Source organism: Grus americana, unplaced genomic scaffold (assembly GCF_028858705.1).
Source record: "Grus americana isolate bGruAme1 unplaced genomic scaffold, bGruAme1.mat scaffold_273, whole genome shotgun sequence".
NCBI lineage: Eukaryota > Metazoa > Chordata > Aves > Gruiformes > Gruidae > Grus > Grus americana.
The window spans coordinates 1-59334 of NW_026561561.1; the positions used below are offsets into that span (position 1 = coordinate 1).

At 42.9% G+C, this 59334-nt stretch overlaps 3 protein-coding genes across 22 annotated transcripts; 1 reads left to right on the forward strand and 2 right to left on the reverse strand.

Annotated features, from left to right (window-relative positions):
* Positions 1-2462: 2462 nt before the first annotated feature.
* Positions 2463-6592, reverse strand: LOC129200537 (synaptonemal complex central element protein 3-like). 4 transcript variants are annotated; one of them, XM_054811866.1, is made up of 4 exons: positions 6494-6577; positions 5945-6011; positions 5222-5330; positions 2463-4117 (listed from the first exon to the last, which is right to left on the reverse strand). In XM_054811866.1, the coding sequence occupies exons 3-4, from the start codon at positions 5328-5330 to the stop codon at positions 3948-3950; spliced, it is 279 nt and encodes a 92-aa protein (XP_054667841.1). In that variant the 5' UTR covers positions 5945-6011; positions 6494-6577; the 3' UTR covers positions 2463-3947. The 4 variants fall into 4 exon arrangements, with proteins under 4 accessions (XP_054667841.1, XP_054667838.1, XP_054667840.1 ...); XM_054811863.1 differs by having other exon boundaries at positions 5913-6011; XM_054811865.1 differs by having other exon boundaries at positions 5913-6144; positions 6494-6550.
* Positions 6551-27432, forward strand: LOC129200535 (tyrosine-protein kinase STYK1-like). Of its 17 annotated transcripts, none has more exons than XM_054811851.1 (14): positions 6551-6732; positions 9087-9221; positions 10114-12967; positions 14107-14161; positions 14889-15009; positions 20701-20805; positions 21702-21845; positions 22813-23061; positions 23327-23508; positions 25019-25102; positions 25351-25559; positions 25806-25846; positions 26126-26222; positions 26931-27432. In XM_054811851.1, exons 6-14 carry the CDS (start codon positions 20739-20741, stop codon positions 27133-27135), a joined length of 1278 nt encoding a protein of 425 aa, XP_054667826.1. In that variant the 5' UTR covers positions 6551-6732; positions 9087-9221; positions 10114-12967; positions 14107-14161; positions 14889-15009; positions 20701-20738; the 3' UTR covers positions 27136-27432. The 17 variants fall into 17 exon arrangements, with proteins under 17 accessions (XP_054667826.1, XP_054667825.1, XP_054667833.1 ...); XM_054811850.1 differs by having other exon boundaries at positions 9152-9221; XM_054811858.1 differs by lacking the exon at positions 9087-9221 and having other exon boundaries at positions 10114-10178; positions 12430-12967.
* A 23117-nt stretch (positions 27433-50549) lies between these two features.
* LOC129200534 (gamma-aminobutyric acid receptor-associated protein-like 1) lies at positions 50550-59223 on the reverse strand. The gene is made up of 5 exons (XM_054811845.1): positions 59194-59223; positions 55821-55899; positions 54705-54823; positions 53227-53288; positions 50550-52483 (listed from the first exon to the last, which is right to left on the reverse strand). Exons 1-5 carry the CDS (start codon positions 59221-59223, stop codon positions 52471-52473), a joined length of 303 nt encoding a protein of 100 aa, XP_054667820.1. The 3' UTR covers positions 50550-52470.
* Between the last annotated feature and the right edge of the window lie 111 nt (positions 59224-59334).

A 59334-nucleotide genomic window follows, 5' to 3' on the forward strand; every position in this document is an offset into this window, starting at 1 on the left:
TTGCTTCTCTGCTAAGAATGCGAGCAAAATGAACATTATTTTAATACCAGTATGTAAATAGGGTTGTTATAGATGCAATAATTTCTCCATACCCATTTCAGGAAAAATTGCTGCAAAGATCTGAACTGAAATTTTGAAACTACTTATGTGAACAAGTAAAACAGCTAGTGAGTATGGAGTCTCTTCTTGAGCCTTTCTGAGGTAACCTGGAGTGGGGCTGTAATAAGAACTGGAAAGCACAAGTACTAAATTAAATTAATATTCTAAACAAAGCTCTAGGCCATGTTCTGACAAGGATCGAGATGCTTAAGTGGACATGTGAAATGTCCACAGCCCCATCTGGGCTCACAGTTTCAACCATCAGAATTTCCCTGGAAGCTGCACAGGGGCCTCTTAGCTGAGTCTCATCTCTTTCCTGGTAAGAAAGTGTTTATAGAAACTCTAAACCCTGTTAAGAATCCAGGCAGCTCTGAGTGCAGTAGCACCTGAGTTGCTAGACAAAAAGGGGCTGCAGGACACCTTGCACACCTTTGTTTTATAGAAAAGAGATGTTTACACTAAGGAGAGGAATGTGCTTTGAGCTATGACAGGCTGTTTAGGCCAGGCAATGTATGGCTCAGTTTGATGGCTCTTGGATAGTTCGCTCTTGGGCATCCAACTCTTGCCTTGCTGACAGTTTAAATACTTCAGTAAATTTTGTTGTGAGAAGAACAGTAAAAGCATTGCAGTGTTAAGCACCAGAGCATCTACTACCTTTAATAGGTCAGGATCGAGGCCATAACCTCCTTCCTAAGCTTCATAGACTTCTTGATTAAAGCTGATATCCAACTGTGGAAATAAGACTTGGTCTATCTATTTATGTGAAATGAACCAGTGTGAATACAGATTCCAGTACCTGTTCAAGCGTCTGCATAAAAAACCAACAAACACTTCAACTGATTTGTGACTTGCTTATATAGTGTTACTTAAAAGAGGTTAAAGAATTAATAAAGAAGAAAACAAAATTCCTTACTGCTGTATTTAGGTGTACAGATGGGCAGTGCACCAGTGCCAACTTTTCTTGCTTTTATAGCAAGAGAAAAAAAACATGCTTTGTCTTAAATACAGTACAGGAAACACCTGTGAGTAACTGCTGTACAGCCTCAGGTCACAAAAGTGGAGTTCACTGCGAATGAACATACAGCTAAACTGCTGCTGACACTTTTCATTACAGAAATCTTCGGCGATGGGTGATTAAGAGATGTCAACCCAGCGATGCGGGTTACTATTACAGTTTTAAGTTACGTGAGCACTAGATGGGGCTGTTGCTCCACATCCTTTTTACTGAAAATTACGGACACACCCCTGTGACAGGAAATCAAGGTGTTTCAATGTGGGCTGTCTGGTCTGTGCTGCAAGCCTAAAGCATCTAGCTGGGATGAAATGTGGTAGATGGTGAGATGCATGAAGCAAAACTCACAATCCCCACAAGCTGATTCTCAACGTAAAAAATAAAAGAAAGCTAACTAAAATAAACACAAGTTATTTTAGTAGTAAAGGGACAGTATAATCATCTTGCTGTATAGCATTTCAAGGAATATGTGCTGTTCCTATGCTGGTCCATATCCCTAACTCTCGTCCGTTTATCACTGCACAGCTGGGAAGAAAATCTTGGGGAGAAAGAGGCAGACTCAGTCTACTCAGCCAGAGTACGTGCTCCAGGCAGAGAATGTGATGTGCTCTGAGCCGCAACCTTTGGTTCTCTCTTTCCAACTTCTGTCCCTACTGTTCATCACCATTAGGTGTTCACGGTCACCTGCGTGAGAACTTTCAGGAGCAAGAAAAAGGGTGGCAGAAATGGCAAATGTTCACAGGTACTCCAACACCTCTTCGACCAACTCGTTCCTTCACAGCAGGGTGACCTGCTAACTCAGTGTAAGCACCTGTCCTTGAGGCTAAATTGGTGCGCCGTGGTTCATAGCCTGTCATTTGTCTGCTTCTTGGTGAGAAGAGAATTAAGGTGCTTTTAATGATTCTTGTTGATGGTGCTGTAATGCTTTCTGCCTCAGCAGTTATACAGAAAAAAATACCCCTTTTCCAAAATTTGGAAAGGAAAAGTTGTAAAGTGATGTGACTTGAGGACTGAGGAAAAAGTTACCAGATGCCTCCTCTCCGTACAGCTATGCTCTCTGATCGTGGCCCTCGCTCTGCAGAAACAGTATTCTGACAGACTCACTCACCATAGCCTTCCAATTACAGGAAATAGGATTTAACTTCACATAAGACATAACTTCACTGAATGTCACAATTAATTAAAAAAATTTTTTTTTCAAGTGTTCTCTATTCTCAGTGGGACTCCTGGATTAAAAAAAATTCCTGGCTTAAAAAAAAATTTTTTTTTTTAACACTGGCCACCTGGTTTAAATTTCTAAATGAAAACTGAGCTTTCTAGAAAATCTGTAGTTAATCTATACTTAGCAATTTATGGCCAAAAAGTCTCACAAAATTCAGTATGTTCCTACGTAAGCTGTTGAAGACAGTGCTTCTTCAAAGAATTTAATTTTTAACATAGACTTAAGGAACGAAGACAATGTAGTTAAAGGTACCAAAGTGACAACATGGCATTTAAAATCCTCCAGAAAGGATTAATTTGCACTTAATAAAAGTGCAATTTTCCTTATACTGTTCTGCCATTTTGCCCTAGCGTGGCTGGAATGAAGACCTACCTGCCAGAAAATCAAGAGTAGAATTCAAAGTTTATGTTCTTAGTCATTTGTACCTCTAGAAACACTTGGTAGCAATGAAAAAAAAAAAAAAGTTGAAATTACTTACATATGTTTCACGTCAGCAGGATAAACATTCTGTCTGAACAGAGATCAACTAATCTCAAGAGAATACTTAGTCTAAAACTTAGTAAGCTTTTGACAGATCACTGAGATTTGATTTAAATCATTAAATGCCTCTTCAAAAGAGATGGAGATGCTCTCACTTGCTACATGGTGCTTACTTTCTAGTTGAAAGAGGCTGATTTTAATGAAAGGGAAATTCCTTCTCAAAACTTGCACTGACTTCTATCTCAGATAAAATATTCGTTTATGCATTAACTGCAAGCCACAGGGTGGTGGTCTTAATCCATTTCTTGACTGCAAAATAAAAGTAATTTTTTTTTTCTTCTCTTTCTTTTTAAATATTGTACAGTAGGAACATATGGAGAAAAGCATGTTTTATAACATGGTTAATTTGGTTTCTGCAGCAATCGCACAGACTACACCACAAACACAGTGCAGTCTATAATGGTAAACAATTTTTTCTTAAACGAGATGCTACCTTCAGAGGGATTGAGAAGAACAATCTTTCTGGGAAAACCAGTCCAAAGAAATGGTCAAAAATCCAAGGAAACAATATTAAACAACTGCAGATAAGCAATCTGAATAATAAAATTCTGTGAGCGAATACCTAGTTGGGAATCCCGCATCAAACTGACCCAACCTATCTGTAAATCTAGAATTTCACCTGTTTTTAATTTGGAAAAAAAGTACTTCTTCAGTTTTCCTTGAAAGGCATGGACTAGTGCAATACCACTGCAATGATCCACTGTACTCCCTTCTGCTCCCCCCTATTTGTTCAGGTGTCAAAGAATTCCATGTATATTGACGATGAAGCGAGTATGATTTTCCAGGAAGAAAGACACAGAAAGCATGTAAGTTGTGTATGCACACACACTACAAGGATTACTGATGAGCATAATAAAAATAGACACATTGTTACCTTTTACCTTCAACAATATAAATATATATATGTGTGATCTCATTAAAATACTTCCATAGATGTATACATATAGGTAGTTCTTAGTAAAATGAAAGCCAATCCATTTTCCACAGTGTCTGTGAAACCTCTATGGCTGGAAAACAAAAAGGCTGGAGTGATTTTCGAAGGGATGTAGTTCTCCCACCATGACTGAATTAAATTTATTCCTTTTTTTGCTCTTCACTTTTAGGTTCATTTAGCACCTCATGCCATTTCTTCTCCATCTCTTCTTTGCAACTCAGGAAGGCATCTTCCAAACGCCTCATGGAGTTGGCCAGGTCTGGGTTGGTACGCATGACTACCATGTCATATGCCATCCAGGTTGCCTGCACTACAAACCCAACAGATAACGGCTAAGCCAGGAATTTTGGCTAAATATAAGCAATGGCAGATTCAATAAACGAATAAAAGACATGAATTATTATCAGCTCAGATCTTATGTCAGAGAAGGCCTGCTGTAAAATAAAGTGGAAACTGCCCACAGTAATACTCAAGGTTAAATAAAAGACTGTTCAGTATTACTTCTCTTCTTAGATGTCTCAATACTTCAGAATGGAAGTATACTGATGTAAACTACAAAAGGGAGACAGACACTTTTACCTAAAAATTACAACAAAATACATAATCAAAACGAAAGTTTCAACACACTGTTTTAAAACAAACGAAGCAAAGAATCCTCTCTCCAGCCCAGTTACAGTCACGAGGCTTGTGTTAGATGAGGAAGAGTAAGACCAATGAGGCAGCAGCATAGAGATGAAAGGTTTTAAGAACAATCTAAATAATTAAATTGATTTTGAAATAAAAAGTATCTGATAAAGCAGAGCAAATCATTTTAGTGCTTATTTCATACTTTCCCTTTTGCTTTACCATAAATTGACTGTAGTTTTCTCAATGGCACTCATAAATTGTGTTTAATTACAAATAGTTTAATTAACAGTTTCCATCTATTCTTATTAGTTGCACACAGTTTCTGACATAATTGTTGCAGAACACGCAGAAGAATATATAATCCTCTCCATGCATACAGGACTAAGATTAAATTTGCAGAGGAGTCTTTATTCTAGCTAGAGGAATTAAGCACGTCATGCACTGACCTTGAGAGGTACTATGTATCCCACCATTTTTCATAATTAAATCTCAATTTACATACTATGTTTTAATAATTGTGAATTAAATATCTTACTATTATTTCTGTTTTCAATCACCAGTGTGAACTGAGCACCCATCACCTATTAATTTTCAATTCTGGGCCGCCTGAAACTTCTAGATTATTTGCACACTTTCTCCCAATTAAGAACATTAGGGCATTAGTTGATGGTGATTGTTTCCACTTATTCTATCACATGGAAGTTTACAGCAATAAATACAAATAATAAATGTTCAATGTCTTCACTCTAGTAGACAAATCCATATCACTCTTAATAAAGATCTGTACCTGTTAGTTTTTCCATTTCCTCCAGAAGTTTTTCTAAATCCCTATTCAAGTCCTCCACCATCTTTACCATGTTATCATAGTGTCCTTCCTGAGGTTCTGATTCAGCCATCTACAGGGAAAACAGGAATTTCATACTTCATTTTACTTTGAAGTCAGTTGATTTTCACAGTGGAGAGAAAGTAACATTGTAATAAATTTAAAAAACCCCAATATATATAAAAATATTCAATTTACATGTGAATTCATTAAGAACTGGACCTCAAAGTCACTTACCACTTTTATGCTACGTATTATTTTCAAACCATTTTGAAATTAATTTAAGTAGAAATAATCACACTCAAATGTGCTGTGTTTATGCCAAATAAAGAATTTGGTATCAGTAATAACAACGATCACTTCTAGTTTTAGAAAATTTTATCTATTATCCTATTACAGTCGTCTTCAAGCTTCTCTCCCAAATACTTCGATGTAGGGCAATTCCTAATTTTCAAAGTTAGGTGTAAAATCCCCATTTGTATTCAGTATTTCATACTCACATGCTACAGCCAGGTAAGTACATGCACTAAGTTCTGTCACCACATAAACAGCAAAGTGCCTATGATTTACTAACCTCCGCTTGAGTTATAGGTAGTAAAATTTCAGGAAGTAAAAATGCTTGGGGCAAAAATATAGATTTAGAGGCCCAACTTACGCAATTAGAAGTTTCAGAACCTTGATATTCACCAAAAATGTGATACGCAGCCTTGCCTTTAATTTCCTTTTCTGAAAGCTGCTGGTGGATGGGACAAAACTATGAAGGAGAGGGAAGAGCTTCACTGTAGTGACTGTACACATCACGCAGCAGGCATAGTTTTTGTCAGCTTTTTGGTTTATATATGATTCTTACAGTCAGTTAGTGGGTATCCATTTTCTGTTTTTTACTGCTGATAAATGTGGAAGGAATGCAAGGGTTTCTAACAGCTTTACACCATTTTAAAGCAATGCCAAGCCTTATCAAGACGCTGGGTGTTCAAATCAACTGCGTGCCGGCAAACCCTTTACCCCAGAGACGTTAAAAAACCCCAAACCCCTTGTTGTACCCCGACGGGCACGCTTTAACTTCCCACCAGCACTGCTCTAGGCCCACGGCGCCGGGGGACCGCTGGGCCGAGCCCGACAGCCGTTTGAGGAGCCGCCCTCAGAGGGTGGCCGCTGCCCCCCTGTAACCAGCCCTCACCCCACAGTCCGCTCCCTCCCTCCCGAGGGGAAGGCCCTTCTCCCGTTCCCTCCTACCAGCCCGCCCTGCGGCCGAGCCGGGATGTCCGACGGCCCCCGCCAGCGCTTCCTGCCACCCGCTGCGCCGCGCTCCCGCCGCCCGCCTCAGGGGCCCACGGCCGTCGCCAGCGGGGGCGGGGAGAGGAGCGCGGGCGGGCACGGCATACAAAAAACCGGCCTTCTGTACTCTCCTGCCCGCTCTGCCCCCGAGCTCACGAACTCGATTAATTCCGTGTTTCACGAAAACAAGCTCTTGGGTGAGGAGTTAGGCGGCCGAGGGACGGGAAGGGACGGGGAAAAGCACGGGTTTGCCCTCCGCGCCGCGGCAGGGACGCGCTCCGTGGCTCTGGCCCCGGACTGTGGCCCGGCTCCGTGTCCCGCTACCCTTCTCCATCCCGCGCACCCGCGGCAGGTCCTGGGCCGCAGCACGGCGGGCCCTTCAGCCGGCCTGGCCCATCCCCCTGGCCTCCAGGGCAGGCCGGGCCTCCTGGGCAGCGCCTCGTCCCCCTGCCGCGGTGCCGTAGTTGCCCTTCCCCGGAGGCTGGAGAACAGGAGGTAACTTCCCCTGCTTACGGCCCCCTGGCTGTCCCCCAGTTCCCCCGGGCTGTGCTGACCCCTTTAGGTTAGCCCGGTGCCGGGCCTCCCCTCACCTTCCTTCACTGCCTGCCCCTGGTTACGGCCAGCTGTCGGCACTGGATGGCCTGTTGTTTCGGGAATTGGCCTGAAAGTAGCCCAAAAGTTACGTCTTGAGCCCAAAGTCTGAAATTTGGGTGGTGCTTCTGCTTCTTTTCTCTGGGGGTTCATCTCCCTGCCTGCATGATGGAGAGAGACTTCAGACCAGGGCCGGTCATGACAGGACAAGGCAACAGTTTTAAACTAGAAGAGACTAGGTTTAGATTAGATATAAGGAAGAAATTCTCCACTGTGAGGGTGGTGAGGCACTGGCACAGGTTGCCCAGAGAGGCTGTGGATGTCCCCTCCCTGGAAGTGTTCAAGGCCAGGTTGGATGGGGCTTTGGGCAACCTGGTCTAGTGGAGGGTGTCCCTGCCTGCAGCAGGGGGGTTGGAACTAGATGATCTTTGAGGTCCTTTCCAACCCAAACCATTCTATGATTTTATGATCTTTGTCTTCATGAAAAAAAAATATCAGAGAAGGTGTTTGCAGGAATAGGCAAAGAAGAGTTAGAAATATTCTGATGACTGAGCAACAAGACTCAAAGTTTGTCAAGAGTTTGCTGATACTGGAAATTACCTGGTATATAACAGGGTGAGAATCAAGTACCTTCTCTGAATTGCTCACTCCCCAAATTGTGTTCCATTCCAGATCAATATCCAAACCTTAAATGGTTTGGGCTGTCTCTTGTTCTCCTTTTTCATCCACACAAACACAAAATCAGTCCTGTTTTTAAATGATTGAGTATATTAGTATTCTCATCATGCATGAAACTTACTCATTGCTTGTTATCATCACTTATTTCACTGCCAGCTGAGTAGCTGGTTTGAAGATGGCAGTCTGTCTTCAAAACAAACACAATGAAGTATTTCTTCACCCAAGTTATATGAATGCTGTGGAATTTATCACAGAGCATTGTGTTGCTAAAGTTTTGCAGGGGTTCAAAAGCAGTTGAGCAAAATCCTTCAAGGCGTATGAAAGAAAAACTTGTATTTGGCTAAATAAATCCATGAACCACAGGCTGCTGGAGGCTGGGGAAAGCATTAGTGGAAGTATCATTTTATGTTGTTATAGTTTGTCATTTCCCTAGGCAGTCTCCCTGCCAGCTGTCTGAGGCATAGCACTAGGCTAATGGACCCTTGGTTTGAGGTGGCAGAGTCATTTCTTGGGTAACCCCAGCTCCTAAATTATGTGCCTTTAAGCTGTCTCCCAGATGCTGCTTCCTGCTGTATGTGCTTGTGTATGCGGATAGAAGGCTTATTTTTGGTCTAGTGGTGTTGCTTTTTAATACTGCTTCATTACTCTATCAAAACTGCTTCATTACTCTGAAAATCTGGGCAGCAAGTACCATGTACTGTTTATCCATGTAACTCCAATAGCTTAGCAGCCACCTTGCTACTGCAATGTGCTAGAACCCATTTCCAGTGACACTGGCAGGCAGGAACATGTTTTGGTTCAATGTCTCTTGGCTTATTTGTGATTCTTCTCTACTATAATTAGGACATAGCAATGTATTAGAAGGTAAATTACAGATGTAAAAATTATATTATTAAATGGAATAGTTCTTAAATACATTTTTATGTAACAGTGTTACAGCTCTTGGTGATACATACTTTCTAGTTCTCCTAAGGTTTCTATGGATATCCTTTCCAGGGGATTGCTGGCTTCTCTGCTTCTTTTTGTGTGAAGCCTCTCAATTTATTCCATACTGAGACTGGGTTTTTAGGTCACTATAGCTTCTAGGTTTTGCCAAGAGGAACTGGTGCGTTCTCACTGGAAAAATGTGAACAATGTAAAAATGTGGTGGTAAAGAGCAGGAACTTAAAAGCAAAAATTATATATTTAACAAAAAGAGCATAAGAAACTGAAAGAGAAAAGGTAAAAGTAGCAGAGGAATATGCAGACATATTGTGCTCAGGATGTTGGTTGCTCAGGACAGAAGCATGTGGGAACTGGGCAGAGCAGAACTGCATGCCTGTGATATGTGTTGCACCTAACTTGCAGTCTAACAGTTCATCTATCTACCCTGGTGTTCTGGGAGAGGCTGTGGCCAAGCTACCAAGTCATGCTGCAGGTACGTACTGATTTTGGGAGACCAGCTCCTGCTCAGGGAAGTTATTTCTTTGAAGAAGAGGAAAGCAATGGAATTTAGCCCAAATGTATGGCATCTATCTTCTGACATTTGACCAAGACGTGTAAATCAGGAGCTAGGTTACGCTTTATACATGTGATGTCAGTGTAGGGAAAGAGGATTTTAGTACTTGAATTGCTTTACAGAAGTTCTTAGGACCTTGTATTAATTATACAGAGAACCTATGTTCTCTATGTCCTTAACTTAGTTTTTCAGTTGTGTTGAATGAATCCCCAGCTCCTGGGCCTGAAAAATCTGCCAAAGAAACCAAATGGAAAAGCTGTACTTTAGCTTACTTACAGCATCTAATCAACCTTCAGGATCTTTCCAGAGCATCTGGTTTGAGAAGGAAGGGCTGACCAGGCCAGTGACTGACTGCATGAAACTGTGCAAGTGACATTTTCATTTAGATTTAGGAAAAGACTTGGGAATGATATGGTCTAATTTGGCAGGAAAGTGGGGGAAAAGACTATTATTAGATGTGCCTAACCCTGAATAGAGGAGGTGCTAGCAAATTACTGAACCTTCAACTGGCTGAAGAAGATTGATACATAATCCTTCAGTAATTTCATTTTTATAAGAAGCTCTTTTTTTTAATTTCTTTTCATTTAATGCTACCCCCTCCTAGCCTTTCTTTCTTTGGAACTTTTAAAAAACAAAAACTGAAGGAATGAACTTAAAATCACACTAGAATAATCATTTTCAAGAAAAATCTAAATATTAAATAGGCAAACAAATTGTTCTCAAGTCAGAAGACCTGCCATCTTGAGAGGCAAAGCTCATGAGGCAGAACAGAGACTTGGGATAATGATGGGAATTTTTCTTTCACTTCTAGATCATCTGTTCTGATTTTCACCCCATTTGGGGATGAATGACTGGCTTGCAGAAACAGAAGAACAGGTATTGAGCCTTTCAACCTCTCTGGGTTTACGCTGACCAAAAGATCAGTCACAGTCTATCAGTATAAGCCACAGTTTTAAATCTTACGTTAGGATGTGAATGTAAGTCAGAGACCTTACCACCTCTAAATTACTGTGGAAAAACTGAATATCACAGTGACATTTAAGAAAGGGATCCTTTCATCTGAAACTTGCTTTTTGTGGTCCAGCAGCAGTTGCTTGAAGTACACTTACTTTCTGGAAGTTGAACTGCAAAATTAGCACCCTTGTTAACAGTATCAGCACATAGGACAAAGACAGGTTTGTGGCTGAATTGCTGCTTAGCGGCTGTGTGGTTTGGATGGTTGCTAGGTGTTCTACAGCTGTCTTGGAGATAAAGAGGACTTTTTTGTTAATAAGACTGCCAGTCTACTGCCTTTCAGTGTGCCTAATCGTACTTGCTTAAGGAAAAAACAGAGAGGACAGAGGCATTTAAACAGGCAGTGTGTTCTTTGTGGATATGCAAACTATGTATGACTTACAGCAGAAGTTTGTTTTTCACAGGACAAAACGTGACAATAAATGACTGCTGTCCCTTAACTAAACAGGGGGAGGGACTTGTGAATCTGTGAGGAAGATTATATAGACTGAGGCCTGAACTCTGAACCATTAAAATATCTTCTCCAACCAGTCCGACTGGGAGCACAGCAGAGAGATTGACTGGGGAAACTAAAAGCAGCAGAGATTGCTGCTTTTGCATATGCATACCTTGAATATTAACCCTTTACCTATCCCACTGTTTTTCCTACAGTTGGGGGCTGTAGAAACTGTGAAAGGAGGAGCAAAAGGAGGAAGATTATCCATTATATTTTTAAACAGGAATCTGAATAGGTTCCCCAAGTGCACTTGGGGAAAGTGCCTGTGGAAAGTAACACATTTCAGTAAAGAACGCATTTAAATGAGGAATTGTCCTTTGCATTTTACCCACTTTTTAATGGGGAATGAGGTATAGGACAGATCCCCTGCTCTTTCATGGAGAAAATATTTCAGAGAGTCAGTGCAAGTTAGTACAAGAATAAGAGGAAAGCTGAAACCAGAGCCTGAGCCTGCCCTCTGCAGCTGTAGTCATCTTTCTAGCTCAAGAAAATTTTTAGTCCACATGCCTCTCCTGGTTTCTCAGGGGATGAAAGTCCACATCTGTTATGGTCCCAAAACCAGGACAACATCACAGAGCTATTTCACTAATACTATTTTGCCCACTTCTGCCAGTCTCTGTAGAGAGATCAAGCAATGAAGAAAACCACGCCTGGTTTTCACCATTTTGCACACATGGACAGTAAATGCCAGATGGAAGAATAATCCCAGAGAGAAGTTTAAGATGTACTGGTGTACAGATGTGCTGATACGCAGTCTCTCTTACGGGTAAATTAACTGTTGTGTTTCAGTATCTAAAGCTATTGCCTCTATTGCAACTAAAATTTTCCCACAACAAAATACTGTATGCAGCACCAAAGTGTTAACAGGAGTAGGTAAGTTTTGCTCAAACAGTTGGCAGAGATCATATCTTCTGCATTTTCCCAAAGCCACCTGCGTGGTGGTGTTGATTGTGAAATGAACTTTGTCTCTCAATGATAGGTCTCATATTGTTTCCTCTTGTGATAAAACTCTCCTCTCACTTGTATGAATTAGGTAAGAAAATAATCTTGTACAGACTCATATAATGAGGAGTCAGGAATCTGAAACTCTTTAACACAAGATTTTTCAGTGATAGAAGAGGGCAATCTTTGAGCTAATGGAGGGAGCCTGCAGGCCAGCTACTGAGACTCACATACATGAGTTGAGTGGGAAGAAAGTCCCCAGAACTAAAATGCTGAGGAACTGAGGTTGCAATGAAGATTATGCCACGCAGCTGCTGAGGACTGAGAGCAGCAGCAGAGCACAAGGGTGACCCCAAGGGCATCATAGCAGGAAAAAGTGACAGAGCAAGTTTAAGATTATCTGGACTGATTGGGGACCTCAGAATGGATTTTGAAGGGAGTTTGTAAGTGAGGGTCATTGCCAGGGCTGTGTGGGAGCTCCGGGCTGGACTGGTGGGAGGAAAGGGCAGGGAAGAGCTGATGGTAGGGCTGGAAAATGCTGGCAGAATGCATGGACAGCCCAAGCAGGAGGGATACAAACGAGCAGGGCAGAATGTGAAAAAAAGCCTGCATTGCCGCTGCCTGTTATAGCATGTTTTGGTATTATTAAACTTTTCTCTCTTTCTTCATTTGCAGATTGTGTTCCTGATAGAAAGCTTTTTCAGCATCTGGAGTCTGAGGGGTTTTGTACAGATTTTCTGTTCCAAGAACCCATTTTTTTCTAAACGTGAACCTGTAATCTGAAGTGTATGATTTCTGTTTGTTACGTTAGCCTATCCCTCTTGATCTGTGTTTGCCTGCCTTTCAAATTATGCTCCAAGTCCCCGCCCGTGGACTCTTTGCTTTGCCTCTGTCATCTGCAGGTGAGCAGCTGGTGCGTAGAAGCCAGGCAGACCCGTTTTACAAGTGTGTGGCTACCTGTCAGTTCCTGTGTTGGACATATACTCACACAATCTCCCTGAGGAGACAGCTGAGAAGACCTTGAGGAATAAGGAATTGACGCTGGTCAGGTCTGGGGTAGGAAAATTAGTGAGGAGGAACTTAGTCATAAGAATTACAGCCACACAAGGCAACCATCAGCATTATCAGGAGAGGCCTCAGAGAAACTAGGAACTGGCAGCAGGCAAGTTTCAGGAAAAGACTACCGCAGGGCAAGAGAAGTGGTGTAATTCAGGTAAGTGAGTGAAAACACTGCTGGAAGATTAGCTAATGAATATTTTTTTAAAAGGATTTTGATTAACATGAATGTGACCTGAACTAGGATATAGCTGTACCTTAAAGTCTGTATGTCTGTGTTTGTATGTATATACATCTGTGCATGTATTTACTGTTTGTATTGAAGTTACTTATAGTTATAAATTTCTTTGAGCATAACAATACTGGAGTTTGAGATAAAGAGATATGTCCTCTACAGCAGGTTTATTTAAACAAAATAACTTCTAGGCACATTTTAAATAGGAAGAAAATAACAAAGGAATTAAGTTTCGTATAAAATTAGTCTCAGTTCACTGAAACAATGCAGGGTGATGCTATGCATATGTGTGCGTGTTTGTATAAATATGTTCGGTGTTTGGTTAAGTAATACATGCCTAGGGCTGGAATCAGAGCTAATTAGCATTTGACTTCCAGCACTGTTGATTGTAAGGAAGCTAACTCTAATCCAAAGTGGTGCAGGTATCTAGATTTTTCTATGTGTTCACCTGTTTGCATGTCTCTGTGTGTGTGTGCATGAGCTACTGATTAAATTATAAACAAAATCTATGTTAAATGCACCAAGAAACATCCAAAAGTTGGGAAATTGTGAAGCTGTAGTTTTATACACAGCTTCAGCTCAGTTTCCTTGTTGCTGCGCATTTATGAAAGCAGATTCACATTCCGTTTCTTCAGCTGTTATGCAGCAATGTGATATCATGCAGTATTTTTATCATACGGTGTTTTTTACAAGAGCCACATGTATGCATGTAGCTCTTTTTGCTTTGAAAAACTCCTTCATTCTTCTTAGGTATTGTCACAGCTTTTGCTGTCACAGTTTTTCAGAGTATCTGTATTGAGTTTGTGCTAGAGTTTTATACAGGCTTAGTACTGATAGTTACCACCAAAATCAGAAGTCAGTCAGTAAGAAGGAGACAGAATGGCAGGTGTTTTCAAAAGTAGTGTGTGATTTTGACTACACAAAAGGAAGTCATAGGTAAGAGTGTGCTTTTGAGAGTCTGGCCTCTAGACTTTTCAGATTCCAAACAGCCTGCTCACTAAGGGCAGGTTAATGTATTCATCTTTTTTTAAATTATTATTATTTTAACTTTTCTTTTGCAGATTACCTGTGAGGAGTAACTTTCTGTGACCTTAATTCAGGGGGAGTGTGATCAAGGTATGTGTTATTTTTCAGAAACTATAGTAGACCATGTCTGCATTAGAAAAAAATTTTTGTGTTAATCACCATTCAGTTTCTGTACTGTTTCACACTTCTGTATTCTGACTTCCTCACACTGCACAAATAAATTAATTTTTGTGAGATGATCTCAGTTTAAGCAAAACTTAGCACCATGAGAACTTGCATATCTCCACTGATATGGTGCCAGTTTGGACTAACCTTGTTAGCATAAAAGCACAGCAGTGCAGAGTCCTTCTAGCGACTGCTGACTTTGCCTGTTTTTTCTGCTCCCTTGAAAAGGAGCCAAGTTTGCCCTAAGTAATTCACCTGCTCAAATAGCAGCATGGACCTCATTATTTGCTGTTTTCTCTATGGTCTAGCTCTTCAGAAGTGGTCAGCCTAATTTTCTTTCACTCCTTTAATATGCTTTGGTAGCAGCTAGCCTAGGTTTGATGTTCAGGTACTGCTTCTAATTGTGGTCCAGGATAAAATCTTGAGTCACTGTATGTGATTTTTTGAAACACTTTGTTTTCTTATAGGATGTTATGGCTTCCAGCTGTTGGAAAAGTGAGTTAGAGTACCAAATCTTTATAGCTGACACATTATTACAGCCAGTACAGCAAACTGCAGGATATAATCAGTAATCCTTGTTCAGGACAGAAATGAGGTGGCTCTGGTATGTTATAACCTGGATTGACTGGCCAGAATTTCCCATTCTACACAGCTGGAGATGCTGCTCGATAGCCCAGAGGTGCCTTATGGTGAGAGATGAGATGACTTGATGGGCCAGGCAAACCTTGCAAAATTGTCACGATCTGAGGTTTTCTGAACGCAGAAGAGGCAGGGTATGTAATCTAACAAATACATAGCTTTTTGCAGAAATATGTTCTTATGGCATCAAGTTGTTAGGCTTGAAACCTGTGGGACTTGTTTTTTTTGTTTTGGATGCTGCTTTTAGTAAAATGGTGGACAGTACAGGGGAAGAAATCTCAGTTTTGCTGTTTGCTTGTCCATGGTGTTTTTCTTCTCCCTCTTCTCTCACATTCATTGCCCACAACTGCTCCGCTGTCCTGAGCCCACACATTGTGGTTTCACTGCCATTTTGGTTTCTGCATTTCCCTGGTAGCTCCCCTCCCTTTCAGCTGTACAGCTGGGGCAGTGCCCTTGTGCATAGTTGTGGCCTAAGCCTTGACTGGTGGCCATGTTCAAAGGTCATATAAAAGAGGAGGAAAATAATAAAAGTAGTATGGAAATGATGACTGGAAAAGCTTAAAGGTATAGTTCTGCCACTGGAAGAAATTAAATAGAAGACATCATGGTTAAAGGATTTATTTTGTCTTTTATCAGGCAGTATGCTGGACTGAAGTGAGTAATTACTCAGCTGTTCTTTACGTGCCTGTAGTCATATTACAGTTGGTCCTCACAATTAGTGCGTGAAAAACACCTGTAAGAATATTTTTATAATAAAATGGTGTGCAGTTAATGCAGGCCAGGAAGTCTGGAGAAATAACTGCATTAACTTCCACATCAGCTCATAGCACAGTTTAAAAGGTCTAATGAAGTCCAAATGAATCTTAACCTTTATTTTTATCATATTTAATTAATTTAATCAGTGATTTCTTTAGACAGAATAGCTAATCAGTACTCAGGGATTTACACATTTGCATTGATGATGGGAACTGATGTTAGTTCCCAAGTCAGACATATTCACTGGCAAAACTGTGTATTTACCATGAATATGTACAACATCTTATTTTCCTGAACATAGCAGGAGCAAGTAGCAGTCAGGTTCTCTGCATGCAGTTCTCAAGCTGTCTGTTCCCATATATTCCACGGACACATAAGACTTTGTATTTCTCTTTCTTTTCAGTCTTCACCACAATGTCTGTCACTCAGGCATCTTGATTTTTATGTCCTGGCACTTTAAATAGCATAAGTTGAGCCTGATGAGAAATTAAGTCCATAAAATGTGAGAGAGGATTGTTTATTTTAGGGCAGATCACGTTCCCAACCCAGTTTACCACATTACGGTGTGAATGTTTGTGCTAGCACTCAGGGGACAGCATACACATGGGAATGAATGACAGAGGACTGGAAAAATCATAGTAAGGCTTATGCTCTGCTGACACAGGGAATGGTTTCACAATCCAGCTTTACACAAATTAGCCGTTCACCACCCTGGGTAGTGGGAGATCTGTTTTCCATGTTCCTGCTCCTGGATGTGTGCTCCTGCCGCTTCCTTGAGCCTGGGTTGTTGAATTGCTTTGTGAACTAATACCACTCACTAAAATGGCAAAAGAAAAGTTAGTTTTTGCTGGCTTAGTGGTTTGACTAAGTTTATCAAGTGATCAATTGCACAAGCTGGGAGAAAAACAAGGAGTGGGAAGAGGGCAGAGAGAAGAGGTACTCCTTTTTTTTGCCATTGGTGAGCACTTAATTCAGCTCAGCTTCATTCACAAAACCATAGTCATATTCAGTATTGGGGCCTCCACAACTGCCACCTTTTAGCTACTTACTCCTGTGCCCGTGTTGCCCTCTGTGCTTTGTCTAAATCGCCAGGGCAGCAGATCAGCTTGGCAAACAAACATGGCTGAAAACAGAAACACCACCTTTTTCCCCAGTGTTCATTCTGTTGGCAAACATGCACAGAGGAGCTATGTCAGTGTAGGGCAGATATAGGGGCTAATTAACTGTCTCCAGGCTGTGAAACTGCTGTGCCATGCACAGTCCACCAGTCTGCTAGCAGCAGTTTGCAAATGCTGTTGACTGCAGGTTAGCTTCTGCTAGGGTTTTGCCTTGTATCTCTCATTGTCTGAGGGTAGCTGCTGCTGCTATTTCTAGATTCCAGGGTCTTCGTTGTATATTTAGCCTGGACATGGGGCTTTGGATTCAGATACTAGTCAAAGAAAGGCTCGACTGCCATCATTGTTGCAGTCTGCTTGAAACTGTGTAGTATCTGAACATTGTTAATAATACATGGAGTATTGCCCTCTCAGCCACTGAATCTGCCGCGATTCGTACTCATTTCCCTCTGCCACAGCAAAAGCACCCACATCTCTCCAAATCTGTTTAGTGCAAACCCTGTTCCCTCCTTCTGAGCTGTAGTCAGGGGAACAAGTACCTTTTCAAAACTCATTTACGAAGACCTTCACAGCCCCTTGTTGCTCTCATTCAGTCCCTTGCGTTGAGATGCTTTGTTCTAGAAAAGCTCATTTGCTTTCTGGTCACTGTTATTAAAGGGAAGGTGTCTTTCAGGAAGGCTTTGGAGTCTGAAACTGAGTGGGAACATACCACCCCTACCTTGAGCCTTGGCATTCTGAAGGAAAAGTGGTCTAGTACTGTGCTCATTACCTATCGTGCTTGATTTTTGTATTGCACTGCCAACTAGTTTTCTTAAATAAGGTGTTAAGTCACATTGATGTGCTGCACAATAGAAGACCTGATGGAAAAAATGCATGTCCAAGAGAAATAGGAAAGTTCCAGGTTTTGTGTAAACAACGAGTTTCAACTGGAGGAGGAAATCAGAATAATCTGAAAGATTAGATAGGCCCAGGCAAGCAGAGCAGACTGTTGAAGCAAATATGGTTTTGAAAGTAAACAATGAAGAGAAATAAAGATTCAACAATTCTAATGAGTGGATTTCAGTGTGTGTAGAAGAGTAATAAAAAAACCAGTGGAATTACTAAGATGACATTTACTTGTGATTGACAAATTGTTCAATGCAAATTCTAAATTGAAGTAACACAGGATAAATAATACGGTATTCATAATCTAGACAGCACTGGTCTTGGTACAACTTAACACCCAGACGAGAAAAATCAGAATTCCAGTGAGGTTTTGAACCTCTTCAGGTATTTTTGTCCCCCTTATCCTGGCTTGATACTGGAAAACTGGCTTCATGTAATAAAATAAATATTTGAGCACTGCCAATATGTTTTCTGTTGTGTGGTGAGTATGCACCTGTACATTGAAAATGTTAATTCCACATCACCTCCATGTGTCCCCTACTGGTAGACTGCAAAAAACATTTGTTAAATGTCTAATGTGAGATCTGTGGATTTCTGAGTTACCACTCTTGTTGTGAGGATGGAAATTTAGGAACTGCAATAATGTTGCTGTTAGACAAGTAAGCTGCAGAAAGAGCTAAGTATGAGAATTCATTTGGTCTTGGCCTGGAAAGTAGCACTGAAAGGCACTTCAGAATTATCTTATTAAATGCAACCTCTTTTCCTGCTTCCTGAGTTTTGCAAGAGGATAGACGCAAAGGGTGTAAATGGACTTGTCTAATCAGACTTTTCCAGTGGTAACACCTGTGTGGCTCCGTAAGCAACAGCAACAAATAGGAGTGCCAGTGCAAATAAAGCGCCAGTGGCTGCCAATGTTGTTATTTCTGGATCCCATAATTCTGCCCTGACTATGATTAGAAAATGTAGGTGCCACCCACTGGCATCACTGATGGGAGGTGCATAAAGGAATAGGTAGGAATCTTTTTTACAGTGAGGGGACCAGTGTAGACATGGTTGCTGCATCAAAGCTTTTTTCCATGGATCTTTGCAACTGTATGAATGTGTTTCTGTGTAAGTACAAGTTGGTATGCACGTGGTTATACGTACCTGTGCATGCACATTGTTTAAATGTAAGTGTGCATTTCTGCTGAGCATCTGTACAAAGTAAGGCCATTAGCTAGTGTTAAGATGGAGCTTGGACTGTTTATGACTCAGATTATACCACATGATTGCTGGCAAATGGTCCTAAAGTCTATTTTCCTGTGATGCCATCATGGCTGTTCATATGTGTCTTTCGTATCTGTGTGTATCTGAAATGTATCTGAAGCTAGGACTGTTCCTTTTACAGTAATACCTGTGTATTTGTGTGTAAGTGTTTGTATGATGTGTTACAGCCAAGGTAGGCTGACTGAAAGCATGCTTGCTTAAAGAGTGTACCTGAAAAGCTTGGTGTTGCTGTATTATTGCTCCTTTGACTGGATTCATGTTGTAGCCACACCCTGAAACCACATGAATTTGCTAGCATGTTAAGAATCAAAGGAAATAAAAAATGAAACACACTTTTTGTGATATCTTAAAGTGCAGATAGTTTCCATTTTCCTTTTTCTGCTGCCTCTGTTGTGCAACTGATAAAGCATAATTTCACCCATTAATTTTAAGCATGAGAACAAACTGTTTAATATTTCATCCATCACCAACTTCCATAAAACCATATTAATATCAGTCAGAATGCCATATATTATTATTAAAATATGCCATTGAGGTTAATTGCCTTGAACTTATAGCTGAAAATAAAGTACCTCCAGGATAAAAGTCCCAGTGCCTATAAAATGTTCTAGATTATACTGTTTGTGAAGCTGTTAAGTCTTAAAATTTTTGGCAATATTTATAAAAACAGTGGCTAAATGTACATGCCTTGCCTTTCAGTGTCAGTCATCACTCTTCACCACATTGGTTTTTGCAATTTAGAAATAGTAGCCCAGGTCCTGTGCTGATGTAAATCAATGCAGTACGACAGAGCCTATTCCTTAGTGTGCCCCTGCTACACTAAGTAGACGATCTTTACTGAGGACGGAAGTCATATGGTAATATCAGTAAAGATCGTCTACTTAGTATAGCAGTGGGGTATCTTCTAAAACACGTATGTTGTTCTCCAGAGAAGAAACAAAACCACATACACCTATTTGACCTGAAATACAATTTTCTACAGGGGTAGTCCCCTTGTAATGCAGAACAGCTGAAATTCTACGTCAGGGATGCATTTTGGGAGGCCTGCAGCTGATCTGCAGCCCTGGTGCAACTCAAAGACACTGACATACACTGGTGAATCTAAGCCTGTCTGAGTGGGGTTGTACACATGACACACAATCAGGTTTTGTGGGTGTACGATTGCAGATGCTAAGGGATTAGTGACAGCTGGAAAGGTGCACGCTTGCACAGGCTCTGTATTTTCAACTACGAATGCAGGGGAGTTCCAGATGTTGTCCTTCAGATTACTTAGAGACCTGGCAGTGTTAAGGAGTCGGTACCAAAGAGCCCTAATGACAAGACCTTTTTCTCCTTGTCTTGTGGAGCAATAGTACAAGTTGTGGCGGGGGCTGTAGTCAAGAATGACAGACATTTTGTGTGCATGCTGCTGATCTGTTCTTTTGTTATGGACCAGAAGATAAAATGCTGGGCCATTTTGGCATCTAAGAAGTGTGTTAGCTAGGAGTGTATTTGCTTTAAATATAATTAAGTTCATGACTATGAATTTTTATGCATATGCCAGCCTTTAGGCCTAAGGGTACTCGATTGCTTGTGAAGCACTGTGGAAAGCCTAATCTTAAATTCTCTCTGGTCATGCAGTCTACCATTCATAGGATTTGATAGTGGATATCCTGTATCATTCTCTAAGCCTTGAAGTCCCAGTGTTGCTTCTTCACACAACCGCTGATCATAGGAGTAGAAAGTTCCATATTCAGCTCACTTGTTGCTTCATAAATCATCCTTCCTCCTGATAAATTTCATTAATATTCTTTGTCTGTGCAGAAGGCAGAGGTCAGAGACCCACTTGCTTGTAATTGAACATGGCAGGACATGTAAAAAGATTCACACGCATGCTACTGGAATGCAACAGCAATGACAAGCTATGTGGTAAGATTCACAGGTTCCTTTAATAAGCTTTCACATGCTGAGCAGGAAGGCCAGCTTTGCTAAAAAGTGGGCCAAGCCCTTTCCCCTCCTCCACCTGCATCCCATCCTGCAGAGAAGGATTTGACTGAGCTTTCCCTGCATTGTGTCTCAGGGTGGAAACTTTTAAGGGGATGCAGCCTTTGTGGTGGGATTCATATCACATAATTTTAGCCATTTTAGAGTATATCTGCTTTGAATGAGACATAATATAGCCATTAAAGATTCCCTGCTGCTTCCCTAAGGATCAGTCTTCTGAGATTTTGATTTAATGACTTTCTGCCATCTATGGGAACTGAAATGTGGTCTTGCCCTATGCAAAAATAGCACCACCTGCAAATCTGGGGGCCTAAGAGAGTTAATTACCTGCAACATCTTTGTTAATTGCAATGTCTTCCAGTCAAATCCAAACCAGGTGACCACTCCCTGTTTTCTTTAAAATGCTCCCTATAATTTTAATGGAAGGATCTGAACCTGTAATTGCATCTGTATTTGCAATGGCACAGCAATATCCAGCCCTTCCCATCTCCCTATCCTGCCAGCGCTGGCTCTGTTTTACCGGTGGAGGATACTTACATATGGCTACAATTCCTAGCCTCTATTTTAAGGCACCTAAATAGGTGACCTTAAGTGCAGAAGTCCCAGTAAGTTCATGCAGTTTGGATACTCAGCACCTTGGAAAAATACGATGGCATCACTAAGAGTATTCAGTTTCTATTCCAAGGAGCAGAGGATAGATACACATGCTTTTGGGTTGGAAATTACTGAAATGGGTTATTACTACTTTGTTATACACAAGTAATGTGCATCAGGCAGTGCTGCTTATTCCTTGGCTTCCCATTTTCTTTTTTTGCTGATAGTTGTGCGTGAATATCAGACTGAAGTGATTGTTGTCCCGGTTCTCCTTGTGGGTTTTTTTGTCATCGTGCTAACTGTGATTCTTTGGCTCCACTGTCGAGGGTTGCGAGCAAAGCAGGAGCAATCATCATCGTCTGGACACCAAGGTAACAAAATGTGTTTCAGCCATAGGAAAGAGTGTTGATTTCAGTGGCCAGAAGTCAATCCCATTTCCCCATTGCTTGAGCTGTTAGGCAATAGTGTTTATGGAGAGCTTGAGTGGTATTCAGCAATCCAGTGAACACAGAAAAACTGGGAACCCTGATTTACCCCACTGGCAGTAGTAGTAGTGGAATCTGTCGTATAAATGGATCTGAGAAAACCTAAAGCAACATACCAGTTAGGCTGATTAACATACTGTGGTGACATCACTTGAGAGCTGCAAAGTGTATAACAGCCTTCTATACGCTACTGCAAGGAGAGTTTCATTGGGGTAATTATGAGTGACAGCTGTTTTGATGTAGATCACACCTAGTTAATCCATTTTCTATACTGTCATTTAAGAAATTTAATTTCAAGCTTCTGTCTCCCATTTCCTGTGGGGACAACGGGAAATAGAACAGGGACTGGTGAGGGGGTGGGGAAAGGTTTGTTGGTACCGCAAGCACATGTTGCTGTGTAGAAATGAAAATCCAGTTCTGAACTGATTTGGGGTCTGTAGAGGAAAAAGCCTCTTCAGCCTATATAAAGGGAAACAATTGAGAACAAAGATAAGGCCTTTGTGAGAACACCCTGTGCATGTCACTTTCATAACAACTGGTGATAAAAGAAAATGGTTGTTGCTTTAGCACATGGGAATCAAGTACAAATGCGTCTTATCTAGAAAGTTTACATCATTAAATATACTAGAGATCTCCAGACTCATTCTGCCGTTTCATCAAATAAAGTAGGAGATAAATTCCTTTACCTCTTCAAAGGCCAGGATAGGTAAGATACAATAACAGTTCCTTACTTTGTCCTGATTTCCAAAACAATATGGAGAAAAAAATCAAAGAGGAAGGAAGGACAGGCATTGCCATCTACTGCAAGAGTTCATCTATCTGTTTTTTGTGCATCATGTGTATTTGTTGTCAGTGAATGACAAGAATCAGCAGGAATCTAGCTCAACAGAGAACCGCTATATCCAGCTGAGTGAGACCTCTGTGGAGAGCCTGCTAAATTCTGCATCCTTGACTCTGAAAGAACTGGAGATACCACGAGAGAAACTCTCACCAGGCACCTTGCAGCTGATAAAACATGGCTGCTGTGGGAGCATCTACAGAGCACAACTGGAAATTGGGAATCCTGGGAAGACTAAGACTGTAGTATTGAAAGCCTTACAAGGTGAGGCACGTGGCCTGGATCCACTTTGGTACACATCTCTGTATCAAAGACGTGATGCTGGGCAGAACTTTGCAGTCATTACTGGGCAAGAACAAGCTGTGTTCAGTATCATGTTAGCTAGTCAGAGTGATGTTTTGGTAGGAATGTCTTTGCGGGACTAAAGAAGATTGCCGTTCATGTTGATTTTGAAAGCTACTCACCCTGTTCTTTGCTGTCTCCATTTGGTTGGCTGGTTTGTTTGTTTGTTTGTTTGTTTTTCTTTCAGACCTGGCTAGTCCCCAGGAAGTAAAGGATTTCCTGGGAAGGATTGAATTCCATCAAAATCTTGGCCGTCATAAGAACCTGGTTGAACTGGTTGGATGCTGTGTAGACCAGCTCCCACTTTATATGATCATGGAAGATGTGTCTCTTGGTGACCTGTTGACATTTCTATGGACATGTCGGAAGGTGAGTCAAAAGAAGTGATGATAGAATATCTTCTTAAATTCCTTAGGTACATATCTATCCATAAGTCATAGTCCATAAGTCATAGATGATTTTTTTAATCTCTCCATGCATCCATCTATATCAGTCTAAACTATTACCATTCCCCAAAGAATTTCTACACAAGTCTAAACTGGAATAGAATTAGTGGATATCTTGATTTATATGATATAGTTTGGAGAAGTTAACATAATTTTGTACCACAATTTGGTCCTTGCACAGAGGGAGGTGACCCATGCAATTCTGCTGGTATATATGCTAGGACCTGGTGCTGTTTGTTGCACGTATCAATAACCTAGAAAATGGGATGACAGTGAGGTGATGAAGGTTGCCAATGATACTAGCCAGCAAAGGCAAGGGCTGACCTTGAGGAATTGCAGAAGGATCTTCCAAGATCGAGAGACTTGCCAATAAAAGAACAGATGAAATTCAGCGTAGTTAAAAATGAAATTATGCCCACCTAGAAAAGCAATCCTAGCCTCACATATGTAGTGATGGCCTTATATCTGCCCATTGCTGATGAGGAGTGAAATCATGGGACTGATTGTATGAAAATGTACAGTCTCCTGAAAATATTAACTCAAGCAAAAAAAAAGAAACCAAATATTAGGCGTTATTAAGAAAGGCATAGAAACAAAAGTCTGCTATGTCACTATATAAATCCATCATTCTCTTACATCTGGAGCACTAAATACAGAGAGATTGCTCACTGTCTTATTCAGCAGGAGGACAAGGTGGTAGCAAATAAAGGTAGGAAGTAAGTGCCATGTTCAAAACAAACAAATGGAGGTGGCTCTTCATGAAGTGGGGAGTTGACTAATGGAATTCCTTGCCACTGGCTGCTGTGGATATTGAAAGTTTAATGGGTTCGAGACAAGAGTGAATGCATTCATGGAAGATAACCTTTCAAAGGTTGCTATACGTGTTGAAACCATAACTATCGCAGGAAGTCCTTAGGTTGAAAATAGTTGGGGGCTGGAAAACTACACAGAACACCATTGTGTGCTTACCTTATTCTCTTTCTCTCATCTGGACATCACCTAGGGTCACTGTAACAGGCAGGGTAGTAAGAAAGATGGACTGTTAGTCTCATACCACATAACCATTTGTACATTATAAATGTGCTTTTCTGTTCATCATTCTAATTTATAATATATTTTTCATTCACATGTATTGATTGTCATTCTCCACTGTCAATCTGCCCATTTCTGTCTAACCTATTCATCTGTTCTCCACCCTTAAATGTGTCCACCAGTTGTCTCTAGTGTACTTGTCTTACCCAGCACACCATCCACCCATCAACATCAGCCATCCATGTACCCTTATATTTCAGTCAATTTATGACCAATTGTGAAATTAACTGGGGAAGCATAAGATTAGATAATAGTCATTTTATTAGATTAGAAGGAAGCATTCACCAGTACCCTACAGCTATGGCATTTGTTTGATCCACGGTCTGCTCTTTTGTCCCTAGGATGTAATGACAATGGATGGTATCCCCTATGACCTCACTGAGAGGCAGGTGTATGAAGTTGGACAGCAGGTTGCAGCAGCTCTGGTAAGTCTGCTCACCTTCACTGCATTTTTTTCTTCTTGCTTGATTGCAACACAAGTCTGCATGGTGACGTAAGTCTTGGCTTATGCGCTGAGGATATGCTTTGTTAAAACTGAGCCAAATATGCTTGCATTGTTTTGGTGAGCATACACCTCTATAGAGTGGAAGACAGGCACAAACTAAGTGAAAATTTCTGTCAATTAAAATTCCTTTTAAAATTATCATGATCTCTTTCTTTTCCAACTTTCCAGGCTTACCTTGAACAGAAAAAGTTGTTCCATGGTGACATAGCTGCCAGGAATGTCCTCCTTCATCACAACTTCACTGCTAAGCTCTGTGGTTTGGGCCTGGCCTATGAAACTCACACATACGGTGCCAACTCAGTCACACAGACTGTGCCAGCCAAGTGGCAGGCACCAGAGCGGCTCCTGAAGAAACCCCCCAGCATCAAGGCAGACATGTATGATTTAATTTTTGAACTAGAATTTCATCTGTCTGTCAGGCCTGTCTCTTCCACTCCTTTATGTATCATTTCATGTCCTGAAGTCCACAATAAGGCATGCCTAGTCTCAGCATAATGCTCCACTTTATAGCTCATACCTTCTCTTCTCATTGCTGCAGGTCATGCCTAGTCATTTGTATGTATTTAAGCTAGCTAGCTAGCTAGAACGGAAACTTAACGTTGCTTTGTTGTTTTTTTTTTCAGATGGTCTTTTGGAATTCTACTGTATGAAATGATTACATTAGGTAAGAAGATTTAACGATAATAAAAAAATATAAGGAAGCAGCAAATTAACAAGACCCAAAATCTCAAATTTTAGAATGTAAAGTTGGGCCATTTAAATAAGCATCCTGTTTTTTCCAACTTGCAAAGTCTTGACAATTCCTTTTAGACTTTCTGTCAGTCTGAATTGTGGTGGGAAAAAAATGGACTTTGATAGGGAAGGAAGACATTCTTACACAGAAGCTGCTATCTGCAACTATTACCTTATAGTTTTTCTATTGTCATTCCTTTTGCCCTTCCAGGTGCTCCACCATATCCGGAGGTGCCACCTTCTGAAATCCTATCACACCTGCAGAGACAGAACATTATGAAGCAGCCCTCAAGCTGCCAGCAAGCCATGTAAGCCACCTGCTTTATGGACAATTGAACTTGAGATCTGCAGAGCTAAGTGGAAGTGACACGTACAAAACTAGATCTTAAAGGAGATCTCTGAGTCTAGACTATAGAAACCAGTAACCTGTTAGCTGAGGAGACTTGTTCTCACATGGCTGCCATATCTCCTTACTGGATTCTGCTGCATGAAACCTGGATTGCCAAAGCCTTACTTTCCTGCTTTTGAAATTTGCTCTCGTTTCTGTTTGCTCTTGTCTGCCCTTGCATTTTGTTGCTCCACTGCTTCCCTGCAAGGTGCAGGACTATTCTGCAGTAATCTTTCTCCTCTAAGTTGTGGGATTCTCCCTGAAATGAACAAAGCATCCACGGGGAAGATCAAAGGCATTATATTTCCTCTTGTGAAGACATAATTTCTTTTAATATTCAGTGGCTTTTTCATCCTTAAGGAATCCCGGTTGCTCTTTCAAAAGGGAAGACCAAACAATCTTTTTCCCTTTTCCCATATTCACAGTTGACATCCTGGCAAATGACTGCATGCCTTTGTCCCCACACATTATTATGTGGTTGCAAATTTCAAAGGGTCATTGAAAGAACTGTATATGAACCAGAAAAAGGAGGTCTCTAGACATTTTAAATATGAGATGACTTGACTGTAGCAAAACTTTGTGTTGGTGCTTCTCATTCTCAATGCTTCCCTACTTCTCCATCTTACAGGTATGGCATCATGAAGTCCTGCTGGCAGTGGAACGCAACTAACCGGCCTTCCCCAGCAGGCCTGATCCGGTCCCTACGAACAGCTGTAAAGACCAGCAATGACCATGCAGTACTGCAGGTGCCTGAGCTAGTGGTGCCTGAACTCTATGCTAATGTTGCTGGTGTTGATGTGCACAGTCTAGTGAGAGAATACACTATACTCTGAAGGACCCTTCCACGTGTTAGGAAAGGAGAAGTCTCTGAGTTTGTCCTTTCTAGATGCTTTGCAAGCTCAGAATGAGGTGTGTATGTTGGGAGGGATCCCTTTGTGTTTCAAACACCTTGTATATATATCGGATCTCTCCTCCATGCCAGAAACAACAGACTATTATTATTATTTTTAAATCAACCTGTTGATATCATTCTGCCAGTGGTCATTTGGAAGCAAAGTGAGGTTAGGAAGCTGTAGAAAATATCATGAGAAACTTGAGTTAAAGGAGTATATCGGCTTTGTGTGGCAAGGTTTTGGTAGGGGGGGAGCTGCAGGGTGGCTTCTGTAAGAAGCTGCTAGAAGCTCCCCAAGATTGATAGAGCCAATGCCAGCCGGCTACAAAGAGGGACCCGCCGCTGGCCAAGGCTGAGCCTGTCAGCAACGTTGGTGGTACCTCTGTGATAATATATTTAAGAAATGGTAAAAAGTACTGCACAACAGCAGCAGGAAGAGAGGAGTGAGAAGATGTGAGAGCAACAACTCTGCAGACACCCAGGTCAATGAAGAAGGAGGGGGAGGAGGTGCTCCAGGCGCCAGAGCAGAGATTCCCCTGCAGCCCCTGGAGAAGACCATGGTGAGGCAGGCTGTCCCCCTGCAGCCCATGGAGGATGATGGTGGAGCAGATATCCACCTGCAGCCCGTGGAGGACCCCACACTGGAGCAGGTGAATGCCCGAAGGAGGCTGTGACCCCATGGGAAGCCCGCACTGGAGCAGGCTGCTGGCAGGACCTGTGGCCCCATGGAGAGAGGAGCCCATGCTGGAGCAGGTTTGCTGGCAGGACTTGTGACCCCACGGGGGACCCACGCTGGAGCAGTCTGTTCCTGAAGGACTGCACCCCGTGGAAAGGACCCACGCTGGAGCAGGCGCAGAATGTGAGGAGTCCTCCCCCTGAGGAGGAAGGAGCGGCAGAGACAATGTGTGATGAACTGACCACAACCCCCATTCCCCGTCCTCCTGCACCGCTGGGGAGGAGGTAGAGAAAGGTTGAGCCCAGGAAGAAGGGAGGGGTGCGGGGAAAGTATTTTAAAATTAATGGTTTATTTCTCATTATCCTTCTCTGATTGTGATTGGCAATAAATTAAATTAATTTCCCCAAGTCAAGTCTGTTTTGCCTGTGATGGTGAATGATCTCTCCCTGTCCTTATCTTGACCCAGGAGCCTTTCATTACATTTTCTCTCCCCTGCCCAGCTGAGGAGGGGAGTGACAGAGCGGCTTTGGTGGGCACCTGGTGTCCAGCCAGGGTCAACCCACCACAAGAAGGTTTCTGGAAATCTCTCCCCATCATTTCTGTCCCAGGAAACTCTATCAGTTGGATATTCAAAAGAGATGTCCTGGGGAGTATGCTATGGGGCACTGCCCTATAAGAAAAAAATGTACGGAGTAGGTAACACAAATGGATAGTCACCTGTCCGTTCAGTAAGGACCCATTCAAGACAGTCATGTTCTTGCCTTTTAAGTGTTCAATAAATGTCTGGGATTTCTCCAGTGCTTTATAATCTTAGCTTCCCATGGGAGAATGGGTACTCTATTTAAAAAAACCAAAACAAAACACAAACCCCCTGCATATCTGTGGGTGCAGAAGTTGTTACACTAATGTAATGCATCTTCATATAGAGTATATTTTCCCTGTGGTAGCTGTAGGGCCAAGTGAGTACTCCAAGACAAAAGGTTTATTATCCCATCCTCGTCTCAGGAAAAAGTCCTTACAGATCTGAAGTTCTCAGGGATGGTCCTTAACCAATCATTCCTTTGAGCAGAGCAGGTCATTTGTTCATGTGCTTCTCTTTGGAGTTGCTAATTGCTGGCTTAATTGCTTCAAGGTTTTTTGGGTTAATTGCTTCGGGGGTTTTTTGGGAAATCTGTCTATGGTTTTTTGGGAAATCTGTCTATGGTTATAACAGCTACTGTGAAAACAGGGTGGAAATGTTAAGAGTACTCCCAGTAAGAAAGGTTGATCTACAGTAAAACCAACATATGAGAATAAACGTGTAGTGATGTTGTGTGATTATGGTGCGAATATATTGTAGACTGTACTTATCTCTGTGGTGACACCTGTGCTATATGACTTCTGCAGTGAGAATCTGGATATTGGACATTACCTTCTTAGCTACCCTATAACAAGTGTGCCAATGTGTAGCATTTTGTGAATACCGTGATGATAGCAGAGCTACTTCAAGGTCTTGCATATAAACAACATAGATAACTGGTAATCATATGGAGGATATGAATTTGTGCCCAGTGAGCTCCTGAATATGAACTCAAGCTTCAGCTTAAAATAACAGTATGAGAAATTTTATGTATGTAGTTTTCTTGTAAGCCATTTCTATGCCATGCATTGATGGGTGGATACATTTTGAGTTCCAGACTTGTTTCCACTAACGATTTCAATGATCAGGGTCGTTGCACTTGTGGTTTATGTGAGTGCACATGATTTGACTACTCAGGTAATGGCTGTTCCAGTGCTACTGCAGAAAAGTTAGTAGTGCCGATCCTAAGACTTGCCCTAGGACAGCTGAGGGCTTGAAGTCCCAGTGGAAATGCACCTGTATGTCTTCAGTGTCTGCCTGGAACAGGGTCATGTGTCTTTAATCAAACAAGTGATCTTTTTGCTTCTTCAATATTTATATTTTATAAAACAACGTGCACAAAGCTTATCTGAAAATATGTGGTCATTGGTTTTAATGAATGTGCAAACTTTCAAAACAATCAGAGGCACTTGAAGTCGTGAACTTTTCTCTGCCTTTCAAAAGAAGCAGAACCAGTCTGTGAAACAAATTTTCTTAACTGACTTCTACTGTTTGTGGTTTCTAAGTTGACAGTGTCTTATTTTTTTCCCCTCTGATTATTTTGGCACTTTGAGCAATAAAAGTTCTTGTAAAAAACCCCATAAATGCACATTAAAGGAATAGTTTTACTGTTCTGTGTGAAAAGTGGATTCACTTGATATCGCTCCAATTAGCACGACCCTTGTATGTGTTTGAAGTCGAAGGGCACAGAGACCCGTGAAAGGCTAATTGCAGCCAGTTATATTCACTAGGTTTCAGTCTTTTATGTAGTTGAATCCCTGATAATTTCAGAACAAATTGCAGGCCTGCAGCATCCTACAAGGCCCAAATTAGGTGTGTTAGCCGTGTAGGAAGCAAGACTGAAAAAAAGGTGTGAAAAAAGCTAAATGATGGCTCTTCTAAAGGGGAGTTCACCCTGAAGGAAGTCTTCAACCATCACTTTAGATATTAAACATACATAGCTGTAGAAAGGAGCTTATATTCAGTTTTCCATCAAAATTTATCAGTCTTCTTCCAAGGACACTGTCAAGAAGTTTTCTCTTTTAAATGCAAAATAGCATGAATGGCATGGTTGTTTTTGCTATATCACTTAGCATTTATAAGAAACTACGTTTCCATCCAGAAATAAAAGTAATGTTAGTTCATACAGCATGTCTATCACCACTATCTACCAGAACATTGCGAACTCCATTAAGGAGTGCTCAGTTAGTTTTCTGGCTTTTCTTATGGTGTTGGCTAATTGCCACAGTAATGTCCATAACCACTGTTGCTGTAAATCTGGCTTGAAGAATTGAAACATCATCTTTTCAAAATGCTAAAATAACAACATCCTCTTCTCTCTCGCTCATTTGAAAACAGGTTCAAAGCTACCTGGTAGATTTAAGTCAAATTCACAATTACCAGTCAGATGGTATTTTTTTTTTGTGAATAAACTATTCATTAAAAAACCATTTGCTTGGTTCAAACCTCCCACCCAGGAATGGGATATCCCCAAAGGTTTTGCCAGTGAAAAGTGGGTGTGTTTCAGATACGTAATACAATCTTGGAACCGTGAAGGGCATCCGTAGTGCTGCTGTAGACCTGATGAATAATGCATAGTGGTTCATAGGGAGCTTTGTTAAATGGAGAGATAAATGTGACAAATGCATCACTGTTCTGAAAGCTCCCTATCTTGTTACATCGCGGAAAGCAATGCTCTGGTTTACACGAATCCTCATATTTTGTTTCTGTTATCAAAGCTCTGATCAAGGGAATCCATGGGAATTCAGGATGCTAAGCACCTCACAGCCTCTAACAAAAGATCTGCTTTAGTTTCCCCGGAAAGCAAATCTGTGCCAAGACCCTGCTTATAAATTTGCCCACAGAAAGACATTTTCCTACTATATGATAAGGTCTAAATTAAATTTCCTTTCAGTAAAGTGGCTTGATTCTCAATGTAAGCATTCTTATTCTGGTTTGACTGCCTTTTCCCCAGGCAGGTTTGGTAGTGACTGAATCTAAATCAGATTAAGTTTTATAGTGGCATAAAAGGAATTATACATGTGGAGTTATCCTTGTCTAGCTACACTTCATGCTAATTTAAGTAGTCTATGTAGAAATCTTTTCCACATAGCAGTCTCTGTTCATGCACGGGTCTAAATTTTTAGGGTCAGCATGGACTCATGCATGAATTCCTCCTTAGTGATTCCACTGATGTGACGGCGAAAGTTTTCCTCACTTGTTTTGTGGAGAAACATGGATTTTCAATGAAAGGCATTGTTTTATTTGTTTAATTGGAATATCTTGTTTGCATGAAAAATGTTGATTTTTTTATTACTGTGTTGCAACTTTCTCAAGGTGGCAGGGCCATCTGCATAATTCCCCCACTGGCTTAGTGTGAAACAGAGGAGCCACAACTCCTGCAGAAGTGGCAGAATGGACTTTGCACCTGGACTTTAGCTCCTGGATTTGCAATGCTTCTATCTGACAATTTGCCATCACTGAAAGCATGAGTTTACTGTTTCTTTGAAACAAGCTTTTTACTTTCCTTATGGTAATACCCTACAGAAGAATTCCTCCATCTGGAACAAATGCAGATAACCAGCACAGCTGTTGCATTGCTGTCTCCTGTATATTTGAAGCCAGGGCTCAACGGTAATATAAATTAAAAATTGTGTGAAATCATTTTTTGGGGGGAAAAAAAGTGGGTAAACACATTCTATTTGGTGTTTTCACAGGACAGTAAGAAGTAGCTGAACTCTGTATTACATGAATTAGAATTTATCTGCATTTACCATCCAATATACCACTGCTTTATCCTGCAGACCATCTCCCACCTCTTGGCACCTGCTCTACAGAAGTACCACACCTGTAGACTCTGAAGTGGGAGGCAACGCAGACCCTCTGACTGAGTACTGAAGCCTGGAGCAGTGACACCATGACAGTGAGACCCTGTGCCTGAGCAGATTAGGTCTGCTGAGAGGTAGCACGTGTCAGGCTCAGCAACGGCTGTCTCGCCTTGCTCTGCTGCTCACTGGAGAGAGAGTTTGCTTCTGACAGGACAAGGAAGGAGTAGTTTAGCACCACAGCATGTAAACTGTATGCATCTGAGTCTTAATTTGACTAGCATTGGATGCACCTACTTATACAGGATTGGAGACTGGAAAAGAACGGATTATTTCACTGTCCTTCTCAAATGAAGATGTAGCATGTCTTTCATTACAGATAAAGGTTTATCTCTGCTACCAGCCTTCTTCAGCCATTTGGTCATATTTTCAGTGAGAGACTTAATTAGCAGCAACAGCTCTCCTAAGGATGAGTAAGTTTTGTCCAGTTCAGGCAGAGAGAAAAAAGCCAACGTTATGGTCCAAAAAGTGACAACAGATGGGATGCATGGGTACTTAACATTCATGGTGCGGTTGGCTTCACCACGCTTGGAATTTCTGGAAACCACAGATGAGCCATTAGCTTTTTAAGAGTCTTTTTGAACTATCTAGGCCTCCATAAATCTTTTTCCTGCTACGGTGGGCATGTAGCAAGGGATTCCCATTCAAACACACAGAAGAGAGATACTGCAGTGCTCTTACCTGGTCTTCTGTGGCCACAGAATTGCTTTTTGGTGAGGGTTGTGGTTTAGTTATGAGGATGTGAGAGTACATTCATTTATGCTACCCCCTACAGCTTGTGGTTTTATTTATAGCAGGTACTGCACTACCAAGAAATAGTGATAATCACCAACATTCCCCCCCAAAAACTCTCCAAGACACATAAAAGTGGTAATTTTTTCACATCAGTTAGTCTCATATTTATAGAGTGCTTTAATAGGTCTTTCTACCCCTGACAAAGGGAGGAAGTGGCCTGGGGTTTTCCTCTTGCCTTGTTTTTAAACAGCCCCCGCTGTCATCCACTTCTGCAAGGGGCATTTTACTTCTGCAGCTTTGTGGTTTACATTAGAGGTGTTGCTCTTCTGTTCCCACATCATCATAGCTTCACACAAAGCATGTTACAGCTACAGCTCAGAAGTTACAAGCTCATTCACCTTGCAAGTTTATTATTTCCAGTTCTTCACCAGTACTTTAGATCTGGTTTACTTTCCCCTGCCGCCATCACCCTGCATATTTTGCTCTTTGCTTGTCTTTGCTGGAGCAGCCCTTGACTGTCAGAGCTGCTCTGAGGTGGCATCCTAATAACAAGGATCAGTCATGCTTCACTGCAGCATTCGGTCTTACTGAGGCAAGGGAAGTTTCTCAGATGTCAGACCAAATGGATGTCAAAAAAATCCTTCTTACAGGGTTACAGGTGCCTTTACTTCACACAGGTTCATAAAGGATGCCAGCATGGTTTCTGACCTAAGAAACCAGGCAGCAATGTGACAAACCCCAGACCTGTCCCACAGGCTGCAGTGTTTGCCTTCATTTCCTGTAGTTGCTGCAGTTGGTTGTGAGGCAGGACTGACTGGTCCTGCCACATCTGCCCTCTGGTAGACGGCCTTAAAATTAAGAATTAATGCTGTGATGCAAGAGGAGGACTTGGCTGTACATCTGATTTTGCTTAGATACAACTGTAAATCTGAATACAGTTAAAACAACTCCATATGTAGTTGATTCATACATTTCAGGTAACAGTAGTATCTGTGCTGTCTTGTAGTATGCTTTGAGCTTTCAGACGAAGCCTGACACTTTTGAACTGCTGGGAGAATTGAGATGTTTCTGTTTCTCTTCATACTAATTTGGTGGAGCCATTTTCTAACCAGCCCTTTGGGCCATCAGTAGGTTTCTACTCAGTGTGTAAAACTGATAACTCATATGCAAAACTTTAAATTGCTAGTTTGCTGATGTTCATGAAAATGTTTGAGTCTTTTGTGGCTTAGAGCTTGCTCTCTGGTAATTTTTTCCCAAATGTTAATGAATGCTGTCTTGGTTTTCTTGTAAATTTTTTAGGATTATAATAATTTTATCTCAAATTCCATCTCCAGTGGAAATTATTTCTGTGCAGGATGCTGTATTTCTCTTTATGGGTTTGTTCCTCACACACACACACACACAATTTTGCCCTTGGAAGCTTATTTTCATACCTCTTTTCTTGCAATTCTCTCCTGCAGAACTCATTCCCAAGAATCTCATATGCGTATGCAGCAAGCTAGCCTGAGCTGCCATCACAAGCAACAGTGGCTTGAGTACTGTATCAAAACCATTCTTGATTTAATATCACACACAAAAATACAGTAACTCTTTCTTATTTTGCATGTCATGAGCAATCCTGTGGAGTATAATAGAGTTATTCAATATGCAGCAGAATAGCTGGATTTCATATAGCTTGTCAGCAATCCAAGGACTTTTGAATATGGCTCATGTACAAAACATACCAGGAAAGCAAAGATGTCCAGGAAACATGCTTAGTATAGTCCATGATTGGACTTATGCATGTTAAAATAATTACATATTTTTGGAATTTGTGCCAAAAAAGAAATGAAGGCAGAAGGCTTGAAGGCCTTATCCTCTGGAGAGGAGGTTAAAATAGACTAAACACATATAGGCAGATTTGTGCAGAAAAGCTTTAAAAGGTTTGTAGGCTAGTTTTAACTAATATATTTAAAATACTGTGTGGAGCCGAAATGTGTGCATGCAAGCATTATGTGTGGCAGCAGCTTTTCTGTTCAAAGGTTGTAAAAGCTGCTAGGTACAGCTGATGGCTGTGGAGAAAGAGCTGACTTTAACCAACGCAGGTGCCTTTAGCCAGGTGAAACCAGGAGAGGAGATCACAGTCTTTTCTTTATGATACGCATACAACATGAAAGATGTGGGTGGCGATGGGTGACTTTTCAGATCTGTAATGGCAGCATAGTTTGGAGCTTGATTCAGTACAGATAGATAGCAGGTAAAGAAAGAACTCTTGGAAAACACTGCCAAAATGACATTAAATGATTTGGGACTGACAACAAATACCTATTTTTTTTTTGGATCAAATGGTACTGGAGTTGGAGAATGCTTCCTGAATACCTGTCATGTCTTATCCACCATGGGTTTGCTGCTCCTGTTACAAGTGTTGATAATCTTGTATGATATCCTATTGCAAATTACTGTCCATTCTTGATGGTCTGACGTTGGAATGGCATCTGACCTAGCCTTTGTTGCTGTAAGTGATGGGATACACCTCAGTTATGAATAATTTGTTCAGAAAATCATTACTGAAATATTGCTGTGCTGTGTGGCTGGTTTTGTAGCTCCTTTAAAATTGAGTTTGGTGGTGGTTGGTTTGTAAGTTGTAAGCTCCCTGCCCTGTGGTTGAGCTACAGGCGACGAGCCAGTCAGTAGCAGTTGCAGAAGTACAGTGTAGAAAGCACAACCACATTGTTTTCTTCTGCATGCTTCTGTACTTCTGGAGTGAATCTGACATGGAAGGTATAAACCCACAATTGGCATGTGAAATACTGTACAATATTAGAGAAGACAACAAGGTCTTGAAGTGTTGGATCTTAGTAAGGATGACACATATATGTAGATCCTGCATCTCATATAGTCTCCTTTAAAACTGAAGCAAAAATTTCCAGATTCTGGCTGTCCCAAGAGTCTCACAACTCATGCATCTTCCTTCTTACTTCCCTCTTGGGTTTGATAAATGTTTCTTACCCAGCACCGCTTTTTTTACTGTTCCTGCTGTAAATGCAGATCTAAAGTTCATCCTGAACTCGTTTCTGAGCAGTCAAGACTGTGTGAGCTGTTCAACCTTGAGTGCTAATTTCCATCTTGAAGTGCAAAATTAAAAAAAAGAAAAAAAGGAAACTTGTCTTTTTGTCATGTATGGATTAACCTGGTCAATACAAAAACCTCTTACAACCAAACCAACTCACTTCAATCTCTCCTTCCCTTCTCCACCCTCTGCTTCACTTACAGTAACTACTTCTGACTTTGGGAAACTTATAGCAGACCCATGGTGTGAGAAAGCAGCGTTTAACAGTGCTAGGCTCAAGCTGCAACACTACCAACAAGGCATGTTATGAAATATTTATAATCCTGTTTAGATTAGAATTTAAATTGGTGCACAAGTAATAACTCTAAATTTGAAGTTTTTCTTCTTGGAGCAGTTTTTGGTAAAAGTAAGGATGTCAACATCCAGGGTTTAAGAGCAAAAACCCTCTTAAAGAGGAAGTGAAGAGCACAGGTAGGAGATTGTAGAGCAGTACCTATGCTGGGATTGTTCTTCATGCTAATCTTAAACTAGGAAATTATATGGAAAATACTCTTTCTTGGTTCTTAATTGTTAATCCGTGTAAGGATATTTTGTCTTCAGGGCAACATTTCCTATGATACGACTAACTCCTCCAGGAGTATTCAGACTAGGAAGAGGTGATTGATAGTGTGATTCATCTTAATTAAACCACCTTTTGTTTGCAGGAGCTGCTGAATGCAAATAAGATAATTACGTCTTCAGTGAGAGGAGCTGTATGTTTGTTTCTTCTAACTCAGGGTACATCCAGAGTTATGTGGCTACAGTACAGCCATGTGATCACTCACTGAGCTGCTTTACATGGGAAAGGTAAGGACAGAAGTGTTTGAAAGAGCTCTGCTCTGTGGGATTCTGTGGACTAAGTCAGAAGAAATTAAATTAGAATAATAATCCCCTAGCTGATAGTTTATTTTTGCCAGGCGCCACACTGTAATTCCAATGTAGCTTGTCTTGTTGTCTGTAACAGAGCCTGCTTTCTCTCCTGAGGTAAAGCTGCCAAGTTGCCTCACATCGGCCAAAGCACTTGCCTGCACTGGGATCCTGCCCTGCAACTGGGGTTCCTGGTGATGGTGTCAGAGAGGATTGCTGGACTTCGGGCAGACTGGAAGCAGTTCTAGACTGTGGTTATGGATGATGAAACCAGCACCAAATTTATCTTTTCAGCCATGGTAGCATCACTTTGGCAGAAGCTGGGACCTGAAATGAAGCTCCATTTGTGAAAACGAGAGGGTCATGATGCCTGGCAATTGCTTCATGTTCAGGCTTGTTGTTCAGGCTGATACTGTGAGCACACATGCTGAGATGGTCTGTTTGTGGCCTGTAGGCATCCACTATTTTGGTTTGGTTTGAAATGGCATTGCTCAGTGTTTGTCTTGTACCTGACAGCAGCAAGACATGTGGCAGACAGTCCTGCCATTGTATCCTGCCTGCAAAGTAATTGTGGTGCATGTCCCCGAGTATGCTGACCAGAGCTGGAATCTTCTTGCAGCACCAGTTGCCCATGTCTGACCTTCATGTATATCTTCTTTTTTCTTCTTCAGAGAATAGGTCTAGGAAAATGTAAGGGATGAAATAGTGAGAGGGCTGCTTTGCTTCACTTAAGACTTGGAGTTTTGTGGCATGCTATCAAAGGTATGTTTTACAAACAGACAAGAATGTGTAATATTCTCATTTGTGTATTTCTGTGAACATTTGTACTCAAAATCCTAATGCTCATGTTAATGGTAGGCAGAGAGTGCCCGTGGTTACCTCAGTTCATCACCAAATCCAAAATGAGAGAAAGGAAAATCCTAACATGAGAAACAGAAAATCATGGGAAGACAGACACAGAACTTCACATCAAAGTCAATATTTACATGGCTTTTGCTAGCAGCTGTGTTGTGAACACATTTTGAAAATTTGTGATTACCAGCTGTTTTTCCATCACATACATGTGCATGCAGCCTTGAAAACTCTTGCAAATTACTTGCAGATCATGGTGCTTGATGCAACATGCAATATGCAGATGTTAAAAACTCAAGTAGTTATACAGAAGCTTCTCTGCAAGATTTTGGAATTGGTAACAATATCTCAAAATAAGCTGAGGCTTGAAGGCAGTAGGCATCACAACTCTGAGAACGATCATGGTCAGGACAATGTTTATTCAGTGTGTTACACTTCAGTGTTTATTTAAGTTGCTAACTGATGAGGGAGGTTCTTGTGTGATGCTAGCATACTGCCTCTGTGGTTTTCTGCCCAGCCTGAAGCACATACTGCACGTAAGATAGCAACCTGGGAAACTCGTTTTAAAGTTCTATTATAACAGAGACAATCCTGCAAAAATTTCTTAGGGAAGTTTCAGAATAAGTTTCAAGGTTTAGAGCTGGTCACATCAAATTACACTGCAAGTCTCAGACTTCTCTCAGAAATGCAAGATTTTCCCTTGACGTGAACAGCCATAAAGAGAGGGAAATTACTAAACAGAAGATGTCTGCTGAAATACCGACAGAGAAAATGCCTGTCAGCCTGGGAACGAGGCCTGGGAACCAGAAGCATTCTTGAGAAGTGCAGCTGGCATCTAAGTGTGGCTGGGTACCTAGAAACCCAAAACAGCCTGAGACACCATCAACAAGCACAACAAGAAGGGACTGTAACAGCAACTTATCGTCTGGAAAGGTGAAAAATAGTCTGACAAAAGGGGAAAACATCCTGAGAAAGTAAGAATCAGTAACTGCCATTGGCTGTTCTAGCTGCAAGAACAGGGAAACAGTCTGGAAAAACAAAAATTGGTCTGAGAGAAGAGAAAACATCATCATCTATTGGCTGCCCCAAGTGAGAAACAGAAATTGGCTGCCTCTGTTGGCTGCTCCAGGTGGTGGTGTCCTATGCCCATTTACATCTCTGTGATATAAAAATGACTTATTTTAAACAAAATGGAGCCTCTGTCTCTGCAAACTTCCCATGCTACACATACTTTTCCTTTTCCTAAGCACGTTGAACTCCCTGCATGAACTTTTCTGTGAGATCTCCTAGACAAGTTATTGTCCCTTGCCAGGGATGCCTGGTTGACTCCCAGCTCCATGACGTTGATCATCTTTGAAGTGACCCTCTGCCTGTTATTTTATTGCTACCAATTCTGGGCCCACTTGTGGGGTTGGTTTGGCTTAGTCCCACTTCTGGGATCGGTCTGATGTGCTTGGTACCGCTAATAATATGAACATAACTTTATGTGCATATAAGTAATCTACCATAAGGATATTTGTTGTTGTATTATTGATAAGTTTGCTTTATTAGTGATGTTTCTAGTAACCTGAAATACTATGTATATAGTTAGAATAAGAGAGTCATAGAATCATAGAATCATCTAGGTTGAAGAAGACCCTTGAGTTTATCGAGTCCAATCATTAACCAAACACTGCCTAGTCCACCCCTAAACCACGTCCCTAAGCGCCATACGTACACATCTTTTAAATACTTCCAGGGATGGTGACTCCACCACTTCCCTGGGCAGCCTGTTCCAATGATTGACAGTGAAGAAATTGTTCCTAATATCCAATCTAAATCTCCCCTGGCACAACTTGAGGCCGTTTCCTCTTGTCCCATCACTTGTTACTTGGGAGAAGAGACCAACACCCACCTGGCTACAACCTCCTTTCAGGTAGGTGTAGAGAGTGATAAGGTCTCCCCTCAGCCTCCTTTTCTCCAGGCTAAACCACCCCAGTTCCCTCAGCCGCTCCTCATAAGACTTGTGCTCTAGACCCTTCACCAGCTTTGTTGCTCTTCTCTGGACATGCTCCAGCACCTCAATGTCTTTCTTGTAGCGAGGTGCCCAAAACTGAACACAGTACTCGAGGTGCGGCCTCACCAGTGCTGAGTACAGGGGGACGATCGCTTCCCTAGTCCTGCTGGCCACACTATTTCTGATACAAGCCAGGATGCTGCTGGCCTTCTTGGTCACCTGGGCACACTGCTGGCTCATATTCAGCCAGCTGTCGACCAACACCCCCAGGTCCTTTTCTGCTGGGCAGCTCTCCAGCCACTCTTCCCCAAGTTTGTAGCATTGCCTGGGGTTGTTGTGACCCATGTGCAGGACCCGGCACTTGACCTTGTTGAACCTCATACAGATGGCCTCAGCCCATGGATCCAGCCTGTCCAGATCCCTCTGTAGAGCCTTCCTACCCTCCAGCAGATCAATGCTCCTGCACAACTTGGTGTCATCTGCCAAACGACTGAGGGTGCACTCGATCCCCTTATCCAAATCATTGATAAAGATATTAAAGTCAACTGGCTCCAGTACTGAGCCCTGGGGAACACCACTTGTGATCGGCCGCCAACTGGATTTAACTCCATTCATCACAACTCTTTGGGCCTGGGCTTCCAGCCAGTTTTTTACCCAGCGAAGAGTACCCCCGTCAAAGCCATGAGCAGCTAGTTTCTCCAGGAGAATGCTGTGGGAAACTGTGTCAAAGGCTTTGCTAAAGTCCAGGTAGATAACATCCGCAGCCTTTCCCCATACACTAAGCGGGTCACCTTGTCATAGAAGGAGATCAGGTCAAGCAAGACCTGCCTTTCATAAACCCGTGCTGACTGGGCCTGATCACCTGGTTGTCCTGTATGTGCCAAGGGGAGCTGCTCCAGTGCCAGCCTGACACAGAGCAAAGTGGCAGATCTTGGCACACAGAGAGTTTTCCTGAGGCAGGGAAAGGCCAGGGGAGCGGAGAGACCTGCCAGGAGCTGGAGGCTCTCATGGGAGCCACTGAGGAGGCCTGGGCAGGGCCAGAGCCATGGCGCCCACCCCCATGCCTGTAAAAGCAGCCTGGGGAGGCACTGTGAACAGGGCATGGCGTGTCAGCCAGGGTGTGGTACGGCAGGTTGTGTGGCAGTTTGCACGGGAGGGCGCGCAGGGGAGCCTAGTCCCCCTACCAGCTCAAGAGGTGAGTTCCATTGGTGGTCATCACCCCCTCAGAAGGACACGAGTTATGGTATCCACCCAGCAGAAATCTCTGTCCTCCGCATCCACCAGAATGGACGTGGCAACCCAGACAGAGCTCCCAGGAAAACGTACAGGCACCCAGGTCTGAGGCTGCAGGGATTGCCAGAGCCTGTCACTGGTGGCAGATGGCAGTAGTGAGAACAGTTGTGTGAGGTATGACCAGGTGTATGATCTGCTCAGCATGGTGGCAGAGCTATGAGAGGAAGTAGAAAGGTTAAGGAGCATCAGGCTGAGAGAGACTGGTGGACCCATGCTTTGCCTCCCTGAGACAGAAACAGACACCAGACAGAACCCAAGATCAAGGGCACCCTGTATCCTCCCCCTGCCAGGATGAAGGCAGTAGCTTAAAAGGAAGGAGTGAATGGAAGCAAGTCCACACTTGGGGTGGCAGGCAAACCTCCTCCTTGCTCACCTCACCCTCCCAGGTGCCTCTGTACAACAGGTATGAGGCTCTGGCTGTGGAAGGCAAGTCAAAGGAGGACATGGATGACCGTTGAGCTACACCAGAAGGCCCTCGAACTATTACCCATTACTGCTCTTCCATGTGGGTGGTGATGAAGCTGCAAAATGTAGTGCAAAAGTGATCGAAAGAGACTTCAGGGTCTTGGGACAGTTACTGAGGGAATCTGGCGCACAGGTTATTTTTTCCTCCCTCCTTCCAGTTGCAGGCAGCAACACTGGGAGGAACAGATGGACCCAGTCTATTAATACATGGCTCCGTGGCTGGTGTCACCTCCACAATTTTGGATTTTTCGACAATGAGATGGCCTACACAGCACCAGGCATGCTGGCATCAGATGGGATTCACCTTTCTCAAAGGGGAAAAAGGGTCTTTGCCCAGGAGCTTGCTGGGCTCATTGACAGAGCTTTAAACTAGGAAGAGGGGAATAATATCAGGCTTGCCTGCAACAAGCAGTGGGTTGACACATCAAGGTCAGAGGGACAAGGTGCCAGTGAGGGCCCTCAGCCTGTTGCTCAGAGATGTGCTGGACACACTGCAGCACGCTTGAAGTGTAGCAGAGTTGAGCCAGAGGCTCCTGAGTTAATAGAAACCAATGGGGAAACACTGGTGAAATACCTCAAAGGAATTCCAGCCACTCCAGCCAATAAGTCAGCTTCATCGGGGGCCCAACTGAAATGCCTTTATGGAAACATACATAACATGAGGAACAAACAAGAGGAGATAAAGATATGTGCACGCCTGCAGGTCTATGATCTTATTGGCATCACAGAGACGTGGTGGGATGGCTTCTATGTTTGGAGTATTGGAATGGAAGGATACAGGCTCTTTAGGAAGGACAGTCAGGGGAGATGAGGAGGGCTGTCATCCTCTAGGTCAATAACCAGCTCAAGTGCATGGAGCTCCACCTGGGGATGGATGAGGAGCCGACCAAGAGCTTCCGGGTCAGGGTTAAAGGAAGGGCAGGCACAGGGGACATCATAGTGGGGATCTGCTACAGGCCAATCGACCAGGAATACAGAGCGGATGAGGCCCTCCATGGGGTCCTCTATAGGAGTAGCCTCACATTCGTAAGCTCTGGTCCTGACTCTGAAGTCATAGGGGACTTCAGTCACCCTCATATCTCCCCTCTGTTGGAGGAACAACACAGCAGGACACAAGCAATCCAGGAAGTTCCTGGAATTCCTTGATGATAACTTCTTCCTCCAAGTGATAGAGGACCCAACAAGGAGACGTGCCATGCTGGACCTTGTTTTCACCAAGAGGGAGGGGCTGGTGGGTGGGGGATGTGAAGCTCAAGGGCAGCCTTGGCTGCAGTGACCATGAAATGGTGGAGTTGTGATCCTTAGGGCAGTGAAGAGGGCACACAGCAAGCTCCCTACCCTGGACTTCAAGAGAGCAGGCTTTGGCCTCTTCAGGGATCTGCTTCGTAGAGTACCATGGGACAAAGCCCTGGAGGGAAGAGGGGCCCAAGAAAGCTGGTTACTATTTAAGGACCTCTTCCTCCAAGATCAGAAGCGATGCATCCCAACAATGAGGAAGTCAGGCAAAAACACCCAGAGGCCTGCATGGATGAACAATTTGCTCCTGGACAAACTCAAACACAAAAAGGAAGCCTACAGAGGGTGGAAGCAAGGGCAGGTAGTCTGGGAGGAATACAGAGAAATTGTCCGAGCAGTTAGGGATCAGGTTAGGAAAGCTAAAGCCCTGATAGAATTAAATCTGGCCAGGGACACCAAGGGCAACAGGAAAAGCTTCTATAGGTATGTCAGTGATAAAAGGAAGACGAGGGAAAATGTGGGCCCTCTCCGGAATGAAACAGGAGACCTCGTTACCCTGGATATGGAGAAGGCTGAGGTACTCAATGAATTTTTTGCCTCAGCCTTCACCGGCAAGGGCTCTAGCCACACTACCCAAGTTGCAGAAAGCAAAGGCAGGGACTGCGAGAATGCCGAACCACCCACTGTAGGAGAAGATCAGGTTTGAGAATATCTAAGGAACCTGAAGGTGCACAAGTCCATGGGACCTGATGAGGTGCATCCACGGGTCCTGAGGGAACTGGTGGATGAAGTTGCTAAGCCACTATGCATCATATTTGAGAAGTCATGGCAGTCCAGTGAGGTTCGCCTTGACTGGAAAAGGGGAAACATAACCCCCATCTTTAATCATGGAGCAGATCCTCCTGGAAACTATGCTCAGGCACATGGAAAATAAGGAGGTGACTGGTGACAGCCAACATGGCTTCACTAAGGGCAAATTGTGTGTGACAATTATGGTGGCATTCTATGGTGGCATTACAGCATTGGTGGATGAGGGAAGAGTGAGTGACATCATCTACCTGGACTTGTGCAAAGCATTTGACACTGTCCCGCACAACATCCTTGTCTCTAAATTGGAGAGACATGGATTCGATGGATGCACCACTCAGTGGATAAGGAATTGGCTGGACAGTCACACTCAAAGAGTTGTGGTCAACGGCTCAATGTCCAAGTGGACACGAAGATGATGAGAGGGCTGCAGCACCTCTCCTATGAAGACAGGCTGAGAGAGTTGGGATTGTTCAGCCTGGAGAAGAGAAGGCTCCAGGGAGACCTCAGAGCAGCCTTCCAGTACCTAAAGGGGCCTACAGGAAACCTGGAGAGGGACTGTTTACAAGGGCATGGAGTGATAGGATGAGGGGTAATGGTTTTAAACTGAAGGAGGGTAGATTTAGATTAGATGTTAGGAAAGAGCTCTTCACTGTGAGGGTGGTGAGGCACTGGCACAGGTTGCCCAGAGAAGTTGTGGATTCCCCCTCCCTGGAAGGGTTCAAGGCCAGGTTGGATGGGGCTTTGGGCAACCTGGTCTAGTGGAGGGTGTCCCTGCCTGTAGCAGGGAGGTTGGAACTAGATGATCTTTGAGGTACCTTCCAACCCAAAGCATTCTATGATTCTATGAACTGTGATTGGCATGAGGCAGCTCACTGCCGCCTCCCACACAGGGCAGCCCTGCAGACCCCTGTTACAGAAACCCTGCCAGTTATGCCCAGTACAGTGTTGTTCCCCTGAGTCCATTGTGCTACTCACAGTTGTACCGGAGTTTTTGATTGGGGTGTATGTGTTCTGCAGTGTGTGTGTGTGTGTGCGTGCGTACACAGGTTTTGTAATAGAAATTGCCAGCCACTCGCTAATACCATCTCTCTTATTAAATAAATCTGGGAGGCAGGCTCTGACCAAGAATCCTTTGCAGGGAGGTACCTTCACAGAGATTGTTGTATTCTGGACAACCTAACAGCAACTTCTGAAAAGGGAGACAATGTCCATGCTGTGGGAGCAACTGACCTGCAATGCCTGAGTTAAGAGAAGTCTCAGTGTGCTACAGCAAATTGCAGCTCATGCTACCTGGGATGTACTACTTGGATATGTTTTCTGCTTTCTGGAAAAATATGAGAATATTACAGTAAAAGAATATGCTAATATAAACTATAAGAATATGCTAAAATATGAATCTGCCTTAGCAGCTTTGCGATTTTTCTGGAGCTCAGAAGTTGGTCCAAATATGCACTTGATTCCGCCTTCTGGAATAGTCAGAGTTTTAACAAAAGGTATTTTCCCCTGTGGCTGAGTTGGGGAAATGCAGTTTTCTTAAAGGACATCCCTGAGACAAAATAAGCTGAAACTTTTTATAGGAAGCAAAAATATCTCGGTCACTGCAGTGATGTTAACTTAATGTTGCTTCTCCGTTTTATTAGGTAGCTCTAGTGCTTTCGATCTCTACCCCTGGATAAGTGCTTTCTCATCTTCTGAGGCCAAGATAGTGTATGACATTTTTTTCTAATGATGAAACACTCTAACACTCATCTCCATAACATCCACAGTAAATGAACATACATTAAAATTATCTTTTTTTTTTTAACCAGGAAATGCTACTCCAAAAGGATATTTCCAAAAGTCTCTTACATCTGCTTTTTATTTTGACAACCACAGCTGCATATAGCTATATAGTTTCAAAAACATCAAGATTTCTTTCTGCTTTGTGGTGAGACTATGTCTTTAATAATACTACAAAACAAAATATTACTGAACGTCTGTGGCTACAGTGTTGCATTTATTTCATTTTCAAGAGTGAGTGGGTCTTCAGCCCTGAAGATCTAGAGCTACATGTCTAAATTCTTTCAAAATGACATTTAGGTTTCCAAATCATTTGAATCCTTTTGCAAATTTTATGAAACACGTTCATAACAAAATAGAAGACCAGATACTAAATACTTGTGAGTTGCCAGAAAATCCAACAAAATGCAAATGACAAGAAGAAAATGCACATTTTTTTCTTCCAGGCTTGCACTGTGATTTGTTTTTTTCTTTTTTTTTTTCTTTTCTTTTTTTTTTTTTTTTGTTCCAGAGAAAGAAGGCACTGATAAGTGTATCAATGAGCTTTGAAGAGAGCTGTTGCTCAAAGACAATTCAGCAGTGTTTTCTTGGCAGTATGTCAAGAGTAGCAGCTACCTTCTTGTTGCTGAAGCTGGCAAAGAATCAGAGCTTTTCCAGTTTGCAAATGGCAGTACATCAAAATGTTACAATGCTGTGTTCCCAAAGATGATGAAGGGTTTCTTTCATTAATGAAAGATAATATGAATATACAGAATCTACATTTTAAATTTTACTGTGTAATAAGTATAATCCTGTTATTAGAGGTGCTAGAGAGGGACAAGGCTTTTTTTCTAACTCTGCTTCTAATTCATTGTGTGGCCTTCAGGCAAGCCAGTTCACATCTCTGTGCCTCAGTTTCCCCAGCAGCAGGCTGGAGACAATAAGAGCTACCCCACTGGACCACTGAGAGGCTGAATAGATCAGAATTTTTCAAAGGACTGAGATTGTCATATAGAACTTGTTATATAAGTGTGAAGTAATAAAATGCAAACTAATGAAATATGATCAGACCTGCCACTGCTCATTTTCTGTTGTATGCCCCTTGGAACAAATGAACTGTGGGGGAGACTTGAAATATTCCAATGTTACATCTGAACAACCACAGTAAAATGGAAAAATACTTATTTCGTATTCTGATCTGTATTAGCATCTTCTCCAACATTTTTATATACATACTTACATAGTGCATTGCAGCTTGACTCCTGCCTTTCTTGGCTGTCATGCTAAAAGACTTGTTTTGCCCATTGCCTCCTAGTTGTTCTCTCCTAATTATTTGACTCTATTGCCCTTCCTATCTGCATGGTGATACCACTCCCTTAACTATATTTTTATTTTGCTTGTGGGGTCAGAATACCTCTTAAGAAAAAGAAGGACCATCCCTGTGATAATGGTTCACTCCCTCACCCTGCCACAGATTTCCTGTGATGTCAGGCAAAATCATTTAGTCTGTCCCGTACCCTGTCCACACACTATCAGAGAGATTAATTGATAACACCGAGGCAGCACAATGGTCACAGGGAGTTTGGGTGGCTACTGTAATGACTAAGCACAAAATGACTAGAGAGAAAGGTAGGTAAATAACCACAGCTTCACCACATACTCAGCCCTTTGTGAATGTGCAGCTGCAGTTCTACTGGCAGTGACCGCAGTCTGAATGCACAGGTACCTGTTCGAGCCACCACCCACCTGATCTAGGAGGAGCTTTTTCTGCAGTACCTTTGGCAGTGGTTTAAGCTGTCTTTATCTTTTCACTCCTACCTTGGAGCCACTGTGTTATTGCAGTGCTGGGCTTCCTGTGCAATTCTGCCAGGTTTCCTCATATCCTGCAGCCCTTTCACTAGTCTGTTCTTGCTGTCCTCCCACACTTTGCTCCACCAGGCTACTACCTTCATCTGCACTCCACAAACTACCAATACTCCAGTTTTGCCTTCCTCCTGTTCTCCCAATTCAGTCCTAGTCAGAAGGGTATTGCTTCTCCAGGCTCTAATTTTCACCTTCAAAAGGGTAGAGGAAGAGGGACTGCTGTTTCTTCACTTCTGAAATATGGCTGTAGGTAATGGGCTCCTTTCTTCCAAGGTTTCCTGTGATCTGATGGTTTCTTGGCATCCTTTGTACTCTACAGAAAAGAGGCAGTTTAGTTGCTGTAGACTGTTTTCTGAGCACTTCAGGTTCCTTTGTCACTCCTACTTTTACCCTTGCTAACTTTTCTGTAACCACCTGACACCCATGACTATATATTACCCTGTGCATTTTTCCCATCCAGTTTCCCTATTGATTTCCACTTCTTGGTGGCCATCTTTGCCACATGGCTGTTGGCTCCAGCTGCGCTGAATACGTTAGCACACAATGTATGCTTGTCCATCATCCTAAGAGATTGGTGAAAGCCAGTATGCACAGGCTGTATTTCTTGCTTGAATGCCTATATACACTATACTTGCCAGAGTGGCTGTACTTCAGGACTGTACAGCGGTGTGTGCACACATCTTCCTTTTTCTTTCCTTTCTGCACTGGTTTCCATACCTGCTATCTGTGTCGGGAATTGAACTATAAGTGTGCAGTGTATATCACTCTCGCCATTACAACCCTTCTGCTTACATCTGCTTCAGGGGACCACTATCAGACTGGTATGTTTTGCGTATTTGCTGCGATGCAAGGCTCAGTATAGGAAGTGCATGATTTTTGACAGTGTATCATGGGAATGCATGCAAATTCACTGTGGTGTGGGGTACAGCTAAAGACTAAGGACATTCTCCTAAGGACTGGCAGCACAAGCTGGGGCAGCTGCTGTTTGTGGTCAACCGTGCTCTGTCTGGGTCAGTCCTGTGAGTGCCCTGCCAGCGATGAGCTCTCTAGTTACGCTCTGTGGCTCATCCTGGGGGAGCACTTATCTGAGACTGAGTGACAGGAATGAGCTGGAGTTTCTCCCTCCGGTACTCTTATTTCTGTTTTAATCAGTGTTTCTTTCATCTCGGACATGAGGGTTTTATGGAAGTTTTTAGCATAATTATGTTAGCCCAGATACCCTTCACAGTGATGTTGTGAGACTCTAATGCCCCAGGACATCTTTTTCCTTAGGTACTCTCTGCTCCAGGAGAATGTTTTCTTCCGAAGCATCAGGATGACTGGAGAGAGGATCCCAGGTGCAGTGATAGTGACCAAGGCAGAGTATTAATTACTTAACCTCTTTTAACCAGCTGAGCCCTTAGTTTTCCCACAGGCCTCGCTCCAGTCCCACTTCTGTAATCCACAGAATAAAGGTGACAGCCTTCAAGCACAGGCTAACATTTCACATATGGACCAGGCAAATCACATTCAGCAAATGTGCCCGCCTGCTGTTTCTCTCAGCAATGGCACTGACACACACATGCAAAGCAGCAGGTACAAGGCATACAAACATCACTGGTGCTCTATTTTCCTAGGAAAGGAGTGAGAAGGGGAGTGGGAGAGGCCTGCTTATTCAGATACAACTCCATAGCGGTTTTCTACTTGAGCCAGCAGACAATACCACAACCTAGACAGCAAAACCTGCACTATGGTTGAAGTTGAAATTCAAATTATTTCAGTTGATAGTGTAAGCTTTCAGCTGATCTCTGCCCATCTGTCTGGAGTCACAGCACCCTTCTGCCATACAGGGGGGGCTTGTTTTAGTCATGGTGGTGCATATGAGCACAGAAACTGCTGCTACAGGCAGGCTCCAAGTTTACACAGTGCAGGATGTCTCTCCCTCAGCACTAGCAACAAAAGCTCATGCTGTGGATCCACCCTGTATGCAGTGGGGAAGAGATGATCCATTAGGCCTAGCAAGTTTTATTCCTGTGAGTTTCAGTGTCGTAATTCTTGACTTTAGCACTCCAAGCAAGTCTCTCACTCAGTGTGCTGCAGGGTGAGAGCTGACCACCGCTCCTCTGCAGCATCGGCATGGCTCGTTTCTGCCACTCCAGCCAGCAGCACCCGCACAAACCCACAGGTGATGAGGAGAAGGGAGGAAGCGGAAGAAGCGGCACATCTCTCACTGCTTCCCCAGATGACAGCAGGCATCCCTTTCCCCCTCATGCGCCGCCGGTGCCTGACACCGAGTTATGGCGCTGAGCAAATGGCACCCGTTGGTCTTGCCAGCTCCTTCCTTCTCAGTGCACAAATATCTGCAAGGAAAGGCAGTGTAGATGTGCCGCCACTGCAGGCTTACTTTTCCACTGAGTCCTAGATTTCCTTATCTCTGCTTTTCCTATCTTTAGAGGGCCCTGAGGCACGGAGGGGGCTCCCCAGGGCCTCCCCCAAACCCTCTGCCCATGGCTGGGAGTCCCACCTCAGTCTGAGCTGTCATGAGACAGTGAGGACTCACAGCTCCCTGAAAGACACAGTGGGCAGGGCACCATAGGACCCTTCCTGCAGTGCCTGATGTGGGGAGCGGGGCATGCCCAGAGATGGTGGCTGGGCCCAGGCAAGAGCCCTGACCATGAGGCTCATCATGGTGATGAGGCAGGTCAAGACGGGAATCCCATCCACAGGCCAGGGTCAGGCCCAGGCCCAGTTATGGCAGGGCTGTGGAGACAGGGATGAGCGAAGGCAGGGCCCATGGCTGGGCAGGGCAGGGCTGTGGAGAGCTGGAGACTGGCCCTTCTGCAGCATCATTGGTGCAGGGGCTGATGGCTCTGCAGGAGCTGAGATGGGGTCCTGGGCAGGGTGATGTGTGGCCCTGGGAGCCTGGCAGGGACAGTCAGGACTGGTGGTGCCCTCAGGGCCCCGTCAGCTGGCCAGGACTGTTCAGGGACTTGAAATGGCAGAGAATGCCTCAGTGCATCCATTACACTTCTTAAGACCTTCTCATGTCATCCAGGTCGAATTAAAGTTCACATTGGTGGCACAGCAAGACATGGCTGAGTGTGTGTGACAACATAAAAAAAGAGACCTGACTTGTTCTGGTAGACAGGACAGAGGGAATCTGGGGTTCTGGGAAAAAGTAGCAGCAAGAAGTTCTGACAAAGCTGCCCCTTTATTTACAAACACACATGTGGGGAGAAATGCTACAGTCACCCGTTTTGGATCAAGCCTGTGATTTTCATATGCATCTTTATTGATTGGTTGATTTAGCTCAAGTAGTATGAACTTTATTTTACAAGAACCTGCAGCTAACCAACACAAAAAAGAATCACCATCGTTACCTCGTACAATACCGGACTAGCGCAAAAACAGAAGTAAATGCCACAATCCAGTTAAAAGACCTGTGAAATAACTAAATTAAACTGTAAACTCTACATGTAACAAACGGCTGAGATTAGTCCCACACGTCACTTATTTATAAACCCAGCAGCGGGAGGGGAGGTCTGAACACAAAACCAAGCACTCCAGATGCCAACTCTTTCTTCCCTGAGCATGCCTAAGCATGGGCTCATTTGAGACAACACACAACCATGTGCTTGGCAGCACACGTGTGAGCAAGTGGGACAGCGGCAGAAAGATGCACACCATCTGCCTGCATCTCGTCTTTTAACCTAGAAAGCCTCCTGGGTCTGTTCTCTGCTTCAGAACATTCAGAGCTTCCTAAAACAAGAGACTGATGCAGATTTGCACCCAAAGGATGTGAAAAGAGCCTGGTAATTGGAAGAGAGTGGGCCAAAAAGAGAGGACTGCGGCAGAAACTGAAGTTATCTAAGTTGGCAGTAGGTACAGCTCATCCAAACACATTTATTCCAGATGAACACATGATGGAACAGCAAACCTGAAGTTCAGGATGAAAAACTGGGGATACTAACCCACCCATTTCATCCTTTGTTCCTCTATTTTCTGTCTGCTTGTTACGACGACTCTACATCCTTTGTGGTCCCTCCCTTCTCTCCCATTCTTCTGCTACTTCCCATACCACATGCGCAGTGACCCTCCTGCCCCACTACACCTGCCTTCCCTGACCTTCATGCAGCTGTGCCACTGACTCCCACTTCACACTCCCAGCCTGCTCTTCTGCCTCCTGTACTTCTGTGGAACAACAGTCAGAGAAGGCTGAAACTTGATTTTCTGTCTTCCACAATCAGAGGATCACTCATCTTGATTTCTCATTCCTGAGGAACGCAGAGAATTGGGATCTAACTTCATGTAAAATAGAGCAAATACCTTCAACTGATTTTGTAATCTGCCTGTCTTCTTTGTCCTTCTTGTCTTTTCCTCCCTCTTGGTCCCTCTCTTAAATGTAGGAATGTTTACAGTAATTCAGGTCCAGTTCTCTGATTTTTTAGATAAAACCCCAGAATTTTCCTGAAAGTCAGCTCACTCCCCAAACCCCATCCCTTCATCAGAGTTATGGCAGTTATGGGAAAATCTGCTATTTGTGTCACTGGGAAGAAACTGCTTTGGCATGACAGCATAAGGCTTGCACAGGACAGCATCTATCTGGCACCTAAGAACAATGTTGACTTAAAATAGAATAATTAAAAAAAAAAAATCTACAGAGAATCTATTCCCCTTCAAGTCTAAAAGCACCTCTCTTGTGGTGAAGAGTGGCATTGTTGTCCAATCACAAAAAGCCAGCAAAACACACGTGGGAGCGACTGATTTCTTCTGCTTGTGCATGTGGTGCAAGGGCTGTACAGGGATGAGACATGAAAGGGAAGGCTAAGCCCACAGGACTTCTGCCATCTTCAAATCCGCAGAAGACTGGTACAAGGACAACACTGACAGATGATTTTCTGTGTTCACCAATAACAAGACCATTAGTAGTTAGTTGCCTTAATGCACAGCAAGGGAGACTAAAGTTAGGTAGCAAGAAAAGCTCTCTCACTTGTAGGCTAGCTAGGAACTGAACAGACAATCTCAGCAGCCTCCAAGATCTGCCTCAGTGAAGTTCCCTAAGAACAAGTTTGGTGAGCAGCCACGGTGGACGTGTTTGGTATACTCAATCCTGTCTCAGAGCTGGAGCGGGCTTGTCATTCTCTCGAGGTCCTTTCTAGCACTTTGTGCTAGTTTATCAGTTGACTTCACTGAAAAGAACAAAAGGGTCTTCTCTAATTTTTCTGTCCAGCACTTGCAATTAAAACAACAAAGGAAAAAAAAAAATTCCTTCCTTCTTTTCCCCAATCTTCACGTCTCACAGCTGAAGAGTTCACAGCCCTCAGTTAGCCCTTCTAATACTGACAGAAGTTACAGGAAACACAATACTCTTGGAACACTTCACAGGTAGCAGTTGGAGTGAGGACTGTCAGCACAGGATAGCCTTGTGCAGGCAGAGTGAAATATTTCATAGCTCACTGAATACTCACAAGAGTGCAACCCGTACTACGGGCAAGGCGTGACAAGGTCAGTGTACAATACATAACAAGCCTTCTTCATCCAATGAAAGGGTTACACAAAAATGGCCATCCCGCCCAGTTACTCTCCTGGAGCTCCACCACACTGGTTTGTCTAGCAGCCTCCAGTACTGGCTAACTACTTCCAGCTGTGGCAAGAGAAGAACTATGAACAGCGAAGTCTCCCCATCCCTCAGTGCAGAACCCCTCGTTAGCGTTTCAGTTCATCCTTTCATACACTGTCCCCCTACCCTCCCCTCAATTTAAAAAATAATGGTTATAATTAATGCATGAAGGTGATGGCATTGTGCATGTGGTTCACTTCCAGTTCTCTTCCCCTCTTCTCAGGCATCCTCCTTCCTCCTCTCCAACATCTCCCCCCCCCAATCCATTCCATCAGTCCATCTCGCCTGCATGCCTGAGGGGCTGGTGCTCACTTGCCATAGACGCTCTCATCGCTGTAGGCCACATAGAGAAAATAGTCCTCCTCGTGGTTATCCTGCAAGGGGAAGAAGAGAGAAAGTAACAAACCTGTAACTCACTACATGTGAAAAACCCAACCAAGAGATCACTATAACAAGAGGGTATAACCTCTCTTGTGCTGTTTCTCTCCCTTTACATCGAAGGCTTCACTTCCTCATACCAAAGACAGTGTGTAGCAACTCCCTCTCTCTGGCCACAGCTCCGCTTCTAAATTCAGCCATGTCACGTTCCTGGACACAGTGAAATTACTTGAAGAGCCACAGCCAGAGCGTGCTGCAAACATTGCAACAGAAAGAGCTCTCACTGTTGCAGGCTGTGCAGCAGAATCTCAGCACTGGTATGGCCTTAAGATCGAGAGGAGAGACTTAGAAGACTTTAATAAGTCAAAAATCACCTCTAGGTAAATGTGGTTATATTTGTCGGTTTGCAGAACACTTTGACAAGTGGCTGTATTTCTAGTCCTGTTTTACGTATGGGCAGTAAAGCTGGGATGTTAAGTGATTACACTGACACAAAAAGTCTGCAGAGTGCCAGGAACAGAGTCCTGAGCTCTGGACAGTTAGACATATCTTCCTCCTACATGTCCAGATCTGGAAAACTCCCCATGTGTGTTAATCTTATATTATTTTCATCAGTCCACATACAAATTGTCCAGTTATTGTCAAAAAGTGACAGGTCAAACAAGGCTTGCAGCACCATACTGGAGCTCTCCTATTAACACACTAACACAGCAGAAGGAGAAATCAAGGAGAAATCAATCCAGACTGCAAACCAGCCATGATATAATGGCTATATAATTGAGGAACATTCCTCTGATGGGCACAGAATATTCCTTTAAGGTCAATCAAATAACACTGCTCAGTAGAAATGCTAGGCACCAATGTTCACAGTGTCCTACAAGGTCCTCACATATACAGTACACACGATGAAAAAGTAATTCTGAACAAAGAATACGTGTTCCTTGACAACATATTTATAGATGGTTGCCCAGTGATACTGTGTTCTTTTACTGGCTAAAACGAAATCTCTTTTGTATAAACAGGAAAGCGTATGTTCCGCTCCCCCCCCCGCCCCAGACACAATCTTTTCTCTGAATTACAAATAATAAAGTGGTTTATTTCAATACTTTGTTAAAATAGTAGGACCAACATATCTCTGCTGGGGCAACTATTCACCACCTGGTAGGACAACCCTTTCAACTATCAAACAATCAGTTAAAATGATGAGGATCCCCGGCTCCTCTTTGTAACTGCAGGATGGAACTTCCCTAAACAGATGACGGGATACAGCCCAGGCCAAGGGGGTCCATGTTCGGGCATCTGTGACCAAGCCGCACCCACTGCCAGCTGAGTAGTGCTCAGTTGTCCTTCCATAAGGATATGCATTTTTCCAGACACTCCAACAAAAGGAGAAAGAGATGGGCCAGGCTTACCTCGTACAGCTGGCCCATGGTAGCACTGGTGGGAGGGATGGTATTATTGACAAAGAAGAAGAGGGCATCTTCTGGCCTCAGGTGGATCCGCTTTCGGATTAAGAAGTAGAATTGGCCAACTGAAGAGGAACAGAGGAGAATGCCTTAGATGCAGAAAGAACATTTTGGTTTGGGTTTGTTTCTTTGTTGTTTTTTTTCACCCTAACCATGGTTGTTTTCTTTTGCTGGTGGAAGTCACAGGCTGTATGTAAAAAGTAGGGGAAAATGAACAATGCAGGAAAGAAAGCAGTAACTTCACGACTGTAACCACATTAGCAGCCAATCTACTTGGAGACGGTAGTTTCTCAGGTACATACTTCAGCCATGGACCCTCTAAATCCACACTCCACCTACTATGGTATGAAATGCTCTACTGAGGGGATTGGTGGGAAGACCTCTAACTAGCTTAACCTTTACATCCTATAGATCAAAGACACCTTAGAGAATTTAGCCTTGGTGCAAATGGTCACACCTTTCCTGAAAACAAATTCCTGAAAACACATTCCTTACTATTTGCTTGTGCTATGTTGCACAAGAAAGTATTCTGCAATCCATTACATACTGCAAGAAAAAGAAATGCTGTTCCTTTAACTCATTCATGTTCTCAAATGAAAACAAATGTAATCACCCACAAAATGGCCATGACCATTCAGAAAAGGAACTTAGTAGCCATGACTCTAACCACAGAGGTGGAAAACAATGGGACTATTTCAAGAACTTGTCTCTTCCAGCAACAAGGATACAGCCTCTGGCAACTCTGCAGCTAGGTCATCATTGACTGATGATTATGCTACTCCTATGATACACAATTCAGTCATATTCATCATGGCTAGAAGTCAGCTGTGACACATGCGTGTTAGCTAAGTCAGTGGGATACCTCAGAAGATCTCAGAGAATTCTCCATGTTGTCATCCCGGCTGCAAGGTACGTAACTATAACAAGGACAGCCAGGTAAACTGGGGTAATGATAACATGTTGAGCCTGCCTGGATATTTTCTTGGTGCCGATCATAAAGTAAAAAGCACTTCTGAGATCTTCTCACCGAAAATCAGGAAGAAAGGAGGTAGACATTGTTACCTGTGAGGTCAGAAGGCACAAGATACTTCCTTTTGTCTAGGTCGGGTACTCTGGCTTTTGGTGCTTTTTTCACAATTACCTGGCGAGAGAGAGAGGGTGAGAGAAAGCAAGAAACAACCCATGAGTATCATAAAATGAAATGGACCAAAAATCATTAGTGGGAAAGGATTATTACCCTTTGAGAGAGATGGTGCTACCAGGCCTTTAGAAATTTATTTAATCTATAACAAATACACAATATTAAAGAAAGATAGGTGAGAAGAAGACTTAAAGTTACTGGCAATAGCTGCGCTGAGAGCCCAGGCTGCAGCAGTAAGCACAGTGAGTAAAAATGGAGACTGGAACAGACATAAAAATAAACCATAATGGCCAAGAAAAAATAAAATCAGGTCACCTTGATGGTCCCAATGCAGGTTAATTTTGTATAAAGGAGCTGTCAGGAGGCTAATACATGAAGACTAGAAGTATCACAAGTAAATTGAACTGTTTCAGGTTACAGTTCCAAACTGCCTGGTACAAAATGAGCCCTACTCCCAGTAGTCTCGCATCCTAATTTCTACATTCACCAATACTAAGTGCTAGAATGAAGCAAAGAGTTAAAGAGAAACTACTGCTCATTGGGGATTTTTTTTTTTTTTTACTCTTCAGTTCTTCAGTAGTTATCTTCTACTCTGAAATTCATATCCTTTTTATCCTTTAAGGTTATTTTCCCTACTTCATATAGTTATGGACATTTCCTTATTCATATAAATATCTAGTAATTAAAAAAAACAGGCTACCATCTGGGCAACTAGACCCATAGAGACCTTTGACACAAAATGCTAATCCTCATTATATTTTAATGTCATTACGACATAGAAAAAATATGAAGCTCAGGAGCTTTAAGGTCAAACAGACCAAGAGATCTTCTGCTACAGGAAAATTTTTGCTAGCAGAGTAGGCAAAATGTTTACCTCAGAAGCAGGAAGTAATCCAAAGTGACCTGATCTCTTTTCACAAAAAGCCTTGGAAACCTTTGGAACTACTGGGTTTGTGCAGAAAAAAATTGCAGGCCGGTTTTTGGTGGGGTTTTTTTTGGTGAAATGTTTTTTTTAATTGGTAAGAGATATATTACAAGATTCAATATGTGGCTTGCTGTTCTACAGAAGCCATTCTGACTCATCCAACAAGAAGCTGAATTTCCTGACCTCCTCAACTTTTTAATTCCGTTAGACCCCATAATTTAATGATACTTCCATGTGACACTGAGGGAGAAACTTCCAAGGGCTCGTGCTCCTGTAGCTTTTGACAACCCAGATCAGCAACTGCTATCTTGTGTGTGAAAGAGAAAAAGCTGAACTGCTTTGGACTAAGCCTTCGTCGGAAGCAAAATGGTGTGCTGTCACATCAGTGAGGACACTATGCAGAGAAAAATGTTGTGATGATGAGCTGTGGGGTACTTAGCCTGGACAAAGGGCCATGCTAACTCGACTCCTTCTAGATCCCAACGAACATTTGCAAAGCATGTCACATCGTAGAGATGCTAGCTTGGACATCTCTTCCTGTGCTCCATTTGGATGCTGCCAACACAGCCACCCCCCCTGAAAAATCTAAGTTTGTTTTTTAAGATAGAAACATGGTTGTCTCTGCTACTTAAGGAAACTCCAAGCACTTCAATTGTACAAGGCACTCAAGTTCTTTCAGGCAGTTTGTGGTAAGACATGCATTTCTGTACAATATGCAGTTGGTAAATGCTATGAAGGAAGGACAGTTCCACAATCTCACTGAACAGGTGCACGCTGAACAGCAACAGCACTTTGCACATTTTTACCCGCACATCCAACAAGGCAATACTAACACAATAAATTGCAGTGGAGAAAAACCTTTAGTTCTTGCCCTACTGACAAGCAGAACTGCTAGCTAGCAGCACTGATGTGACCACCGTGACTCAAAAGGGGTGGCTTGTAGCTTGGTGATTAGATAATAAAGGAAAAGAGGAAGAGGCGAGAGTGATGGGGCTTCTAAGCCCTAGAAAGAATTAAATCATATCACTGACCTTAAGAGAGATGTCCCTCTTGCAAAGAGTCAGGGAAGGAATGGAGATGCCCTGCTAATCTATCACGGTAGTCAGTTTGTCTGATAACACAGGTATCTCTTCTGAAGCACTAAACCCTTCACGCACACAAACCAACATACAAAGAAAATCCAAAGGGCAGATACAGATTATCTGTATGTCTGTTGTTGTTGGGTAGTGACTGTGGTAATGTGGGTCCATGCCAACTGTATAATCCTAGCAAAATGCTGAGATGTATCTGGGCACTGCAGTGTAGGCAGCCAAACGGACGTCATCTTCAAGGATCTGCTGTCAGGAAGGGCAGAGACAGAAGTGATGTGAAGAATAGTTGCCTGCTGCATTCATTGCCTGTATGCAGCTCTGACAACAGGCTACCCCGAGGACTCAGATCTGGGCTTGCCATGTATCATTTTCATTTATCCTTAACTACAGCACACTTGTTATTCTGGTCCTGGCTTTCTCCATAAAGATCTGGTGATGCCCCCTATCTTGACCTCTTTTACCTCTTGTCAGATCGGGTCTGGTCCTGGGCTCCTCCACACGGCTCTTCCAGACACATCTATCATGATCTGCTGTTCAATCTGCATGTTAATCCTCAGTTTACAGCTAGTCTCTCTCCTGACCTACAGCGCCCTCTGCGGTCCTCATATCACAAACCACAGAACCGCACACACTTTACTGCTCACTGCACGCTCAACCCGCTTGCTATGCCAGGGGTCCCAAACACAGCTAGGACAAACGCATCCAGATCCTGACTTCCAAAACTTTTGCAACTCCAGCTGAGGGGCACTCCCAAGATAAAAAATGGTGTTAGCCTGCAGGGAAAACAGGTAGTCTAACTGTACCCCTTATCCTTACATTTATTGGGGAGTCTAAGTTATTTTGTATGCAGTACCCCTGGGCAGTAAATCTAGGACAGACCTCTCCAGTGGGGATGGAAAGAAAGAACATTTGCAAACGTTTATTTAAAAAGGAACAAAAAAAAAAAACCCACAATTAATTTGATTTGTAATTTCTTTTTTCCAATTATTATTAGTAATTATAAAGCTAGGAGTTTTCCACAGGCACTCCAAAGGGACCTAATGATGAGGAAGCAAAAGTTTAGCTAGACGATGACCTTGTTTTCCAAGTGATGTTTTTACCACAGGATGATGACACAGAAGGCAGAAAGACTGAGAAGTATCATGTTTCTCTCATGCAGAGAAAAAGAACAGAGCAAGACTATATCGAAAAGACAGACAAAAAAAAAAAAATTAAAATAAAAATGAAGGTACAGTATCAGATGACATGATACAGACATTGTTTTCTATGAAGAGTTACCGGGTTAACACAGTCATTGTTCTCTCGCATTTTTACAGAGCTAATGGTAAGCTCCTTCCCCACCCCCAACCCCACGCACGCAGGCTGCCAGAAAAAAAGATTAGCAGCATTCTGCCTGTCGAGTTACTGCGGATCCCAGAA

Coding starts and splice junctions, on each gene's coding strand:
- LOC129200537 (XM_054811864.1), bottom strand. CDS start 5,330: ATGGCTGAATCAGAACCTCAGGAAGGACACTATGATAACATGGTAAAG. Junction 4,118..5,221: donor GGAAATGGAAAAACTAACAG/GTACAGATCTTT, acceptor TTGGGTTTGTAG/TGCAGGCAACCTGGATGGCA.
- LOC129200535 (XM_054811851.1), top strand. CDS start 20,739: ATGGCAGGACATGTAAAAAGATTCACACGCATGCTACTGGAATGCAAC. Junction 25,103..25,350: donor AGCAGGTTGCAGCAGCTCTG/GTAAGTCTGCTC, acceptor CCAACTTTCCAG/GCTTACCTTGAACAGAAAAA. Junction 25,560..25,805: donor CCCAGCATCAAGGCAGACAT/GTATGATTTAAT, acceptor TTTTTTTTTCAG/ATGGTCTTTTGGAATTCTAC.
- LOC129200534 (XM_054811845.1), bottom strand. CDS start 59,223: ATGCGAGAGAACAATGACTGTGTTAACCCG. Junction 55,900..59,193: donor ACAATGACTGTGTTAACCCG/GTAACTCTTCAT, acceptor CTCTCTCGCCAG/GTAATTGTGAAAAAAGCACC. Junction 54,824..55,820: donor TGTGCCTTCTGACCTCACAG/GTAACAATGTCT, acceptor GTTCCTCTTCAG/TTGGCCAATTCTACTTCTTA.